We start from the raw sequence: 72089 nt of genomic DNA, 5'->3' as shown, positions 1-72089 counted from the left end.
GTGCAGGATGCTCGCTTTTTTCTAAAGTAAACTTTCAACCAGTACATGATTGATCATGCTTGTTTTCTTTTGAGAACTATTGATCATGCTTGCTTACTGTAGCTCCGGTAACAATGAAAATGAGACACGTGAGTGCAAAACCAGATCAACAATGAAATATTTGGATTTATCATTTATTTACTTACTACCGTGAATATGAGTTGCAGCATGACAGTGCAAATGGTTGCATTAACTTACATCAACTTGCTCCTTATTGGGCAAATGAAATTTGTAAAGGTAAAAAGAAGTAACTTTTTATTTTGCAGGGAGTAAAAAAGAAGCAACGTAATTATCCATGTGCATGGATTCTATAACATAAATTGAGATCCAGATGAAGAGCCGGTGGACGCGCTGCCACCGATGGGGAATGTCGGTGAGGCGGTGGGGATCTGGAGGAGACTGCCTAAAGCACAAGAGAGGGTCGCTTGGCGGCTCTGCTGCTCGTGTGGCATCGCTGTTTCTGAAATAGAGAACGTCGAGGAGAACCGATATCGGGAGCAGCTGGGGTCGAGATCAGAAGCGGTCGCTCAACCCGGCTAGCTCTGGTAACGTGTTTCGTTTTCGGTGGGGACTGGCCGGTAACAGTTTTGAGCTGGGACTCAATTACAAGATACATGTTTTCGGAGGAACTGAATCAAACATGATTAACGGTAAGAGGTAACGATGTAATCGATGAAAATACGATTTCAAACGCGAACCAAATACCTCCTTCGAGGAAAGAAAAATGAGGATAGGTTTTTACTAGGTTGTATGCATTGCAAAAAAAAATTTAAATGTATTTTTGAATAAGTTACTATTCTTAAAAAATTTGTTGCCAGGGTATAAAAAAAGAAGTATGCTATATTTATTTCCCGTTGCTTCACATTCAGTGTCATATTGCACTTTTGTACTGATTTAGACAATGAATTAGGATCAACAAAGTTTTTCGTATGCACTTAGGCAATGAAAATACCAATAATTGCAAGATTGTGTGTTATAGAAGAAGACACATAACATATTAAGGGTAAAAAAGTATAGTTGTTGGTCCTCAAAGGGTTAGTAAGAAGATAAAAATATGTTTTGAAAACTATAAGTCACCATATTTGGGTACGCACAACAAAATGAATTCACCTTTCAACATATTTTGTCTTCCCGTAGCAACGCACGGGCATTTGTCCTAGTACTGATAAAAATACGACATAATACCATGATGTAATCCAAACATGTGCCCTCCCACGGCGTGCTTGCGGCCTTCCCCGAATCCATGTTCCCTCTTGGCATTCAAAGATGCGGCAAATTTTTGCTACATGCCGACAAACTGGATAAGGTCCTACTTCTTTGTAGGTTGATTTGTATTGGTGAGGATTGTGAGGTGGTGGCGGTGCTCACACAACAGAATAAGCTCACCTCGCTTTTCCCCGCTCCAATAGTGCTGGTCTGGCTCCGGCAGGAAGCGTGTGGAGGGTCTAGTCTGGCTGTCCTTTAGCAGGTCTAGTGAATAGTTCAGGACTCTGTTGACGCTCCGGCTCTCTGCTATGGTGGTGGGTGGTCTTTCAAATAAGCTTCGGAGGGGTATGTAGTTGCGGTCATGTGGTGTGGATACAATGGCTCACAAAGCCATTGCCTTCTCTCATTCCTAGGTCGATTGTATTATGTATGTTGGTGGAGGCACTTGCATTCTCTCGGTATACGTCTATATTTGTACACATCTTTGTACGTTCACTTACATCTTATTATAGACGTGTTAGCTACCACATATTTTTTCAAGAATTTTTTTAAAATCTAGCTCCGATTGAACTCCAAACCATGCTCCAATTGTTCTTTTTGTGTTTTTCTTGCGAGACTTTTGACCTCTCCTGGTAATAAATTGAAATATTGTGGGTGTTTATTAAAAGGAAAGAAAACACTTTTTACCACAATAGCCTAATGAAAAAAATAACAAAAATGAGCCGCATATGTGGGAGATCACAACGCAAAATCAATGTACTTTGGTACACACTTCAACAGAAATGCAATAGCAAAGTTAACCAGTTGCTCGTTACAAATTTTGCCATCTCAAAGGTTATAAAGGTTCTACAAATTCTTAGAAACTTGCACACTCTCCATAATGAATCCTCTTTCATCAAGGTGGTTAAGAGGAACTCACGAATCAATCTTGCCTGATAACACAATTCTATTCCCATTCAATGTATTGCTCTTTTCTAGACGCATATAGTAGTCTGTAATTCGACGAACTAATCAAGTTAACAATAATAATTATCAATCAAAACCTGATGATCAAACTGGACTCTGATCAATACATTTGCAAGAATAGATCACAACAAAATTAGTCTGAATAATTTTAGTTTTCTTCGGAAGACTCTCAATAGCTGTAATTTCGTTCAAAAGAAAGCTCTGCTTCCATAGAACACCCTCGCCCCGTCCTTCTTCGCCTCTTTCTCCGGCTTCTTCTCCTCGGTCTGCATGACGACCCCGGTGCCGCCGTGGAGCTCCATCGGCAGGTTCATCCTGCCTAGCGACTCGGTGAACTGCTGCATGCTCTTCATGTACATCTCCATGATCTGCCGCTGCATCGCGCTCTGCTCCGCCTCCATGTCGATGTCGCCCATGGGGGACTTGAACACGTCGGCCACCTCCTTGCCCGCCGCGGTCCCTTCGTTGGACGTCGGCGTCTCCGGCGAGGCTGCGTCGGTCCGCGGCTTCTTTGTCGGGTCCGAAGAGGAGATATCGATCGCCATGTCGTCGCTGGCCGTGGTGGTCGTCGAGGCGTTCTTGGCCCCGTCCGAGGACACCGGCTTCGCAGTCTCGCCGCGTGGGCTCGTGCCCACCTCCATGGCTCCCTCCGGTGCCGGCAACGGTGCCTCACCGAGGTGCAAGAACGGCAGACACTGCACGGCCATGTCCTCGTTCTCTCTCGCCACGTTGAGGTCCGGGAACTCCACCCTCGAGTAGCACTCCACCGGGGTCGGCTCGAGGATGACCACCTCCGACGCGATCGACGCGCGCTCCGGCGGCGCCGGCGCGCTGCACGAGGGGTCACCGCCGCCGGAACGGAGGGCGAGGGAGAGCCGCACGGTGCCGGCGGGCGAGTGGATGAGGTCGGTGGACGAGAGGGAGAAGTCCCGCTGCGTCAGCCGCGCGCCGTCGGCCGCCGCGACGGCGGCGAGCGGCACGAGCGCGAACCCGAGGAGCTGGTCGTCGAGGACGGTCCTGGCGACGCTGCGCATCCACACCTCGCACTTGAGCGCGTCGGTGCCGATCCGTCCGCGCCGGACGGGAAGAGGCGGGAGGCGCTCGTCGAAGCGCGGGCTGGCGCCGCCGCCGGCGGCCACGCGCGTGGAGAGCGCCGGCGCGTGGCCCGGGCTGGACGTGAGCGAGAACCGGGCGTACACGTCCTGGTCCGCGTAGATGCAGATGTTGTGGATGCCGCGCGCGCCGTGCACGTACACGTCCAAGAAACAGCCGGCGTCGCTCCCTTCGTCGTCCTCCTCCTCCTCCAACCCTCTGCCGCCGCCATGGCCCGGCAAGTACCGGAACCTCGCCGGCTCCATCGGTCGAATTACCGGAAGGGAGCCGGGGAGGCGGGGACTAGACGACCATGGAGCTCGGAATTTTCGGTATGTCTGAATGATTGTTGCTTCGGCGTCGTGTTTGAAGTCTTGGTGTTGGAATTGTTTGTTAAGACTTTGGGAGGAGCAGAGTAGGTGTGGTGGTGAGGAAGGAAAAATTGAGGTGAGTGCGAACTGCACAGCGTGCATCATGAATCTGTCTCCACTTTGTGTTCTTTTCCCGCGTTGCTTCTTGTCCACACCTTGCACCGCAATTCCTTCGCCGGGTCAGCTACGCATCGGCCTCACACCGTACGTGACACCACCGTGTAGTAGTTGTTGCACTTGTTTATCAGTCTCCATGAGAATACGACATGATTAGCTCAAGAAAGAAGAAAAGTAGCTTGCTCTGTCTACATTGATGAGGATGATTCGACGCAAGCATTTCTCAAGAATTTCAGCACCCGGCACAGTGTTTGGGTTGTGTTAACTGTTAAAGTAGCATAGACAATCATGGTAGACTGATGATTTGCCAAGAATAACTCTGATTTTAAGTGAATGCAATTCTTGAAGAATAACTCCGTTTTATCGACCTCGGGGAGACTACGACAGCATTAGCTGAAGAAACTAAGAAAAGTATCTGGGTCTGTCTACATTCACGAAGATGAGTTGACTGCAGTATTTTCTGAAGAATTTTAGCACCCAGCTAGCACAGTGTCTGGGTCGTGTTAACTATTGAATTTGAGCAAGACAATCATGGTAGACTGATGATGTTGCTGAGAATATACTCTGTTATTCAGTGAATGCAGTTCACATTGTAAACCATGACTACAAGGCTTGTTTCCATGGAAAAGATTGCCGGCGCTGGAAGCAATATGTATGGACGAACGCCAGCCAGAAAAATAGAAAGCATTGACACGAAAGTTAACTTTCTGGAAAAGGGTTGAGATCGGTTGAGAATCATGACACATCGGCGGTAGTTAATTTGGCATATGAGAGGCGCATGTAGGTACAAACATTACATTACATTCTCGAAGCTCCATCGCCCTGTCCTGTCAATTTCAGAATCTTTGTTCGTCTCATGTCGGATTGAATCCATGGGCTAGAAGAACAATATACGCTTCTATATCTTGCCGTGCCATACATGAGTCGTTCAGATTTGTGTAGAAGAAAAAAGTTTTTTTTTTTTTGGAAATGTAGAAATGCCCCGGCCTCTACGCCTGAAGAAGAAAAAAGAATGAATGTGCAGGAGAGTGGCTCTATTTGTTTGAGACAAGTGAAACAAGCGTCGTAGAAACGCGCTCCCTTTTGCGAGTCGGCTGAATTTGGTTCGCATACACTGTTGGTCTGTTAGCTCGATGGTGAAGGGGGACAGTTGACCGGGCTCAGTAGTTGAGGAGTGACCAGCGCGGAATGAGGCGACACGGGAATTAGCTGAATACAGTACGGGCGCGTTTGCTGGCTTGCATGTTTTTGGCTCGCATCGGATCAGCAATTTTTGGCTTGTTTAGATGCCTGGACCGACTCACGTTGTTGCATCGCAGGGTTTTCAAAGCACCTCTGGGATAGCTGGAGGATCGCCCGGAATGACAGTTTCTCCGGGACGCGTCCCTTCGGGAACACGCGGCATAATTAGCCTCACCGCTCCTCTCTCCTTTCTCTCACTCGCGACCGCACTCTCACCTCCCCAAACCGTCACATCACCCGGCGGTTCCCCTCCCGCCGACCAATCGGCCGGACCGCCGCACGGAGGAGCACCGGTACCGGAGGAGGAGACGTCGGCGAGCAGCGAGCGTGACATCGGACGGAACCTCGCTCCGCAGTCTTCATTGGCATCTCGAGTTCGCCCGCGACGTAGAGCTCGTCCTTGACCGGAATAATGGCGGTAATGACCTCTCCTTCTCAAATTCGTATTCGTTCTGTCAGAACATGTCATTCTCGGGCATTTGCGACGACATGCACATTAGATCTGTTAGGGTTTTCATTAGGATAGGGTTCGGATTGATATTTGCAAGGTGTTCGTCCCCATTGGTTGTTGTTGTTGTTGTTGTCCAGTTCTTGCTGTTCAAGGTCTCGATTTGCTTAGACCTGTTACTCTAATATCGGATCGCGGTAGATCCTTCATAGACCAGGCTTTGGATTGCTGCAACTGCCAGATTTTACTGTGTAAGCATAGAGGGGGAGGGTTTTTTTGTGTTCGGGTTTAGCATGTTGTGATCGTTGTGCGAAAGATTAAGCTGGGTCGCGCTAGTTTGTTCAGACACAAGAGGAGTGGGAGGACTTGAAGAACGAAGTTGCTATGCTGAAGAATCTATAGAGAACACAAGCACAAGTGATGAGGGCTAAGAAACAGGAATGAGGGGCAGAAAAAAAAGACTTTGTAAGCTAAGAAGAGAAAGCTAGAGTATAACATATACGATCTGCTTCAAGTGAACTTTGCAATCAAGAACAAGCTCAAGGGATCAGGCCTACTTGTGACGAGTGATGAATGTGTTGTAGATGTATTGTAGGAATTTCTATGTGGCCTAAGTAGAATTTCTAATGTACCATAAGTATCACTCGTAATGTACTCAATTTGAATTGCTACTTGTGTTGTTTCTTGATTAAACTAGGCCAATGATTATATCCTGTGATCATAGTATGAGGAGATGATTGATCAGAACCTATGGCATGACTTAACATGGCCATGTCATTGGTTCTGGTCAAACATATCCTCCATATGTCCTCATTGTATGAGGCCTGTTATACCCGGTTTGCATGTTTCTGCTTCTTTAGTTCTGCATTGGCCAACGATTCAACTATGGCACAACGGAAGGTAAGGTGCTGCCCTCAAATTTAGTCATGTGTGTTATATTACTAGCACACTAGACTTAGTTTGCGGACAATCCCTTTGTCTGTCGTGTGATCCTACATATGAGGCCTCGTTTTGGTTTGTATAGTGCATTGGCCAATGATTCAAGAAAGACACAATGGAAGGCAAGATGCTGCCTTCAAACTTAGTCATGTGTGCCATATTTGTTGCACAGTACTTCGTTTGGGGACAGTCACTTTGCCTGCCATGTGACCAAATGTATGCGGCCTCATTTGCGCTGGTCAATGATTAAACAAAGGCACAATGGAAGGCTAGGTGGTGGCCTCAAACTTAGTCATGTGTGCCATAGTCATTGCACACTGCACTTAGTTTGTGGCCACTCCCTATGCATGTCGTGTGAGCAAATATATGAGGCCCTACTAATGTTATCAATGTCCGTTTTCACCTTAACTACTTGTGAGCAGGCACACCTCTAATGGCTTGTGTTCTTCTGGAAGACTGAGAAGATCATGCTTGGGTCACATGCTGAAGTTCCTGGCGAGGGACCGGCGAAGAAGCGTCGTGGAAGGCCGGCTAAGGTCGGCCACTTCCACGAGGAGGCATGGCCAGACCACTTCCTCTGCATCATCTTCAAGCCCACCTTCGGCCGGCTCATGATCCCTAAAGCTTTCGTCAAGTGGTTCGGAGAAATTCCTTCCAACATCATCGTCACCACCAACACCGGATGCAACGGGAGGATGACTACGAGGAGAGAAGGCAATGACACATTCATCGACCGAGGATGGACGGCCTTCGCCGTCGCCCATCAGCTCAAGGTAGGCCAGTTCCTCACCTTTAGAAAGGTGTCCTCCTTGGAGTACAGTGTGGTCATCTTCGACCACACCTGCACTGAGGTGGTGAGCAGGTGCTCGTACCATGGCGATGACACCTGGTGTGTCGTCTCCGAGCATCATGTCTGAAGCTAACCTGGTACCATGTCGTGTCTAGTTCATGTTCGTGTCTAGTGTGTTGAACTATGATTTTGTCTGCCGTGTACAAAACTATGATCGTGTCTGCAAAATATTGTGTCGTGAACTTGTGTCGTCTATGATCACTGCTAAGTTCTCTCGTCGTCTATGATTGTGTTCTTGCTTGTGTTGTTGATCGCTGGTAACCTCACCACCGAAGAGAAGAGGTAAGCGGAACCGGATTATGGGTTGCAACCAAACAATGACTGGCGCCGTCCGGGCTGCTACAAGGTCCGAAAACTGACCTACCAAACCGACATAGCCCAAATCTCCACGGGGCCGAAATTTCTCTGTGCAGGCCACCAAACAAAGTGGATTTTATGGCCCATGGCTCATCTTGGACGCTCAGGGGGCTCCTTCCCCTACGCTAGTAGTGCAGGAATTAGATGTAGCCTACCAAACGTGCCCTACAGGATTAGCTGAAGAAGATACTTTTTCTAAATACGAATGTGATGGATCCACGCAGGGAGTATTAGATGAACGTCGTCTGATAATGGTATGCATACACTTGTTTTTCTCCAACAGAATACATGCTTAGCTGAAGAAAAAAAGAACAACAGTTGTGTCTGTCTACTTTGCTAAGCTGCGCTGAGTGGATGAAATAAGCATTTTCCGATGAATTCTGCAAGAAGCACGGTATCCATGAAGATCGCCGCAGTCCAATATTGGCCTACCTCCTTTAGCCCAACAAGAGATCCATGAAGATCACCGCAGCTCATGATGGATCAATACGTCAGTTGCGATGAAGGAAAGGTAGAAAGAGACAAATTCTTGACGGACAAGGCGAGAAGACATCGAATAAGGAAAGTATAAATTATATCTCATTGTGTGAGCAGGACTCTCGCGACCTCACCTCCTATATAAAGGCTACGAGAGGGCCTGCCGGAGGACATCGAAATCATCCAACACAATCCCGCATACAACAAACCCTAGAAACCTTGCCTTCCGGTGAGTTCACCACATCGCAGTCTATCGGCTGCCCCATTATAACCTTTTTTCATCGATAAATCAAGATCAGACAAGCATGAGTAAGGGTTTTACCTCATCAAGGCCCCGAAATTGGGTAAATCTCGCCTTCTGTTCGTTTGGTATCCGATGTCTCGTGCTAACTTGCAGGATTCCGTCAACCCTAAGCCTCTCATGGTGGGCATTGCCGAGGAGCCTCCTCATCAATTGGTGCCGTTTGTGGGAAACCTGCTAGTTCAAGGCACTTCATAGGCTATTCCGATCATGTCGGCTACACCTTCGCCGGCATCGCCATCACCATCGGCATTCCGATGTGGGCATTACACCCTTCGTGTACCCAACATTGGCCTACCTCCTTTGGTCCAACAAGGGATCCATGAAGATCACCGCAGCCCATGATGGACCAATATGTCGGTTGCGATGAAGGAAAGGTAGAAGGAGATAAATTCTTGATGGACAAGGCGAGGAGATGTCGAATAAGGAAAGGATAGATTAGATCTCATTGTAACGTAGTTGAATCCGAGCAGGACTCTCGAGACCTGGCCTCCTATATAAAGGCCGGGAGAGGGCCTGTCGGAGGACATCGAAATCATCCAACACAATCCTGCATACACCAAACCCTAGAAACCTTGCCTTCCGGCGAGTTCACCATAACGCAGTCTATCTGCTGCCCCATTGTAACCTTTTTTTCATCGATAAATCAAGATGATATAAGCAGGAGTAAGGGTTTTACCTTATCGAGGGCCCCGAACCTGGTAAATCTCGCCTTCTGTTCGTTTGGTATCCGATGTCTCGTATTAACTTGCGGGATTCCGTTAACCCTAAGCCCCTCATGGTGGGCATTGCTGAGGAGCCCTCTCGTCACTACCCCTTCGAAAGCAACGCGAGACTTAGTTCGTGCTAGGTAGTGGTAGAGTATTGACAATTGAGAAAAAATACACTAAAATATGGAGAAAAGTGAGAACAAATGGGGATTAAATTGAGAACCAAACATGTTTTTTTTAGGTCAAGTGGGTATTTGGAGTTTGGTGGTGATAATCTCCACAAGTACTCACAAATAATCCAATACCAAACAAGACCTTAGAAAGCGGCTAATTCTTATTCGACTAAAAACCAACTTAATTCTCAATAAGGTGATGTTATTAAATAATAAATATCCGCTGCAATTCATGACTAACATAAACTTAAAACAATTCAGCGGTCTAGATTATTATTTTTAGTTGCCAACCATATTACATGTTAGAACATAGCTAGCACGTAGCAGAATGCAATTTATTGCTGTGAAAGTTGACTGAAGTTAAGTTAATTCACAATCAACTGAGAAATAGTAAAACCGGTGTTCTAATGCATGTGCGCTACTGAATTTCATTGGTTGATTTATGTACACGTTTTCTGTCGTTTTTTTCTCGAGGCTACCAAAGACTAACTTCAAAAGAGCATTGATGCAACTTCCCACGTAGAGAGCCCGATCCATATAAGTGCCGACTGCTCCCTAGGTGTGCCGGACTCATAGCTTCGGCCCGTTTGCTTCGAGAAGGGAACCAACCCATTGTCGTCTTCGAATCGAAAAGGAAATAAACCCTAAACACCAACGAGAAAATAGCCATCATCATCAACAGCAAAAGAAAAGAGAGAGAGAGAGAGAGAGAACACGATCTATCCGATATGCAGACGCCGCCGCCGACGCTCCAGCCCTACGACCCCACGAGGGGCATGATATCGTGCTTCACCGAGCACGGCCACCCCGCTGACCCTATCTCTGCGGCCACGGCCGAGACCCTCTGCGACATCCTCCTCGACCACTACGAGGAAGCTTTCCGGCGGCTGCCCGTCGAAGGCGTGCCGGATGGCGTCGACATGGCCTATCTCGTCGACAGCGGAGGCCTCTGCCTCGGCCTCCTCGACCCCGTCACCAACATCGTCCTCAACTCCCTCTCCTTCCTTCCAGACGGCTTCGACACAAACCCTAGCGCCCCGGCTCCATCCGGTCCCGGGCGGCGCCAAGCGAGGGGCAGGGATTCATGGCGCTCCCTCGCGTGGGCGTCGAGCACGAGCCTTCTGGAGTTCATGCGCGCCTACTTCGGGCTGCTCACCCAGGAGCAGGCCGGGAGGTACCTCGTCTGGGCGCGCGCCGACCTCGCCATGGCCGTCCTGCTCGTCGAGCACGAGCTCTACGCCGCCCGGCCCACGCCCCCGGACCCTCGCTCCGGCAGGACGCGCAACTCCCTCCGGCAGGCTTGCACGCACGCTAGCTACCCTTCGGGGGACCACCTCGTTTCCGTCGCGACCGCGTGGCTACCACGGGAGCGCCTCGAGATGCTCGCCCCCGTTCTGCGACGCGAAGGCAGCATGAATAGGCTCAGCGTCCAGGATGTGAAGACCATCCTCCACGTGCTCCGCTACCAAAACGACATCTCGACCATGCCACCATCGACGGCGCTTGAACAAGGCGTAGCACCTGTAGTCGAGCACAGTACGAGCTACGCCGACCTTGGAGACGGCCGGATCGCCTACACCACCACCAGTGTCACCACCGTCCAACGAGCCGGTGACAACATCACGTCCCTGCGGCGTCCTCAAGACATGGAGTCCACACTATCCTCTTACTCCACGCAAGCCGTACCGCCGGAGCCGGGCACTACGACGAGGCCGCACCCGCACGACTCCCCTTGCTTGTCTGTCCGGTCTCCCGACGCGGACGTCGAAGCCGACGAGTGCCCGTACGTACGGTCCCTGGAGATGTCCCTCTACGGCACCATCCACGGGTTCTACCTCAAGGCGCTTGCCATGCTGCCCAGCCACGCCGCGCGACACCACGTCCGCGGCGTACTGCTCGCCGGCCACTGCTACGGGCCCATGGACCCCGTCTCCAACATCATTCTCGGCGCCGTTTGGTACGATGCCAACTTCCCGCTCCAGGACGATGACCGCCCCGCCCAGGCGCACGACATCCTCGACACACTCCCCATGCTCCGAGCGGTGTCCCGCTCCCTGCACGGCCTTGTCGCTCTCCTTGATGCCACCTCCCGCAAGAAGCTGCCGCTGCACGAGATCCTCAAGTACCTCTGCTACGCGCAGTGCGACCTCTCAGTCATGGTGCAGCCACATTTACACCAAGATGGGAGGACGCTCAACCCCTTCGCTGCTGCGGCCACTGCGGCTCAGCACCCGCAAGCGTCTGCCATGGCAGGGTTTCTCGCGTCGTTACCACCGACGAAGCTGGACCAGATCCGATCTTTGATGATGAATGCCACCGCCAAAAACGTTCCACTGTCTCACAAGTCCTTGACCCAGATACATAGCATTCTCAGAGAAGAAACCTCGGCCACGATGACCCCATGGCGGCCACGGCCTCCCAAACTCTGCAACACGGCATTAAGCATTCTTACAAGGAAGAGGGAAGCATATGCTCAGCAACAGAGCTTCATCCGCGGCAGGATCGAGCAGTTATTGCAGGATTACGCTGTTGCCAATCCTTCCGAGCCCAGCTACTATCTGGATTTTGTATGTGGTGCAGAAATGGCTGATCACACTCACCAGCGTTACCATGTCAATTTCATGGCAGCAGCTACTGAACCGGGGTTCAAGAACACACTCTTCTTTGCCGATTTCAAATGGGCGTATCAACATCATCAGTCAGAAACAGCCGTTTGTTGCCCTCTCTCCCAACCGTATGATATGAGTAAGCTACTCTTGCTACCTAACTTTTGTTATCATGAGCTTTTGCGTTTGCTCATAATATATAAATAATTTTGGGGTGCAAATATCTTTAAACATTCGTTTTATGTTAATTTTTGGTCAGGTCGTTGCTACTATGGCCATGAGTCTGCACGTAACATCGTGTATCCAGATCATTCCATCGACTACTTCTCGAGCAACATCACTGGTGGTGGACTCGATGACACAGAAGGCGAACTAGAAATTGACTTCATCTACTTTGACTCTAAGAGGGATGTGGAGCTTGCCAAGGTCCTGCAGAGGATGGCCAAGAAGGAACAGTCATTGAATGGAAGGCGTGCTGCATGGGATTGGAATGTACAACCTCAACCGGCGTGCTGAATGAACCACTTGTTTGTGCTAATTTCAACCGCGCGCTTCAGTGAGTGGCTTTCGGTCAACTATCTAGGTTTACGTGGTCAATTTGTCTACCACTTAAGCATGAATTCAAACGTACTCCCTCCGTTCTTTTTTAATTGACTCGAATTTAGTACAAGTTTATACTAAATCTGAGTCAATTAAAAAGGAACGGAGGGAGTAGCAGTTAAAACATGTAAGTCTAGTCTTTATACGTACTCCCTCCTGTCCGATATAATCGACGCGGAGTTAAGCCTAACTAACTAAGGATGCATGCACATCCCCGCGGCAATTAAACAAGACCCGAGCTAGTAGGTCTAGAGGGAGTTTCAGTGCTCTCGTTATTTTAAAAGAATTCGAAGGTACTATATTATAAGTTATCAAAAATTCCGAAAATAATTCTGGAGATTGCTAGTGATACATCTCAAAATTGTGCAAAATATTAAACCAAAATTCTTTCTATTTTTTGCTAGAAAAAATGACACAATCTGATATGTTTGAAGATTTAGAAATGTACTACTCATATCTTCACTTCTGTCATTTTTATGTAGCTTGAAATATAAACTATTTAAAATTAATATTTTGCACGTTTGTGGGATACATCATTGACTATATGCTGACTTTTTAATATTTTTTTGTAAAAATCAAAAATATGGCATTTGATTTATACAAAAAGAGGTCAATAATGCCCATGTGCACCAAATCTCCATTTTGGAGGGTACGCATATGCTATTAATTATATAAAACCATATAGGATATGGATCACATTATGACTACACTGTTGGTTCCTAAATTAATAAGTTGTAAAGAAATGTTAATAAGATGAGTAATAGGTTTTTCTACTTATATAGCTTTTTTGATGTTGAATTAACAAAAACGGTTAGTAATTTAGTTTTTTTTTACCGAGGACGAAACTCTCGCTCCTCTCAATACACTAGAACCAAACATGGTCAAGTGAGGATTTAGAGTTTGGTGGGGATAATCCTCACAAGTCCTCACACATACTCCCAGTACCAAACAAGACCTTAGGAAGGTGCTAACTCGATCTTATTCGACTGAAAATCAATTAATTCTCATTTAGGTAATGTTATCGAGTTTCAGTTGCAATTCATGACTACCATAAAGTGTCAACACCCGGATTTTTAACTCCAGATGCCTATTATGCCATTCATCGCAATCCCAGGAATATTGTTTTTGCGAGACATAATAGATTGATATCACAACACATCATTCATTATAACATCATAACAGTCTTACAACAAAAGGATCACATGATCCAGTCTCATGACAACCCTTGATCTATCGATCAATTACATAACACATAGCGGAAATACGTAGTAGAGGTCCATCTATTCCATAGGCAACTGTTGACGTCAGGAGTGGTCCTAGTTGTCGTAGACGTCCTGCTGTCCATCTTCCTCGTACTGCTGTTCTCCTTCGTAGTCTGGCCATTTGAATAGCCAGGGACAAAGCCATGAGTACTTTAAAGTACTCGCAAACTAATACTAGTGTAAGCACTATCAACTAAAGTAAAGGGATGCTAAGCTCCAAGTTTATTTGCATAAAGCCAATTTTAGTTCACAAACATTTAGTAAAAGTCTCTTCATTTGCTAACTAACTCAAGTGGGAACATTAGTGCCATTTCCACAACTCTGTTGTGATTCAAGTCAAATTCACCATTCACCCTTCAAGTTCAAGTCACCAGTCATATGTCACATTTTTGAAATTGGTCTGATGACGGAACAGTATGGCCTTTCCAACCGTCCATAACCGTGGACGCGGCTATTCGAATAGTTCTACACTCTGAAGAGGTCATACACTTGTGCCACAACATTTGCAATAATCCGTCGGGGTTCGCCCTGATATATCACACTCCATGTGTGGACTACCAACCATAACCTTTCACTTACATACCCTAGTATAGGCACCTCTCCCCATGAGCTTGGCCTCCCAGTGAAGACAAACCGTCAGCCTGGGAACTACACAGGGCTTGGGCCGGACATTCACCTCATTTCACGTCATTTCACATTATTTCACATGTAACGGAGGCAGCCTCGGCATAACCCCTATGACGCTTGTTTAGAGGGATCCCATACTAAGACACATAAACTTCCAGTTAAGCCCTTACCCATAATCAGGTATTGTGGGGGTACTTGTGAAATTGGAATGGTATCGCATCCGAACCCAACCATCAGTTTTTGTAAAGTTTCCCATGTCATTCACCAGTCATATTCACCTTCAAAATCTTTCAATAGAATGACTCATCATTCCAAGGTTTTCAAAGTCATTTCATTTCACCAGTTCCCATCTAGAGTAGTCAATTTTATTTGTTAGCACTAGCAACTAGTCATGAGGGGTGCTAACTAGCTTATAGCTTTCTAGGCTAAGTTTGATGCTCTTGTTCTACTCTATATCTAGACCAAGTGAATCATGAATCAAAAAGTAAACTTTGATAATCAAAAACTTGTAAGGTAAAAACTTGGGATAGGATCATTAAGCATAAAGTAATATGTAATGGTGCCTTGCTTTTGTAGAGCTTTGCACTTTTGGTATCTTGCAAGAATATTAGCTTTCCTTGTTTGGGGTAGTGATCAAAGTTCTCTTCGTCTTCTTGGTAGAATACCTCCTCCTCTTGATAGTTTTCGGTACTAGCGTCTATAAACGAATACGAGGATACAAACATCAATCAATACTCAATGAGCCTAATTAGCCTTAATGGCTCACTCAAGATGATCTAGTATCATCACCTAACATTACCCTATATTAAGATAGGGTTTTCTTACTTAGTGTGAGGAAAAATAATTTCCTCTCATTGAAATGTGGATTAGGGTTTCTCTTTAGTTTGGAGAAATTATTACCTCTCATTGAATCTTGTTAAGATTTAATCTCCTCAAATAACAAGGTATGGTCACATGTTAACCAAGGTCAACATTTCACACTCATTATTTGAGAAACATGATTTAAATGAGGTTCTATACCTCATGCAATTTAAATCCTATTTGATTTAATATCCTCAAGTGAGGAAATATGAGACCATGCAACAATGGTCATCACATTACTTCATACCACTTGGGAAGATGATTTAAATGAGGTGCTACACCTCATAGATTTGAAATCTTAAATTTGAAATGATTTAAATGGACTAGTATTGACTACATAGCCAATTTTTTATTCTAGCCCATGATCATACACAGCACCCCTATCATATTTTTTCATACACAATTAGAGTTTCTGAAATGTGAATTATGAGAATTTGAATCACCTCAAAATAGTTTATGGTTGATTTTAAATAATTAATTGAAGTTTGAAAAGTTACTGATTTGTCATTTTTATTGCAGAGTATCTAGAATGAATTTTTAATTGAAACCAGTGGGATTAGTTAGATCATTTCATAATCTTACTAGAACATTTTGAATCACTAAATTTGGATTTGTATATTTGAAAATATTTAAATTCTAGCAATGTACCAGTAAGCAATTTAAAGGAAATACATTAAAACAGAATTCAAATTCAAACGGGGGCGGGAAAGAAGTTGGGTCGGCCCAGCTGCGGCCTGGGCCACGCATGCATGGCGCATGCACGTCGGGCACGCGCGGGACGCACAGATCGTCGGATGATGATCCGACGGCGCTGGGCCATCGTCTTCCTCCCGTCGCTGCGAGCTTGCGACGGCGAGCAGGCTCACCTCCGGGCACGGTTTCCGGCGAGCTTGGGCTTGATCGACGGGGTTTTTCAAGGGCTTCAAAGTGGTGTAGGGCTCGGTGGCTATGGTGGCGAGAAAAAGTGCGGCTATGAGGGTGGCCGCCGGCGAGCTTTTGGCTCCGGTGAGCTGCGAGGAAGGGAAGAGGGTGGTGCTAGGAGGAAGAGAGGGAGGCTGCAAGGTTGGGTGGTGATGTCCAGGTCGTGGAGGGGGGTTTATATAGCGGCCAGAGACGGGAAGGCGACGTGGCCGGCGTGGCAGCGACGTCACAGGAGCGTCGAGTGATGACCCACAAGTATAGGGGGTGTATCGTAGTATCTTCGATAAGTAAGAATGTCGATCCCAACGAGGAGCAGAAGGTGTTGACAGGCAGTTTTGATGAAGGATTCACTGTAAATGCTCACAAACAAGTATTCGGGGGTTTTGATGTAACGAGATGAATAAAGTACGAGTAAGTAAAATGCGAGAGAAATAATTGCAGCGAGTGACCCAATCCTTTTTAGCACAAAGGACAAGCCGGTTTGTTTACTTATAATGACCAAACGTTCTCGAGGACACACGGGGTTTTAGTCTAGTGCTTTCGCTACATACGGTTGATTAATCTTCATTGTTTTGATAAGTGTTGTGTGGGTGAACCTATGCTAATGTACCGCCCTTCCTAGGACTAATACATACTTGTGATTATACCCCTTGCAAGCATCCGCAACTACAAGAAAGTAATTAAGATAAATCTAACCACAGCCTTAAACTCTGAGATCCTGCGATCCCTCCTGCATCGATATACCAATGGGGGTTTAGGTTTCTGTCACTCCGGCAACCCCGCAATTGGCAAACGAGTACAAGATGCACTCCCCTAGGCCCATAAATGGTGAAGTGTCGTGTAGTCGACGTTCACACGACACCACTAGAAGAATAACACCACAACTTAAATATCATAACATTGAATATTACTCAACCATAATTCACTACTAGCATTTAGACTTCACCCATGTCCTCAAGAACTAAACGAACTACTAACGAGACACCATATGGAACATGATCAGAGGTGATATGATGATGAATAACAATCTGAACATAGACCTTGGTTCAATGGTTTCACTCAATAGCATCAACAACAAGTAGAAATCAGTATCGGGAGAGTTTCCCCTATCAAACAATCAAGATCAAACCAAAATTGCTACAGCGGTGACGATGTCCAGCGGTGGAGATGGCGGTGATGATGGTGGAGATGATGATGATGGTGATGGAGATGATGTCCAGCTCGATGGCGGTGACGATGGCGTCGATTTCCCCCTCCGGGAGGAATTTCCCCGGCGGATTCCTGCCCGCCGGAGAGCTCTTTTCTCTCTGGTGTTCTCCGCCCCGCGAGGCGGGCTGTAACCCTTCGTGAGGATTCCTCTGTGGCTTAGGTCTTCGGGACGAAGGGTTTCGCGAAGAAAAGGAGGCGAAAGAGGCCGAGGGGGCTCCACACCACATGGTGGCGCGGCCGGGCCATGGGCCGCGCCACCCTATGGTGTGGGCCCACCTCGGGTCCAGCTGGCTCCCCCTTCGGCTTCCTCCGTCATCCGGAAAAATAGGATTTTTGGTAAAACTTCCTTCCACGGTTGATCTTCCGAAATATTGCATCTGACGGTGCTTTTTCCAGCGAGAATCCTGGCTCCGGTTGCTCGATCTCCAAATAATCATGAAATATGCAAAATAGATGAAATAACATAAGTATTGTGTCCCAATATGAAATATATCAATGAATAACGAGCAAATTATGATATAAAATAGTGATGCAAATTGGACGTATCAACTCCCCCAAGCTTAGACTTCGCTTGTCCCCAAGCAAAGCGAACTCGGTAAACAGGACCGCATGTTTATGGAGTGAAGAGTCGATAAACAAAATACGGACAAGAAGCATCATATTCATTCACACAAGACATTATAGTAAACAACTTCCTCATATAACTCAACTTGAAACAAGTATAAGGTAATCACAAATAAAGGTGCATAAGAAATCATAATTGGTGATGGCAAACTTTGTTCTTGGTCAGAGAACATTTAACAGATTATACTTATCTATTGAGCAGCGCTCTCATATTAAAGCTTATGGTAAACTTGCATACTCAATCATATTAATCATTGATGACTTTCAACGCTATATTCATTCAGGTAAAACTTGTACTAAACAAGAAAGAGTAAAAACATGATGAAGCAAATCACAATATAATAGTTTGGTCACAACAACTCAAATGATTGCTTGAGATGGAGGGAAATAGGTTTACTGACTCAACATAAAGTAAAAGACAGGCCCTTCGCGAGAGGAAGCGAGAGATTAAATCATGTGCTAGAGCTTTTTCAGTTTTGAAATTATATGAAGAGAATAAAAGTAAAGTTTTGAGAGGTGTTTGTTGTTGTCAACGGCTGGTAGCGGGTACTCTAACCCCCTTGCCAAACGAGACCTCCAAAGAGCGGCTCCCATGAAGGACGTTATCTCCACCGGCAAGGTAGATCATCCCTCTTCTCTTTTGTTTACACATGTACTTTAGTTTATTTAAGGATGACACTCCCCCCAACCTTTGCTTACACAAGCCATGGCTAACCGAATCCTCGGGTGCCTTCCAACAATCTCATACCATGGAGGAGTGTCTATTGCAAAATTAAGTTGCTTAACGATGAATCGGGGCAAAACATGTGAAGAGAATTATTAATGAAAGTTAATTAATTGGGGCTGGGAACCCCGTTGCCAGCTCTTATTGCAAAATTATAGGATAAGTGGATAAAGCCACTAGTCCATTAATGGAGGCTGCCTAACAAGATTGAAAGATAAAACACCACATACTTCCTCATGAGCTATAAAACATTGACACAAATAAGAAGTAATAAGTTTTGAATTGTTTAAAGGTAGCACATGAAGTATTTACTTGGAATGGCAGAAAATTCCATGCAGTAGGTAGATATGGTGGACACAATTGGCATAGGTTTGGGTTCGAGGTTTGGATGCACGAGAAGTATTCCCTCTCAGTACAGGTCTTTGGCTAGCAAGGTTAAATAGCAAGCATAGGAGTTGAGGGAAACAAACAAATATACATGTGATAGAAACAATCATGCATCTTACTTGTAAGCACAAACAGTTTTAACTTTCGAATACTAAGCTAAGAACTGATAAGAAAGATAATAATATCTTCTACATGTACTTCCTCTATTCTTCTTGAACTCAAAGTGTTGTTGCTATTGACCATTGCTAAGTTTGCCAAAACCAAATAGATTTACTTAATGCTCCCAAAGTGGTACCAATACTAAAATCAAGATCAATCATATAGTAAAAATTGCAAACTAGAATAAGGTGTGCAATATGTAAATGATAAGACTTCTCATTAATATTCCATAACGATAACTCACACCAAGGGATACATAGACAAACTAAAGGAGAGATACTTCCACACTGCAACCCATCTCATACGATAACTTCCCTACTCATGATATGACACTACTTGATAGTAAAAAGTAAAAGGTAATGATAATGTGATACCGCGGCACTCCCCCAAGCTTGGAACAAACCAAGGGGATGCCAATACCGAAGATGGATTACTCCTTTGGCGATGGTGGTGATGAATCCCTCATGCGCTTCTTACGGATCTCCTTCGGCTTCGGCTTCTCGGCTTGGCAAATCTGCACTAAGTATCGAAGAGATTCATTGTTATCCGAAGTCGGTGATGGCGAACACTGTGACGGGCATCAAGTAATATCCCAGCATTCTACGGAGTCGGTAATTCTCCTCCACGAGTATCTCCACTTCTCTTCTTAGAGCCCGGTATTGACCGCAAAACTCATCGGTAGTCCGCGAGCTTCTTCCGGCACGGGGAAAGAGTCGAGGCCGAGAGCGGGGGGTAAGGGTCCACTGCAAGTTATGAGAGAAAGAACGACGAGTATCAACGGATCCCACCAAGACTTGCTTACTCCCCACAGCTTGTTGCTCTTGCTTTGACGACACCCTTTTCACTTCTTCCTTCGAAGGCCCTTTGCCCTTGTTGTCGGAGGCCATGGTGCTCCTAGATTGAAAACAGATCCTGGCAGAAACAGCTCGAAACAAAACACGTCGAGAGAACGATATACGGACCTCCAGGGGTTCGGGGGATTTTATAATAAAAAATTTCAGAACAAACGGAAAGTACCAGGTCGAACCAGAGTCGGAAAGGGGCAACGAGGCGGTGCCACCATAGGTCGGCGCGGGCCCAGGCCAGGCCGCGCCGGCCTGTGGTGTCACGCCCTCGTGCGTCCTTTCCACTCCGTTTCGATCTCGTAATTTTTCTTATTTTCCAAAAACAGCAAAAATAATGTTCGGAAAGTAAATCGCGAACTTTTCATTACCGATCTTGTTACCTATTCAAAGTCGAGTTACGGCGGATTGTCAATTTGTCATTTGATGAAAGCTTCGGTGTTTCCACTCGAATAATATCAACATCAACATTATAAGAATCACACGAGATATAATGCTTGAGTCTTTGTCCATTCACCACTTGCGTAGCATTGCCTTGGAGAGAGCTAATCTTAATTGCTCTGAACGATACACCTCCTCAACAACATATGGTCCTTCCCATTTCGAGAGTAATTTCCACTGCAAAGAATGCGAGACGAGACCGATACAATAGGACTTTATCCCCAATATTAAACTCTCTTTTGATGATCCTTCTATCATGCCATTTTTTAACTTTTTCTTTAAAGAGTTTAGCATTTTCATAAGCTTCACTTCTCCATTCATCTAGAGAACTTAATTGTAGCAACCTCTTATCACCGGCAAGTTTAGGATCTTTATTTAATTCTCTAACAGCCCGATAAGCTTTGTGTTCTAGTTCCAAAGGTAAATGACAAGCCTTTCTGTAAACCATTTTATAAGGTGACATTCCCATGGGGTTTTTATAAGCAGTTCTATAAGCCCATAGTGCGTCTTTCAATTTACTAGCCCAATTCTTTCTAGATTTATTAACGGTCTTCTGCAAGATAGATTTAATTTCTCTATTTGATAGTTCTACTTGACCACTACTTTGAGGGTGATAAGCGGAAGCAATTCTATGATTAATACCATACTTAGCAAGAGTTTTTCTAAAACCTCCATGAATAAAATGAGAACCTCCATCAGTCATAATATATCTAGGTACTCCAAATCTAGGAAAAATAACATCTAAAAGCATTTTTAAAGAGGTCTCACCATCGGCACTTTTTGTAGGTATGGCTTCCACCCATTTAGTAACATAATCAACGGCAACAAGTATATGAGTGTTACCTTTTGAAGAGGGAAAAGGTCCCATGAAGTCAAATCCCCAACAATCAAACGGTTCAATAACAAGAGTATAATTCATAGGCATTTCATTGCGTACTGGAGATATTACCAACCCTTTGACATTCATCACAAGATAAAATAAACTTCCTTGCATCTTTGAAGAGAGTTGGCCAATAAAAACCTGATTGTAGAACCTTTTGCGCGGTTCTATCTCCGGCGTGATGTCCTCCATAAGCACTTCCATGACATTTACTCAATATCTCTTGTTGTTCATATTCGGGAACACACCTTCGCATAATACCATCCACTCCTTCTTTATATAAGTGTGGGTCATCCCAGAAATAATGCCTCAAGTCATAAAAGAATTTCCTCCTTTGCTGAAGTTGAAAAGGTTGGAGGCAAGTACTTGGAAACAATAAAGTTAGCATAATCGGCATACCAAGGATCTGTCTCGCGAGCTCACCTTTATTACAGCCAATTGTTCATTTGGAAAACTATCATTAACGGGAACGAGGATCATAAGAAATATTTTCCAATCTAGACAAATTATCGGCAACAGGATTATCAGCACCTTTCCTATCTACAATATGTAAATCAAATTCTTGCAAAAGAAGTACCCATCTAATAAGCCTCGGCTTAGCATCTTTCTTTTTCATAAGGTATCTAATTGCGGCATGATCAGTATGAATTGTAACTTTTGAATCAACAATATAAGATCTAAATTTATCACAAGCAAAGACTACGACTAACAATTCTTTTTCGGTAGTAGCATAATTTCTTTGAGCAGCATCAAGAGTTTTACTAGCATAATGAATAACATTTAATTTTTTATCTACTCGTTGTCCAAGAACAGCGCCTACAGCAAAATCACTAGCATCACACATAATTTCAAATGGTAAATTCCAATCAGGAGGTTCAACTATAGGAGCATTTGTTAAGGCTTTCTTTAGAGTTTCAAAAGCTTCCTTACAATCATCATCAAAAACAAAAGGTACATCTTTTTGAAGAAGATTAGTAAGAGGCTTTGAAATCTTGGAGAAATCTTTAATAAATCTCCTATAAAACCCAGCATGTCCAAGAACACTACGAATACCTTTAACATCCCTCGGATAGGGCATCTTTTCAATAGCTTCAACTTTAGCTCTATCAACTTCAATACCTCTCTCGGAAATTTTATGTCCCAATACAATTCCTTCATTAACCATAAAGTGGCATTTCTCCCAATTAAGAACAAGGTTAGTTTCTTCACATCTCTGCAGAACTTTATCAAGGTTTCGCAAGCAACTATCAAAAGAATTCCCGTAGACGGAAAAATCATCCATGAATACTTCCACAATACTCTCACAAAAGCCATGAAAAATAGCAGACATGCATCTTTGAAAAGTAGCGGGAGCATTACATAAACCAAAAGGCATACGCCTATAAGCATAAGTTCCATAGGGACAAGTAAAGGTGGTTTTCTCTTGATCTTTAGCTTTAACGACAATTTGTGAAAACCCAGAATAACCATCAAGAAAGCAAAAATGAGTATTTTTAGATAACCTTTCTAGCATTTGATCAATAAATGGTAAAGGGTAATGATCTTTCTTAGTAACTTTATTAACTTTTCGATAATCAATGCACATTCTATACCCTACAACTACTCTTTGAGGTATGAGCTCATCATTATCATTAGGCACAACAGTAATTCCTCCTTTCTTAGGAACACAATGCACAGGACTAACCCATCTACTATCGGCAATAGGATATATAATACCGGCTTCAAGAAGTCGTAATACCTCATTTCTTACCACATCCTTCATCTTAGGAATTAGACGACGCTGAGGTTCAACAACGAGGCTTCGCATCATCTTCCATATTAATGGCGTGTTGGCAAATAGAGGGAGAAATCCCCTTCAAGTCATCAAGAGTATAGCCAATAGCACCTCGGTGTTTCTTCAATATTTGCAATAATCTTTCTTATTCAAACTACTGTAAGCTTAGAACTAATAATAACGGGATATATTTTCTTATCATCAATATGAGCATATTTAAGATTATCGGGCAAAGGCTTTAAATCAAAAACGGGATCTTCCTTTGGTGGCGGTGTTGTACCCAAGTCTTCCACCGGTAAATCATGCTTGAGAATAGGTTGGCGAAGAAAAATCTCCTCAAGCTCATCTCTTTCTTTCCTAAAAACTTCACTCTCGCTATCCTCCAAATGTTGCTTCAAAGGATTATTAGGAACAAGAACAATAGATGCACACTGCTCCATTTTAAAATCATTACTAGGCAAATCGGCTTTATAAGGAGTTTTGGTAAATTTAGAGAAGTTAAACTCATAAGATTCACCAGCAAATTTAGTCAAAATTTTCTCTTTCTTGCAATCTATAATAGCTCCACAAGTATTTAGAAAAGGTCTACCAAAAATGATAGGACAATAATCACTAGCAGCGAGAACCAAGGACCAAAAAGTCGAGCGGGATATTTAATCTTACCACATAGAACTTCCACATCTCGAACAATACCAATTGGAGAAATAGTTTCTCTATTAGCCAGCTGAATAACCACATCAATATCTTCAAGTTCACAAGAATCAATTTCGTGCATAATCTCCGTGTAAAGCTCATAAGGTATAGCACTAACACTTGCACCAATATCACATAAAGCATAATAGCAATGATCACCAATTCTAACAGATAGCATAGGAACACTAGCTTGTTTGGGTTTATTAGGATGTGAAACAATATTAGAAGCATCTTCACGAGAAAATAATATGACCATCCTCCACATTTTCGGTCACAAGATATTTAACTATTGCAACGGCGAGTTCAACTTTTATTTGTTCTTCGGGTTCTATAGGTTTCTTTTCACTTTTATGAACCGCACTATTTATAACGAGTACTCTTTCATTTTAGCAGGAAAAGGAGTTTTTTCAATATAAGCTTCGGGAATGACACGATCAGCGGTTTCAACTACAACACACTTATTAATAGATGAATCAATTTTATCTTTATACGGTTCATGATACTTATCAAAATTCTTCTTAGGCAATTCATGATGAGAGGCAAAAGCTTGATAAAGGTTTGCGGGAACTTGAGAATCAAGACCATATGTAGCACTCATATTACGAAATGTATCAGTATACATAAAAGCTTCAATGCATTTATAATCATAAATTATACCGATTCTCTATCCTTGTCGTTCTCCCAACTTTCGGTATTTTCTTGGATCCGATCAAGAAGGTCCCTTTTAAACTCTTCTTTATTGCGTGTAAATGATCCGGAACAAGAAGTATCCGGCAAGGTCTTGTCTTGAAAAGAAAGTCTTGCATAGAAATTATCAATAATAACATTACCGGGAAGCTCATGAATGGGGCATTTGAGCATTAAAGACTTCAATCTCCCCCAAGCTTGGGCAATACTCTCTCCATCATGAGGCCAGAAATTATATATGCGGTTCCGATCTTTGTGAATTTCACTTGGAGGATAATATTTGGAATAAAATAAAGGCACAATGTCCTCCCGATCAAGAGAATCACCATTCTTCGACAATTTATACCAATGCGCCGCTTTACCGGACAGCGATATAGAGAATAGCTTCTTCCTAACTTCATTCATAGCAATACCTGCACATTTGAATAACCCGCATAATTCATGCAAAAACGGTAAATGATCACCGGGATGGACGGTTCCATCCCCTTCATAGCGGTTATCCACAACATGTTCAATAATTTTCGTAGGTATTTTATATGGTATTACTTCCTCACCTGGCGCCTCATCCACTACCGTTGCGGTAGTAGTAGATTTCCCAAATAGAAATTGAAGAGAAGATCTCTCCATAATGACTTATAGCAGCGAGCGAGAAATAAAATCAGCACAAACGAGTAAAGGTTTTCCTTACCAATTCCACTTACCAATAGCGCTTCACTCCCCGGCAACGGCGCCAGAAAATAGTCTTGATGACCCACAAGTATAGGGGGTGTATCGTAGTATCTTCGATAAGTAAGAATGTCGATCCCAACGAGGAGCAGAAGGTGTTGACAGGCAGTTTTGATGAAGGATTCATTGTAAATGCTCACAAACAAGTATTCAGGGGTTTTGATGTAACGAGATGAATAAAGTACGAGTAAGTAAAATGCGAGAGAAATAATTGCAGCGAGTGGCCCAATCCTTTTTAGCACAAAGGACAAGCCGGTTTGTTTACTTATAATGACCAAACGTTCTCGAGGACACACGGGATTTTAGTCTAGTGCTTTCGCTACATACGACTGATTAATCTTCATTGTTTTGATAAGTGTTGTGTGGGTGAACCTATGCTAATGTACCGCCCTTCCTAGGACTAATACATACTTGTGATTATACCCCTTGCAAGCATCCGCAACTACAAGAAAGTAATTAAGATAAATCTAACCACAGACCTTAAACTGCGAGATCCTGCGATCCCTCCTGCATCGATATACCAACGGGGGTTTAGGTTTCTGTCACTCCGGCAACCCTGCAATTGGCAAACGAGTACAAGATGCACTCCCCTAGGTCCATAAATGGTGAAGTGTCGTGTAGTCGACGTTCACACGACACCACTAGAAGAATAACACCACAACTTAAATATCATAACATTGAATATTACTCAACCATAATTCACTACTAGCATTTAGACTTCACCCATGTCCTCAAGAACTAAACGAACTACTCACGAGACATCATATGGAACATGATCAGAGGTGATATGATGATGAATAACAATCTGAACATAGACCTTGGTTCAATGGTTTCACTCAATAGCATCAACAACAAGTAGAAATCGAGTATCGGGAGAGTTTCCCCTATCAAACAATCAAGATCAAACCCAAATTGCTACAGCGGTGACGATGTCCAGCGGTGGAGATGGCGGTGATGATGGTGGAGATGATGATGATGGTGATGGAGATGATGTCCAGCTCGATGGCGGTGACGATGGCGTCGATTTCCCCCTCCGGGAGGGAATTTCCCCGGCGGATTCCTGCCGCCGGAGAGCTCTTTTCTCTCTGGTGTTCTCCGCCCCGCAGAGGCGGCTGTAACCCTTCGTGAGGATTCCTCTGTGGCTTAGGTCTTCGGGACGAAGGGTTTCGCGAAGAAAAGGAGGCGAAAGAGGCCGAGGGGGCTCCACACCACATGGTGGCGCGGCCGGAGCCATGGGCCGCGCCACCCTATGGTGTGGGCCCACCCCGGGTCCGGCTGGCTCCCCCTTCGGCTTCCTCCGTCATCGGAAAAATAGGATTTTTGGTAAAACTTCCTTCCACAGTTGATCTTCCGAAATATTGCATCCTGACGGTGCTTTTTCCAGCAGAATCCTGGCTCCGGTGCTCGATCTCCAAATAATCATGAAATATGCAAAATAGATGAAATAACATAAGTATTGTGTCCCAATATGAAATATATCAATGAATAACAGCAAATTATGATATAAAATAGTGATGCAAATTGGACGTATCATCGAGCACAGGCGGCTTCGGTCAGGGCTACTGCGTAGGAAGTGAGGTAAGGGGTAGGGGTTGACGCGTGCACAGTGGCAGTCTTGCAGGCGTCGTGTGCAGGGCACACGAGGACGAGACCGACGTCGGCGTCCTTGTAGGGCGTCGCGTCGTGTCGTGTCCTGGCGCGCGTGCGAGCCCCTGGGCCATGTCTGGCGTGTGTGTGGGAGTGAGGAGGTGCTGGTTGCGCAATGGGACGCGATGGGATGTAGTGTGCACGCAGAGGGAGGGTGATGTCCTTGGGTTGGTGACTATGGGAAATGGCATGCTTGTTTTGGTCAACTACTTACTCTCCTCCACCAAAGATCATGTCGGGCAGGTATAGAGGGTCATGTCCAAGGTGTTTGACAAGGTGAGAGAAAGGGAAAATGTCCAGGGGTAAGTAGTGACATGGTGGTGAGCAAGGTGATTGGCATGGTGTGTTCTTGATGGTTTGAGTGCCATCCACTTGTCTCTGAGGTCATGGCTGGCTAAGGTAAGGTGAGGCAAGATGGTTTGGCAAGGTGGCCCAGGTTAGAGAGATGTAGAGCTGGTACAATTAATTGTTGTCAAAGTTTATGTGACATAAGCCATGTCATGGTGTGTCCTTGTGCTAGGGTAAGCATGGCTCTACTCGGTGAGGTCAGGGTGAGTGGTTGTGGTACATGTTGCACTATAGATGAGCCAAGTAAAGAGTGGTGGTACATAGTTGGTGAGAGTGGGTGTACCCTAATAGTAACTATTGGATTCTTACGTAAAAACCTCATGTGTGGGTAAATTTTGCTAGGTTTCTTCATGGATGAGTTCTAAAGAAAGTTTGGCAGCAATGGGTGGCATTGGTTTGGGATTTGGAGATGGTTTGTGAAAATTCCAAAGTTTTGGGGGAATCTAGAATCTGTTTCAAGGTTGCAACTTGGCTTGACTAATTTAAGCAATGGTCAACGATCTGGTCAAAGTGGTCAACACGAAAAATGTTCATCTTGATGAGGTCTTGGATGAGGTGCAAAGAGTTGTGAGGGTTTGGTTTAAGAATTTCTTAATACAAGGGCTCAAAATGGGTATGTTGTTAAAAATGGCATAAGTGACCATTATCACATGCCACATGCAATTTTCATTTCTTTGATTTTTGATTTGATTTTTCTTGACCCAAATGATGTTGTTGAGTGTTGAAAAGGTGTAGATGAGTGATCCAACCATTCACAACAAGTCTTAGGGTCAAGATCCTCAAATTCACAAACTTGCTATTTACTCTCATATGCCTCTATGGCATTTTTATTTTCTTTTTAACTTCTTTTTGTTTTACCTTGGATTTGGTTTGTTAAGTACTAGGTAAGATTTAATAAGGTTTTCTAAACCTTTAAACAAGGTAGAAGGGCCTAGGGTCAAGTTTTGCAAAAATAGCCATAACCTCATATGTGAAGCTAGTAGCATTTCTCTTTTTCTTAAAAGTCTTACTTTGATCCAAAGGATCATGGCTAGGGTTTGGTGGGGTTTAACCATGGTTCACAACCATTTGGGAAAGTGGATAGGGCAAGGGTCAAGATTTGTAAATTAGGGTTTTAGGTCATTTTCAAACATAATTAAACAATCATGGCAAAGATCATCACACATATGCATTAGCACTATGCATCTTGAGTTATTAAAGTAAAGTTTTTGTTGGTTCCAAATTTTGGAAAAGTGAAATTCATTTTCTTCTTTGTTTTAAAATTTGGGATGTTACATAAAGTTAAAACAATTCCGCGGTCTAGATTCTTATTTTTCAGTTGCCAACTACATTACAGGTAGTAAAATCTCATTTACAATTTATGTTGCAACTTAGCCAGCACGAATCATAATGTAATTCATTGGTGTGAAAGACGTCTGAAAATTTAGCTATTCATCAGTTGATTTACGTAGTACACGTTTTCTGTCGTTTATTTTCTCGAGAGTACCGAAGACTAACTTTTTTTTTTTTTGCGAAACACAGTACAATCAAAGGCGCTCATACATACGCGCACACACTCACCCCTATGAACGCACGCACGCACACCCTACCCCTATGAGCACCTCCAAGATACTGCATCGAAGAATTGATCCGGCGGGCTTGAGATTGACGAAGTCACCACAGGCGCCTCGCTGTCGACGGAAACGTCGCCTCCTACTGAAGAATATTCCGCCTTAATGAGACACCAAAGTGTCAAAAGAGCATTGAAGCAACTTAATTCCCACGTAGAGAGCCCGGTCCATATAAAAATGCGGACGGTTCCCTAGCTACGTGCCGGACTCATAGCTTTGGGCCCGTTAATTTGCTTCGAGAAGGGGAACCGACCCATTGTCGTCTTCGAATCGAAAAAGAAATAAACCCTCTAAACCCCAACGAGAGAATCGACATCATCGATCATCAACAGCAAAACACGATCTATCCGATGCAGACGCCGCCGCCGACGCTCCAGCCCTACGACCCCACGAGGGGGCAGATCTCGTGCTTCACCGTCCCCGCCGTCCCCGGTCCCGGTGACTCTATCTCTGCCGCCACGGGCGAGACCCTCGTCGACATCCTCCTGGACCACTATGAGGAAGCTTTCCGGCGGCTGCCCGTCGAAGACATGCCGGATGGCGTCGACATGGCTCATGTCGTCGACAACGGAGGTCTCTGCGTCGGCCTCCTCGATCCTGTCACCAACATCGTCCTCAACACCCTCTCCTTCCTTCCAGTCGGCTTTGGTACGAACCTTAGCCCCCCGGCTCCATCCGGTCCCAGGCAGCGCGAAGAGAGGGACAGGGATTCATGGCGCACCCTCGCGTCGATATCTAGCACGTGCCTTCTCGAGTTCATGCGCGTCTACTTCGGGCTGCTCACCCAGGAGCAGGCCGGGCGGTACCTCGTCTGGGCGCGCGCCGACCTCGCCATGGCGGTCATGCTCGTCGAGCACGAGCTCTACGCCGCCCGGCCGACGCCCCCCGACGCTGGATCTGGGAGGACGCGAAACTCCCTCCGGCTGGCTGCCACGCACGTTAACTACCATTCGACGGACTACCTCGTCTGGCTCGCGACGGCATGGCTACCGCGGGACCGCCTCGAGATGCTCGCCCCCGTTCTGCGACGCGAAGGCAGCATGAATAGGCTCAACATCGAGGATGTAAAGACCATCCTCTACGTGCTCCGCCACCAAGACGACATGTCGACCATGCCACCGTCGACGACGCTTGAGGAAGGCGTTGCACCTCTAATCGAGCACACTACAAGCTACGCCGACCTTGGAGATGGCCGGATCGCCTACACTACCGTTAGTGTCACCACCATCCAACGAGCCGGTGACCACATCTCGTCCCTGCGGCGTCCTCAAGACATGGAATCCGCGCTATCCTCCTACTCCACGCAATCCGCATCGCCGGCGCCGGGCACCACGACGACGAGGCCACACCCGCACGACTCGCCCTGCGCGTCCGTCCGGTCTCCCGACGCGGACGCCGACACGTGCCCGTACGTACGGTCGCTGGAGATGTCCCTCTACAGCACCATCCACGGGTTCTACCTTAAGGCGCTCGCCATGCTGCCCAGCCACGCCGCGCGCCACCACCTCCGCGGCGTACTGCTCGCCGGCCACTGCTACGGGCTCATGGACCCCGTCTCCAACATCATTATCGGCACTGTCTGGTACGACGCCAACTTCCCGCTCCAGGACGCCGCCCGCCCCACCCAGGCGCACGACATCGTCGACCCACTCCCCATGCTCAGAACGGTGTCCCGTTCCCTGCACGGACTTGTCGCCCTCCTCCATGCCACCTCCGCCAAGAAGCTGCCGCTGCACGAGATCCTCAAGTACCTCTGCTACGTGCAGTGCGACCTCTCAGTCATGCTCCAGCCACATTTACACCAAGATGGGAGGTCGCCCAGCCCCTTTGCTGCTGCGGCCACCGCGGCTCAGCACCCGCAAGCGTCTGCCTTTGCAGGGTTTCTCACGTCGTTAGCACCGACGAAGCTGGACCAGCTCCGGTCCTTGATGATGAATGTCACCGCCAACGACCGTCCGCTGTCTCACCAGTCTTTGACACTGATATATAGCATCCTCAGAGAAGAAACCTCGGCAACGATGACCCCATGGCGGCCACGCCCTCCCAAACTATGCAACGCGGCATTAAGCATTCTCACAAGGAAGAGGGAAGCATATGCTGAACAACAGAGCTACATCCGCGGCAGGATCGAGCAAATATTGCAGGATTATGCTGTTGCCCATCCTTCCGAGCCCAATTACGATCTGGATTTCGTATGTGGTGCAGCAATGGCTGATAACATGCATCAGCAGCGTTACCATGTTAATTTCATGGCAGCTACGAAATCGACGTTCAAGAACACACTCTTCTTTGCCGATTTTGGATGGGGGTATCTGACAGAGTCAGAACCAGATATTTGTTGCCCTCTCTCCCAACCGTATGATATGGGTAAGCTACTCTTGCACTTGTTATCTTCAGACTTTGCCTCTATATATGTAAGCGTTGCTCATAATATATATTTTGGAGGTTGCAAATATCTTTGAACATTCGTTTTATGCTAATGTGGTCAGGTCGTTGCTACTATGGCCACGAGTCTGCACGTACCATCATATATCCGGATCATTCCTTCGACTACTTCTCGAGCGACATCACTAGTGGTGGACTCGATGACACACAAGGTGAACTAGACATTGACTTCATGTACTTTGACTCCAAGAGGGATGTGGAGCTTGCCAAGGTCCTGCAGATGATGGCTAAGAAGGAACCGTCACTGAACGGAAGGCGTGCTGCATGGGATCTACATGATACGGGATCGGGGTGCTGAATGAACCACTTGTTCATGCTAATTTCAACCGCTTCAGTGAGTGGCTTTCGATCAACTAGGTTTACTTGATCAATCTGTCGACTACTTAATTAAGCATGAATTCAAATAATGTAAAAGTGTTAAGAGAATAGTATGATGTACGTAGCAGTTAAAACATGTAAAGTTTGTTTTTCATACGCAGGTCTAGAGGGTAGGGAACGTACTTTAGCCTCACCACTTATCCACATGGTAACCTTACCTCACCACTTATCCATATGGTAACCTTACCTCTTATCCACATGGTAACCTTACCTCACCACTTATCCATATGGTAACCTTACCTCTTATCCACATGGTAACCTTACCTCTCACTTCCTTACTGATTATAAAGCTTGATGCCGCTGTCACGAAGCCTGGCACCACGCCGATGCGCAGAAAGACCACCATGCCACTCTCGCCGACGATGGCCAAGGCGGCGTGCGCAAGACTGGACTGAATATGATAGGTCGAAGCTTTCGGTGTAGCACAACAAAAAATATCGCCACCATGACACCGCCACTGCCTACACCTACATGGTTACCACCATGGATTACTGCCTATCACATACCATAACCATCACCACCATGATACCGCTGGCCAGGCCCGTCACAGGCATCACCATGTCGATGAACACCATCATATATGTCACCGCAGTTCACGCCGTCGGAAGCATTACAATATCGCCGACGACGTCGCCGAACACCACCATGACACCGCCGGTCACGCTGGTCACGAGGCATCACCACGTCATCGAGCACGAAGACGAACACCGCCATGACACCGCCGTTCATGCCCGTCACAGGCATCACCATGTCGCCAAGCACGAAGCTGAATACCACCATAACACCACCGGTCACGCCGGTCATAAGCATCACCACGTCACCAACCACGAAGACGAACATCACCATGCCGCCACTACCTCGCTTGTCACCTATCATCACCACCAAGGATTTGGCTCCCGACAGGAAAAAAATCCCGGGGGTGCTCGGGATTCCCGGTTACCGCGGTAACCGGGAAATCCCGCCCGATTACCGGACGAATTCAAAATCTAAAATTTAAATTCAAAGAGAATATTCGCTAAAATTATATAGAATATTCGCTAAAATTTAATTTTTTCGCAAAAAAACAAAAAAATCGGGATTTTTTACCCGGTTAGACCAATTCCCGGGGGTGGTCGGGATATCCGGTTCCCGGCCGGGAACCAGATTTCCCAGGCGGTAACCAAATCCCTGATCGCCACATCGCTGTCAATGAAGATAGCAAGCGAGAAGTTGAGCAAGAGTACTCTAAACCTTACTCACACATACATGCACATTACATTATACTTGTGAGACATTTATACATCAGTATACTTGTGAGAAATTTATACATGCACTCTCGAAAGTGGAGACAGGTGCGGTTGCCCTAAGAAGTTGACGAGGCGAAAAGCTTGAGGTATAAGGATCTTGGTCGTTTGTTAAAATTTCTGACGGGCTGTATAATGTTGACAGCGAGGAATCACTTCATGAGAATGAGACAGGAACGGAAAAAATAGGAGTCGCACGGTAAAGGCTTTGCCGTGCATATAGGGCCCTTTGCCGTGCAAATACTTGCACGGCAAAGACATATTTTCCCGTAGTGGAACTTGACAGAAGAGTACAATTTTATAGGCCTATGCCCGACCGTTGAGGGGGCATTCTCTAAGTTACTGGGTGATAGCCTGTCTGTTAGTGGTGCCTTAATGGAAGCTTCTGAGTGTATATAGGCATTTAGGGAAGCCTATCCATTTTGTATTCTTGTAGCAGTTCCTCTGGTCAAGCATGGTCCCTGAGAACTCTGGGAGGAATTGACAGTCAACCTCTTAAAGCCCGTACTATTGCAGTGGGAGCAGACTTCATTTTACTTGGTTTGATCTTGTTTATTCATAGAGGCTGATAACCTTATCAACTACGGTAATCTTGTTGAAAAAGATGAGCAAATAGAAAAATTGGGATATAAGCTACTGCTTGCGTTTACAGGAAAGATGTCAGGTTTGCTTGAAGCTTTGGCACTTATGGAATAAACTAGTGTGCTTCTACATGAAGATGTTAAACCTGTATGCAGCTTGCACACCGTCTCTTTACAAGATTTTTACTCTATGTCACCATCCTCGCTCTTCAGGTTTCTCCTACGCCGTGATTGTTTTGGGAAGCTTAGGATGATCCTCTTTGGATACATTGTGGATGAATGAAGCGGCAATGAAGGCCGTTCAGTTTTGCCGTCATCTGATTCGGCTTGCAGTTTTTACCTGTTATGCTTAGACTGTTCAGTTCAATGCGTAAAGCACAAATTGAGGTCCAGTGCAACTGCTAGTGCAGAACAAGAGTTGCTTGTTATTTGTGAACCCTCATATGTTTATCTGATCAAGGATTCTACTTGAGAAGATAAAGATGGCTACTTCGCTGAAAACAATTTTGAATCCAGGTTTAAGAAGGAAAAGGGAAATCTCCGATTGAAGGCATGTTCTGTTGCTAAGGAACTTCCTGATGGATTTGCAAATTGGGAATGAGGAATAGGGAATCTTCATGTAAAGGCATGTATACACTGGAATTGTGAACTGGGAATTTGAAGATAAATTTCAGACATACCATCCAGCTTATATTGAAATGTTGCAACAAGTAGATTCCATGGAGATGTGATGAGTATGATAATTTGGAAGAAGAAGAAGCCCTCTTTCAGAAATTGGGTCAGAGTTCAGATCTAAGGGCCACTTCTTTTCGGCTTCTCCGTTGGCTTCTGGAAGAAGCTTCTCCCCACCACCTTCTCCTAGAAGCTCGAATCCAAAATTTGTTTTGGCTTATAATCTAGTTTGATCTAAACTCGAGTATAAGCCAGAACAAATTTGGCATCAGAGCTTCTGGGAGAAGTAGGTAGGAAGAAGCTTCCCCCATAAGCCATCGTAGAAGCCGAAAAGAAGTGGCCTTAAGTATGGTATCACAAACTGTGAGCAACCTTATATGTTGACCATCTCATTCTCATCTACGCATAAGCAACAACTTTGTTCAGTGAGTGGTATTTTATACCAACGGAAGATAATAAAGTTTATCAGTGAGCTAATCAGGCTCAAACCTTACATCAAAGTCGAATGTTGTTCTGCTTTTATGTGTCTTCTCCAAGAAAAATCTGATATATCTGCTATTTTTTGTCGTGTCCGAGAAAATTCAGAGATGCTATCTGAACTTCCCAACCGTGCTATGTTACCATCCCATGATCGTCTGCATGGTTTACCATATATCTGTCATTTGGATTTGTTTCATGTTATTCAATCCAATGTAGTTTGTTAAGCTAATCAATTGTTGATAGTGTACGCTTCGTCATGCCACCACTAGCACATGATGTGTCAACAGAAACAATAGATGGATAACGAGACCTAAAAGGGGATAATTTATCTCGATGAGAACTATAGGACAAAATAAGCACATCAAATACATATAACCCAATATCTCAGTCAGACAATTACACAGAATCTAAAATTTATATACTACTGGACTCAATTGGAGAAGGTGTTTGATAAACCCCCAAAATGCTTTACAGAAGGGAACTGTCGATGTATCATTATTGGGGATGGGGCCTTGTTTCCTATAGAGATGTTGTCAAATCACTAAACCTTCTATAGACAAGGAAGCAGGCGATTTATTACAGTTTAAGTCTCCTGACAATACATTATCCGAATGTGAAGCAAAAATGACATGAAACAAGGCATATTATACAATACCCACAGTGCAAAACACCCAAGAAATGCAGATTAATACGGTCCTGTGTTGCATCAATCCTTCTTCTGGAACCTGACTGTGAAGGCCTGGAGGGATAATAGCACTTGCTTGATTCGCTCTCTGATCTCAGCGTCAATAAGGTTCCCATCGCTGTCAAACTTAGGTGGCTGCTGAAATGCTTGGACGAATAGCTCTGGCTTGTTGATAAAATGAAGATCTAAAAACACCCCAATCTGACGGAGATGGTACTGTGATCTGCCTCCTCCAAAGCCACCTCCAGCACTGACAATCGCGGCAGGTTTGTCTGCCCAGCAATTCTTTCCTCTGGAAGCCCAATCTAGTGCATTCTTCAGTGGGGCTACAGTTCAAAAGCATAGCATGTCAGCAAGCACATAAACGAGCATCGGCAAGACAAACTAATACTTAAACAGGCCGTCCAATTCCATTGGAGGGATGGTTATTCTAGTTCTGTTTCAACTGTAGGCCATTTTCTGCAACTACAAGGTAGTGTCCAGCTTGAAAACAACTGGAGTTTTTCAAGATAATCTGTGTTTCTGTTTTCTAGATATCAACATATCCTTTAATTAATATTAGGGTGTTAGGCAAATCAATCATTTTATTCTACCGCGGCTAGTGTATGTACGGACCAGCACATCATACACTTAGACTTAGTGCTTGTCATAATTTTGAATTCCAATTGTATGGACCGGATAAATGTACAAGTGCAGATATTGCTCAATTGGCCTGCCCAAACTGGACATTCAGAAATGCAAATAACAGACCACGCAAAAAATACAGAACAGAGTTAAACTGATGAGAATCATTGCGATGATCAACAGGAAAGAGGGGCAACTACTATCCATTAATATTAAGAAACCAAACAAATATTAACAGTTAATGCAGGTCATTGACAGGAACAAAGACACATATATGTAGCAATGCTGAGATACACTACTAAAGGCTCCAATAAGGGTAGATGGTTATTGATATCTTAGATCCTTTGAACAAATAATATCAGTGAAACAGCGTAGTTTTCGCCATAGCCGGACTACTAGATTAGCTTATGTCAAGCATAATGCTCTAACCAACGCAACCAAAAGTCCAAACCATGGTTTTTAAGGCGACACCTTGGCGCCTTAAGGAGGGAGGGCACTTTGGCGCCTAGGCGGGCGCTTTGGACGCCTAGGTGCCTAAAGCGGCCGTTTTTACAAAGCGGAGGGGGAGCGCCTTGACGCCTAGGCGTCGCCTAAGCGACGCTTTTTTAAACCATGGTCCAAACTGTGTGCACACAGAGTGGGCAAGAAAAATATTCAATGAACTGCGAAAGCTAGGCTTCGAACTCAAGACATTACTCTCTAATTCATGTCAAGGTTCATGCACTAGCCAGTGGCCAATGCATCCAAAAGTCCGAACTAACCATGACAAAAGAGCAAGATCAGGAACTAATATTTACTGGATGGGCAATCATGTGAGCTGAACTCAGCAGAGTAACAACAAGAGAAATGTTGGAGATTTCTCCTGGACAAAGCTGAGAGAAAAGCAGCAGGATATACGGTTCAGTAGAAAGGGCATTTCTTAGCACTACCAGTAGTCCATAAACTATACTATTAAAGTGAGCTGGAAGGAAAGGAATACAGGGTAGAATGTTGGGGTTTTTTTTATCTTCATCAAATTTGCAAGAAAGGAATAAAGGAGGCTCCACTAGTTGATGATGACACGCTTACTGTCCAAACAAAGTACTCCATCATTTTCAACTGTAGCAACGAATCTCATGTTCAGTGGTCACTTGTTTAGCAGTTTAGCTACAATGTGCTATCTGGTCATGTTTCCAATATATGTATATGCTCGACAGTAGTACACTAACGGAGCATCGTGATCGGTAATGGGCTGGGAATCAGTTCCACTAGCTGCCCATCGTGGGAATCGAATGGGAGGCCACCCAATTTCGCAAAATGCAAATCCACCTTGTGAATACTGCACTAGGCCACAGCCACAGTTCCAGGAATGCGTCATTCGTGGAATTGAGACAAAACATATGTGCGACATGTCCGTCAGAGGAAACAAATTTGACATATACGGCTGCAGTTACCAAAGACTTGGCATGGAAATGAGATTAAAATTGAGGAGGGGAACATACTTGCGATGGAGTAGTTGAACTCGGGCGAGCCGAAGAGGAAGCAGTCGGCGGCGCGAACCTGGTCGCGGAAGGCCTCGACGGCGGGCGGGAAGCCCCCGTCGGCGGTCTCGAGGTCGGTGTTGAGCAGCGGCAGGTCGGAGATGTCGACGTGGTCCACGCGCATCCCCGGGATGGACTCCTCGCACACCTCCGCGGCTGCATCAGAGAGGAAACGAGCGAGGTCAGCAAGGAGGAGGAGAAGCTAGGGAGAGAGGCGGGATGGGGTACCGGCGCGGAGGAGGCCGCGGTTGTAGGAGGCCTTGCGGAGGGAGCCGCAGACGGCGACGACGCGGATGGTGGTGGGCTTCACCTCCATGCTGCTCTGGCTTTCGGACGGAGGATGGGTGGATGCCTTGTGCGGGTGTTTTGGTATGCTCTGTTTTTTCCTCACTAGTCTGCCTCTGATTGTGAAAGCCTGGCTGCAACGGTGCGACCCGAACATTTATAGGCAAACTCACAGCGTCAACGCACCTGGTTGGTCGACGGCCTAACTTCTAAGATTGTCAATCTGCTTTATTTACAAAGCAAAAAAAAAAAAAACTCACTAATATTAAGGGCATTTCGTGGGCAATTTACCCGGATCTCCGCCTTCGAGGGTGAGTGACACGTGTTTTGATTTCCCAATCCCGCGAAATATTAAGAAAAAGTTTGGCGAGACCTCACCGGTATTACCGCCAACAGCATCTCGACTCTGACTGGCTGCACCAACGCGGGCAAGTTGCAACATTGTCTATCGCTCCTTGCAGCACGGGTGTGTCAAGCGGGCAGCACCTCGCCCTTCATTGGTACCATCATCGCCCACTTACGTACGGCGCCCTTTCTTGACGGCACCCTGGCAAGCGGTTTGCAGCATCATCACCTGTTGCTCGCCGCACCGCCGCTTCCCGCTAGCAGCACCACCCATGGATGGAAGCCATTCGCAACAACACCATCCACACCTCACAACAGCGCCGCTCGCAATTGCATTGTTGATGGTGTGGACCTTTTGTTGTTGTTGTCGGCTACCTGGTATGGAGCAGCACAGTTGTGCGGCCCTTGTAGGAAATGGCCAAGTGTGTTGGGGTAGGGCGGAGACATCAGGCTTGGGAGGGGGGGATGGGGGGCACTGGGTGACTGTCGGCGTTTGTAGCTGCAGTCGAAGAGAAGATCGTGCTCGAAAGCGGACCATGTAGGCTATGCAACCACTTGGAGGCGTACTTGAGGACGACCTCACGTTTCTGGTGGCGGAGAGGACCTGGGCGACAGAGCTTGGCTCTGTAGAGCATGTGGCCAGCATGGATGGTGACGGTGTTGGAGCAGAGGATTGTAGTTAGATGTTGGAGTAGGTGGCGGCGAGCAAATGGGAGGTAGCTTAGTCGGAAGTGTGGGGTAAGGTCATGAGGCTAGGGCCCAATTGCTTTTGGAAAAAAAGAAGAGAGGATGTAGAAGGAAAAGTGCTAGGGGCATCGAGTATGGTTCTGCATCGTATCTTCCGAGGGAGTTAGATCCCTTTTACTTTAATGATAGTCTATCTTAACATGCAAGTTATCATATTTTTATAGCCATCTAATTATCTAGCTTTAAAAATTTAGGTCGCCCCTCATTAGTTTAGCCCATAAGCCGGCCAGCTTAGTTGGGCTTTCAAAATAGTTACTACCTCTGGACGGAATAAATTGACGCGTTTGTGAACTGACAACACGCATGCAGACACCTTCCTCCGCGTCGATTAAATCCGACCGGAGGAGTATTATATAACTACCCCAGACGATAAAATGGACGATTTATGAGAGGAATTGGGACGAAGAATCTTCATTTCTCAGCCGTCAAAAGAAGTAGGCTGCAAACTATATCTATGGCATTCATTGTTTTATAGGTATCTATTACCCACATCACTAATTTTAGCCATCAAATACGCAAGCATTCCCACGAATTAAGTTTACAATCTCAACTATCGTGACCAACTTAATCTCACGCAAGTTAAAAATTTTGGCCTATACCCCTTTATTTACACAATAGATGTCTTAATTAAAAGGATCTCTGCAGCAACACGCATGTAATTTTTTTTTCAAAAGCAAAACATACAATGTACCTAGAACGCACACCATCTAGTGGAGGCTGAGAATAAATAATTATGAACGGTTGGTTCACCAAAATATATAGGTGCATGTGGTGATGTGGGTCAATATTAGGGAGAGAGGTGGGTCATCCTGGTCGCCAGGGAGCTGTGGTTGGAACGCAATGTCAGGACCTTCGACAAGATTGCTGTGCTACCCATGGAGCTTTGCAGACGGGTCGCTGCGGAATTTGAGCGATGGAAGCGTGCCGGTCTGGGGGGTGGAGTTGCTCACAGTGGGATTTCGCGACATGTAACGTAGGTGTCCGTGTTTCCGGTGGGGTGGAGAGACCGGTCGAGTTGTGATCTGGGCTCGTTCTTGTATATCAAAAAACTCCTTTCTATCTTAATGAATGAAGACACGCGCAGCTTGTGCGTGTTCTTGAAAAAAAAATTAGGGTATGCTCTACCTTTATAATGATATCATCATTTTATAAATGTTTGTTTATTTTTTTACACTTAAGAGGATAGAGGGTACCCTAATATTGCTCCACTTGCATCTCTACCAAAATAATAATGATCGGTTGGTTACCTTTGCACCCATTTTGCACTGTTTTTTCTCTTTTATGCACTGTTAGTATGGAATTTTTGGCTTTATAGCAAAAGATTTTGATAATTTGTGCAAAACCAAAATGGTGGATCAGATAATGGTGGGTAGCCTGGTTAGGTCGAAGCAACCAGCTAGGGAGGGGACCAACTCGATCGACCGGTACATGGCACCGACATGGATTTATGAAGGAACCGTACGTGCCGTCTGAATGCGGTTAGAGGGTGGTGGTCGGTCCTTGTATATCCAGCCTAGCGTCATTCGTTGCTCATAGGTACGACAGCCACTTATCGGCAGCGCACGTAACTGAGAAATGACCGATAGATGATGAAAACTCAGGCGACAACGAGCAAATGTTATCGTGAAGTAGTGTAGCGCCTAGCTGGTCATTTCTAGTGAAGCAATTGTCACAAGTACAAAAAGCATATTAATAGCGTGTCAATTCTGGCTACCAGTTGCCGGCCCCGGCTCATCAAGCTGCTTTGACTGACGTCTACATCTCACAACATTATGAATTTATGATTATACTAGTTTTGTCATAATATTAACATATTAACGTCTTGGGAGGGTCGATGAAGAGTCTGGGATGTCCCTACTATTTCGAAAAACAATTAACGTCTTGGAGGTGGGCGGCTAAAATGGGTTAGAGCTTCTAATACTTCATGACTTCAAAGAATGTTGATGTGACTTTCAGTTTTAGCACGTATCTCTGCTACTGTACTTGTATCGGCTAGCCATTTGTTTCAGGTTGTTCAATCTGATGTAGTTTGTTAAGCTGATCATTTTTTTTTTGCAGGTAAAATATGAACTTTATTAAGCATGAGGGATTACAAGTCGATGATCAAGAGCCTAAAAGACAGCCTCAGGTCCAGTACCTAACCAAGTAGCATTGAGGTTCTCTAGTCTTGCTAAATTTGCAAGATCATGGCTAAACCTCGCCTGCGAACGTTTCACTTTTACAAAACTACACTCACTTCTTTGACTAGCTAGAAATTTAATTTGGGACACAAAATGTAAGAGGGGCGATCTATTCTGACCTGGTGAAGATACAGCCGCAACCAACTGGGAGCTTAGCGTATGCTTGGACATGCGACCACTTGCACATGATCTGTCAACAGGAACAGTAGATGGATAACTAGACCTAAATGGGGATAATTTACCTCGATGAGAACAATCGGAGAATTGGCACATCATATAAACCCAATATTTTAGTCAGACAATCACGCAGAATCTCAAATTTGTGTACCGTGGAACTCAATTGCAGAAAGTGTTTGATATGACCCCCGAAATTCTTTACAGAAGTGAACTGTCAATCTATCATTATAGGGAAAGGGGAACATGACCTTGTTTCTTATAGATGTTGCCAAATCATTAAACCCTATATAAATGAGGAAGCAGGGGATTTATTACAGGGTTCAGTATCCTGACAATACATTATCCGAATTTGAAGCAAAACTGACATCAAACAAGGCATATTATACAATACCCACAGTGAGATTAACGCAATCATGTGTTTTTTCAATCTTACTTCTGGACTCTGAGTGTGAAAGCCTGCAGAGATAACAGCACTTGCTTGATTCGCTCTCTGATATCAGCGTCAATAAGATTTCCATCACTGTCAAACTTCGGTGGCTGCTGAAATGCTTGGACGAATAGCTCTGGCTTGTTGATGAAATGAAGATCTAAGAACACCCCAACCTGACGGAGATGGTACTGCGACCTGCCTCCTCCAAAGCCACCTCCAGCGCTGACAATGGCAGCAGGTTTGTCTGCCCAGCAATTCTTTCCTCTAGAAGCCCAATCAAGTGCATTCTTCAGTGGGGCTACAGTTGAAATGCATAGCTTGTCAGCAAGCACATAAATGAGCAACGGAAAGACAAACTAACACTTAAACATGCCGCCCATTTCCCGTTGGGGGCATGGAATTCGTAGTTTTCTTTCAACTATAGGCCATTTTGTGCAAATATAAGATTGTGCCTGGCTGGACAACAACTGGATTTTCAGGGCAATTTTTCCTTGTTTTCTCTAGATATCAGCATGTCCGTTATTCAATATTAGGGTCTTAGGGTGTTAGCCAACTCAATCATTTTATTCCCCGTCAAAACTGGGCAAGGCATTCTACCATGTCAGTGTATGTAGGAACCAGCACATCATACACTTAGTACTTGCAATAATTTTTGAGTTCCAATTCTATGGACTAGATACAAGTACAAACACACATATTGCCCAATTGGACTGCCCAAAGTGAACATTCAGAAATGTTGCACCTGGTCAAACGGCAAGAAACAGGCCACGCAAAAATAGAGCAAAATCAATGAGAATCATTGCGAGCAATAGGAGTAAAACAGGGGCAACTACTATCCGTTTATGTGGGTAGTTTGCAGCCAACATAGACACATATAACTAGCAGTGCTGAGAGACACTACTAAAGGTGGCCACTATGAGTAGATGATTAGTAATACCTTAGACCCTTCGAACAAATAGTATAACCAAAATACTGTGGTTGCCAACATAGTCAGACTGTCTGATTAGTTTAGATATACACTCACAGAGAATCATCTCGAATTAATATTTTTGGATGAGCAATCATTTAAACTAAACTTGACAGAGTAACAACCGCAAAACGTAGGAGATTTCTTCTGGACAAGGCTTGGGGAACTATCAGATGGATATTTTGTGCAGTAGAAAGGCCAATTGTTAGCACTAGCAGTGGTCAGTGAACTGCATTGAATTGCGCTGAAAGGAAAGGAATACATGATAGAGTGTTGAGATTCTTCCTTAATAAAATCTGCAGGAAAAAGAACAAAGGAGGTTCCACTACTTCATGGTGGCGTGCTTAGTGTGCAGACAAAGTGTTCATTCTTTTTCAGTTGGTGCTAGAAATTTTATAGAATCTGTGATTAGTACTTTAGCAGTTTCGCTACAGTGTACTATGTGGTCATGTTTCCAATATGTGCATGCTCAAAAGGACTACGCTAACTGAGCATGGTGAGTTGGTGACAACTGGATGGGAATCAATTCCACTAACTGTCCATCGTGGGAATTTTTTTTAAAATTTATCCATCGTGGGAATGAAACAGGAGCCCACCAATTTTTGCACTATGACAACCAAATGTGAATCCACGTTGTAAAAAATCGCACCATGCCACAGTTGAGCATCCATTCCGACAGTTCAAGAAAAACATCACTAGTCAAACTGAGACGGAACATCTGTAGGCGACATTCAGAAAGGTTTTCCTCAACTAGACAGAGTCGCTGACCATTATAACTCAAAATGTATCATTGTCAATCCTTGCAGCAGCAGCTGCTGCTGCCAATTGGGGCGACATATACAGCTTCAGCTAATGAAGTCTTGTCATGTAAATGAGGCTAAAATTAAAGAGGGGGCAGGGGAGAAGCAGGAGCAGTAGAGCACGTACTTGCGATGGAGTAGTTGTACTCGGGCGAGCCGAAGAGGAAGCAGTCGGCGCTGCGGATTTGGTCGCGGAAGGCCTCGACGGCTGGCGGGAAGCCTCCGTCGGCGGTCTCGAGGTCGGTGTTGAGGAGCGGCAAGTCGGAGATGCCGACGTGCTCCAGGCGCAGCCCTGGGATGGACTCCTCGCACACCTCCGCCGCTGGTCAACCCCGAAGAGGAAACAGCGAGAAGGTCAGCTGAGTGGTTAGCGAGGAGGAGGAGGGAGAGCGGCGGGATGGGGGAGACCGGCGCGGAGGAGGCCGCGGTTGTAGGAGGCCTTGCGGAGGGAGCCGCAGACGGCGGCGACGCGGAGGATGGGCTTCACCGCGGCGGCCTCCATGCTGCTCTGCTTTGGCTTTCCGACGGAGGGGTGAGCTTTCGGGTGGGTTTGCTATGCTTTGCTCACCACTCTGCCTCCCGAATTTGTAGACGCATAGTAGAGGTCTGTCGCAGTCTCACCGCCAAAACTTGTCAAACTAGTCTAGTTTTCAAAAACGCAAGGTACAATATACTTATGTAGACGCACGACGATAAATCTGAAGTTTCAGGTACGATTTGGGTCACCAAAACTATGATTGGTTTGGTTCACATACCACTTTGCATACGTAGTATTCTGAGCCAAAACTAATTGATGTGTTTGACGCTATGTTTCGGCGCCTAGCCGCCTAGTGGTTTAGCGCTACCATCTTTTGGCTTGTTAATGGTTGATTAGTCTCCTTTGTCCCATGAAGACCATATGGCATCCCCAGCTCCATGACTCTGCCACAAAAATATACTACAAGGGAGGCACCTCACCCAACCACCGCTGGAATGGTCGGATCGAAGCAGCAGCCAGCAGCCGGGGAGGAGGACCTAAAATATTGCTCCGAAATTAGCCGTCCATGAGGGCATCTCCAGCCCGGCGCGAGCGACCATTTGCGTCCGCTTTGATCGAAAATGCGTCTGACACCCTCTCCAGCGGTGCGACGCAAAGTGACCGGGCCGTCCGCGGAGACGCAAGCCTGGCCCAAATACTCTGCGGACGCTGCGCGGACGCGCAAAGTGTCCGCTCGCGTCTCCACCGGGCCCGCCTGGCAGCGAGTCTGCACCGAGGGCACCGCTTCGGCGGTCAGCGCTTCCGCGTCTGCGCCGCAGCCTTCGCCATCAATGGCGCGGTTGCCTGTTCTGCGCGCGCACTAGCGGGCGGCGGCTGGGCTTCTACGCCGCCTTCAATGGCATCGTATCCCGCGCGCGGTCGCCCTTAAAAGTCCACCGGCCGCGTCGCTCCTTCGCCCACACCACACCTCCACTCGCACCACCACTGCTGCAGCGCCATGGGGAAGAAAAATGACTTCGAGGCCTCCGGCAGCGGCACCAAGAAGATCCCGCTCCCCGTCACGGTGGGGAGGCTCATGCACGGCAAATGGATGCCGTGCGACGACGCCTGGTCCGGCGTGCGGCTACTGGCGGCTGGCGGCTCAGCCTGCCGCCGGGTGCCCATCCCTCCGGTACCTACGCGTGAGCCTGATCGGACCGCGGAGATCCGGCGCAGGAGGCGGTATCTGCCGGCGGACCTCCGCGCCGATCCGGCGTACGCCATCGACTCGGAGCTTTGGCGTACGTACACGGAGACGGACATCAGACGAAGGGCAGGCTTCATGGGCGACAGGGATTATCCCTTCGGCCCTGCACCGCCGGCTCGTCATCAGCATGCGCCAACGCGTCGTCAGCAGGCGCCGACGCGACGTCAGCAGATGTAGCACAACGACGCCCACAAACGCGAGGACGACGACGACGACGAAGCCTACGCCGCGTTCTTTCAAGAATCTCCAAACCCCCCCTTTACCTTCTCTTTCTATTCTATAAAAAGGCGAACATCTAATCTAGGCCCGGTCGCCTTTCTATGAAGGCGAGCAGCCCAGCCCCCTTGTTGAAATTTGGATATTAAGGAAGCCGTATTTCGCAATAGCAGCTCCGAGCCCCATAAAATCAAAGCAAGAGTTTGCTAATTGGTTTAGATGGATCCTTCGCGGCTGAGTCCAAAAAGAGAAACAATATTGCCACAAATTGATAAGATACCATTTCCATTTTTTGTTCAAAAAAAGAGTACCTTTTGATGCAAAAAGGGCCTTTCCTTGATATCGAACATCACGACGACGACGACGACTACGTGGAGGCGCTCGCGTACCATAGCGAGGCGGTGAAGGACGACAGCGACGACTACGTCGTTGTCGTCTTCCACGAATGGCAGTAGGCCATGGCGGAGGGCCGGAACTTCGACTTCCCGGAGAACATGACGGACGACGAGATGGCGAAGGTCGCCGTCCTCGCCTCCGAGTATGACGCGCCTGTGCAGCCGCCACTGCCCCGCTACGCCACCGCCGTCATGCCGCCGGGCCTGTCGGCGGATGAAGCACTTCGACAGGCGCTCCTGGAGTCGGCGGCGCCTCCTCCACCGCCGCCACCGCCGCCACAGCCTTATCCCTGGGCGCCTCCTCCACCGCCGCCACAGCCTTATGCCTGGGCGCCTCCACCGCCGCCACAGCCGCAGCCCTGGGCGCCTCCACCGCCGCCACAGCCGCAGCCTCCTCAACCTCGAGCACCGGCGGCTCGCCCGGCGTACGCTCCCCGGATGGCTACTGACCGTGGGTCATACCGGAGCTCATCGTGCTCGACAGCGACGAGGAGCAGCACAGCGACGATGAGCAGCAGTAGGAGTTTAGGTTTTTTTATGTTTTAAAGTATGTAAATTATGTTTCATGTTTTAAAAAAATGATTCGTCCTAAAAAATGCGTCGTGCCGCTGGAGCCACCCCCGACGCAAACGGACGCGCGGTCGATTTCGACCAAAAGGGCCGACGCAAACGGACGCGTCGCGCCGCTGGAGATGCCCTGACTACTCTAAATTTCTCTCTTTTTCTGTGGAGAAAGCACGCCACACTACAATACTACAATATAGGAAAAATAATTCTATGCGACCTGTCTATGGGTAAACTCTTTTCACCTTTTAACAGGTGGCAGTTTAGATCTAATGAGTCCAGTTTCGCTCAAGGGACTTGGTATATGGCCGCTAGCTTTATAAGTCAGTAGGGCCGAGCAAAATAGTTTTTGGTTTATATAGCAGCTTTTAATTGAAGAACAAATGGGGCTAGCCTTGTATTAGTTTTCCATCGAAGTCACCACATAGGGCATGTTTGGTTGACGTTTCAGTTTTGGGTCTGGCTACACCGAGGTTGACCTACATTGAGTTAAACCGAAGTCACCTCCAACCACTTCTCCTTTCCTTTTTTGGTAATTGGTTGATTCCCGAAATATAAAGGATTAGACATCTCGCGCAGGATTTTGCATGGCTGCGTGCGGTGCGGAAAAGCACGGCCCTGATAAAAAGGCGAGGAGCGTCCCGCCGTACATGTTGCACCCTAGCTACTACGCCATTCTTCCTCTTTCTCCCTCCCGCAGGCACCGCCCTCCATTGAACCCTATAGCCGAAGCTTCTACATCTAGATGTGGTACCATTGACAACCACGGAGGATGGTACCTCCCCCTGATTGACTACATCCTCCGCCTGAATCTCGTCTTCAAGCTCGCCATGTGGGTACCATCCTCCTTCGTCATCATCTTCCTCGTTAGATCCTTGATTTTCATCAGATCTTCCTTCTAAACTGCTATAGTTTGCATGTAAAATCTAGGTACTATGTTGCTAGCATACATTCAGGCCAAAAAATAGTGGTAAAGATGCAGAACTGACCCCCCCCCCCCCCGGAACCAGATTTGTTACATGTTCGGCGTCGGAAACAATGGAGACATAGCTTCGGTGCTTACATCCTAATGGCAACTACCATTAAAAGAAGCTCCTTTTGTTACATGGAAACCACATCATAGCTTCCATAACATGCCAATAACACTGTGATCAAACAAGAAAAGTAAACAAAAAAAAGATACCATTTGAACCTGGCAAGTTAGTGGCAACTTAGTAGAACTGCAATCATCATGGTGAACATGTAGGTTCGATACTTGCATGTAAGATATTAAAACAAGATATATAGGACGCATAGATATTCAACGCATGCATAGCCGGCCGGTGGTTGCACGGGATGTAGAGCCGACCAACGGGTGCACATGATGCAGAGTCGGCCCACGTTTGTGCAGGATGGAAAGCCGGCCGATGTTTGATCCCTGCCTCTTCCTTTTTCAGTTGGCTTTGTGTTGGAGGCTCTACACTGCCACTAGCACCAACATGTCTTCAATTGCATCTTCATAGGATTCTGAAAGTACATGGAGGCCCATGTATGGTTTTGGTAATTAATGATAATCCATATGGACAAATGGTTGCACTAAGTTATATTTGTAGGGTTTATCCATAGGCAATACTTGAACCATATGTTGGCTTCAAGGTTGTAAGAATAATCGAATGAAGATCATAAAGTGACAAATATGTCTTGAAGACAAAGATGTAGTGATCCGTCAAATGTATCTTCAAGACGTGAACATAATGAAGAAAGAAGAAATGGTGTGCAAGTTCAAGATGAGCCATCTTGAAGAGATAATGAGCTTGAAACTTTCTATCCATATGGTGATCATGGATATGCGAAGATGCACCGAACAAGAAGCTCTCCCATAGTGGAGTATGGAGAAGAAATCCGCAAGACTTCATATAGCAAGCATAATCAAGAAAGATATTCTATCTTGTTGTGGTCAAGATCATAATCATCTAGCTCAAGTGAAATGCGCAAGTTTAAGATTTTCTATTGATAGGTTTTCTTTCTTACCGGTCTCGTGGTGTAGTTGGGATGCCGGTTTATAGGTTAGTTCTCGTACTATCAAGAGGGCTCTCGAGTGAGTAACTCAATCATACCGTTCAGACACATCCAACTAATCACTATAGTTTTTAGTTCTTTATACCGAACATTTTTAGTTATTTATATGTTATTCCGTCAACATAATTTCGCAACTAAATTGTAGTATACAATTTTTAATCTTAAAGTTCTCACGTGTAATCAAAATACATTGCACTAAGTTGAAAACTCGTTTCGCAGCAAAAGTTTGTTCATTTTATTAAAACCTTTTGTGATACATTTCTTGGAAACCTTTCCGTAATGTAACTCACTTGGATCTAAAAAAATAGCAAAGATATCATTTGATTTCATTAGTGGATATGTACATTTGGATATATTATTATTTTTGTATGCATTTGATCCATTTGAGTATCATTAAATATCTCGGTAGAAATGACTCTAGAGCATATGTGTCTAGTACACTCAACCTCCCGAATAAAATTACCTAGGTTGTTTGTGAAGGAGTTATGCCCTGGTATATGATTTATTGATGTCACACGCTTACATTAGCATTACCGTTTCTTTACATACCACAAACACTGGTGCATGAATACATAGGAGGATAGTAATGTAGAGTAAAATCACAACAATGTTGCACGAACACGGGCAGGGGCGGAGGCAGGGGGGCGAGCAGGGGTCAGACCCCCCCAATGTGTCGCCCCCCTCAAGGAAATGCAGGGGCACCAGTACCAGTTCGTTTATACGTATTGCGCTAATGGCCGTGCTAATTGCCTGATTAGTTTTACTTCAGCCCCATTGCATGTGGATGGTTGTGCACGAACGGAAGCCCAACTAATACAGCCCATCTGGCTACATGCCCACGTAGTGACGTAGATGATGATATCGACCAGGACGCCTCATATTTGTGCTGGATCTCGCCGTCTCGCCTCTCGCCTCTCGCCCCTCAATCAGATCAATCGATCAAGCTCGCCGCCAAGGTATAGGACCCCTGCCGCTGGTCACTCGCAAGGCAACTTACTGGCAGCTCGTCTAGCGGCGACTCTATATGGTGGTTGCCGGCATGCCGCTGCAACCTTGGTTGCTGGCTAGTCGTCGCCCGCACAAGCAGATTATTAGTCAAGGTACATACATGCGGCGATAATGTACATCATAGGTATTTCTAGTCTGATCCAATCCCTCCTTTTAACCTCATTTTAGCTACAGTTTGTTTGTTCAAATTTGAGAAAAATACCCAATTTCTTAGGTCTGTATCATGCTCTAATCAACCCTGCCCTAATGCGATCGAGTTGTTGATGAATGATGATAGAATATAGATATATGCTACGTATATAGTCTGTGAAAAGTTCGACCCGGACGAATGGAACATGGGTGCTCGCGCACCCATTTACGAATTTTTTAAAAAAATGCTATTTAAAAGTTTTAAAAAAATGTGAAGTAAAATTTTGCATGTACATATTATGTTGATACTTACTCGTGTGAGTTTTCACGAAAAAATACCATTGTGTGTGGCCTACATAAAAATGACAAAATGTCTAAATGAGAATAGTGAACAGTAATTTGTACTATTCACAGGAATAGGAATTTGCATTTTGTCATTTTAGTGTAGGTCACACACAATGGTATTTTTCCGTGAAAACACACACGAGTAAGTATCAACATAATATCTACATGCAAAAATTTACTTCACATTTTTTGGAAACTTTTAAATAGCATTTTTTTAACTTTTCGTAAATGGGTGCGCGCGCACCCAGGTTCCATTCACCATTTTCGGTGAAAAGTTAGCCTAACAAATGTCAGCCTGCTTATCAATTTTAATGTTTTAGATCATCTGTATTCGTACAGCATTATTACCTTTTTGGCAAACATATGTTAGTATGCTATTTCGATTTAGACTTTGCCGCTCGCCCCCTCTATACTCAAATCCTGGCTCCGCCCCTGAACACGGGACAAGCCGGGTAGTAATGCCGAGTAATCAGCACGTACGTAGCGTACGCTCCCTTTGAGCGCGAGTTCACTCATGAGTTCTATAAATGTTGGATGACACATTATTTTAGTAAACTCTGGAGATGTCGCTACAACCGCTAGGTTATCTATGTATGAACCAACATACAAAATAAAATTTAGAGGTTGACCATGCTCAATTACTTCTTGCCACTGCTGCCGTTGATCCTTCTTTCCTTCAAGCACCGAATGCAATTCTCTTAGACTAATATATAGAGAACAAATGGGACTACGGTAGGTTTGTACCAACGAACATATAAAAAAAAAGTAATTCAAGAAAATACATCGAGTTGGCAACTGAGATACAATTTTCTTATCTACATTGACAACTCTCTGTTCAATTACAAAACATAACTTACGGTAACTGAAAATCATAATATACCAGGACCTTTCTTTCCACTGCCCTTTCAACTAACTATATAGATAGATAAAGTGAGCCAACGATCAGCGGAATGCAGCCAAAATGTAACATTCACATGCCGCAAGCTTAAGGTTTCAAAAGCAAAACTTATGTAGCCCGTTACACCCCAGATAAAAGTACGTCTTTTAACATAACATAGAATTGTCTATATGTTCTCAAATCATCAATCATGGTCTAGTAATCTTTAAACAACCATCTTAGCCTTGAAGATTAAAACAAAATGGATTCAAGATATGAGGAGTCTACTAGTCCCAGCAACACAAATACGCCAAAAACATGGGAATAAAAAGGAAAAAAAGGATAATGAAAATGATGGAATAATGTGAAGAGCATAAAATGTTGAATAACTATGAAAATGTTGAATAACATCAGTATCTTGATGCCCCCAGGCCTTCACATTGGTCAACTATGAAACGCATCTTGAGTTACATCTGTCTCACTGCATCATATGTTCTGCATCTACAGCCTCCACCATCTTGTCATCTTTCGACGTTCTCAGATGCGGATTGCGTTCCTGATGACAGGCGGTCCACGGGGGGCTATGCTGTCTTCTTTGGTCCTAACTTGGTCGCCTAGAATGCTCGCAATCAAACTACAGTGTCTCGCAGTAGTACTGAAGCTGAGTAAAAGGCAGTTGCTAATGCCACAACTGAGATTATTTGGGTACAGTCATTGTTGAGAGAATTGAGAGTCTATCAACCTCAGCCACCGGTCCTTTGGTGTGACAACATCAGCGCTACATATCTTTCATCGAATCCGGTATTTCACGCCTGAACAAAACATATTGAACTGGACTATCATTTTGTGAGGTCACATCAAATTCATCTCCTCTAAAGATTAACTTGCTGACATCTTTACGAAGCCGCTTCGGCAGCCTCGGTTTATGGGTTGTAGGCGCAATCTTAACTTACTTTGTACATCATGCCACATTTAAGATTGAGGGAGGGTGTTAGAATGTGTATACATAGATTGGATCTCTCTTGTATATGTAGACTTGGTGTACACCCATTTAATTATCAGAATGCCACACCCTATTAGGGTTGCTGAGTTATTCTCCAAATATCTTTTTTACACACCCCTATGCAGGGCACCTCCAAAAAGCTAAGAATGTCCCACCTCCAATAACAAAGGCTAAAACATATGTTGAGGTGAAAAAAAAATAGCCTAGAATATCCTAAGGTGCGTCCTAGCCTTTTGGCCAATTGGATTGGAGAAATTATTAATCAGATATCCAACTAACCACTATACTTTTTATTTCTTTATACCGAACATTTTTAGTTATTTATACATTATTCCATCAACATAATTATGCAACTAAATTATAGGATGCAATGTTTAATGTTAAAGTTCTCACGTGTAATCAAAATACATTGCACTGAATATATTTCACGTGTTAAAGTTCTCATTAGGGAATATGGACATTTGGATATATTATTATTATTGTATGCATTTGAAATATTTGAGTATCCTTAAATATCTGGGTGGAGATGGCTCTAGAGCATATGTGTCTATTACACTCGACCTAGGATGCCACGGTGAAAGACTGGCATCCCGAAATAAGATTACCTAGGTTGTTTGTGATTTGTAAAGGAGTTATGTACTGGAGGTAATTATAAATATTATAGTTTACTCCAAGTATAGTATGATTTATTGCTGTCACACGCTTACATTAGCATTACCGTTTGTTTACAATACCACAAAAACTGGTGCATGAGTACGGAGCAGGGTAGTAATGCAGAGTAAAATCACAACAATGTTGCACGAACTAGGGATAGGCCTGGTAGTAATGCCGAGTAATCAGCACGTACTTAACGTACGCTCCCCTTGAGCGCGAGTTCACTCATGCTTGCTTGGGTTGGAGCCTGAGCGCGAAGGCCTGGAGCGACAGGAGCACCTTCTTGAGCCGCTCCCTGTTCTTTGCGTCAGTGAGGTTGCCGTCGGCGTCGAAACTGGGCGGGTCGTCGTACATCCTCACGTGGAGCTCCGGCTTGTTGATGAAGTGGATGTCGAGGTAGATCCCGATCTGGCGGAGGTGGAGTGAGCCCCTACCGCCATTGAAGTCGTATCCGGCGCAGACGATGGCCGCGGCCTTGTCCGCCCAGCATTTGACACTGCCCCTCGACGCCCAGTCCAGCGCGTTCTTCAGCGAGGCGGTGACGGAGTAGTTGTACTCGGGCGAGGCGAAGAGGAAGCAGTCGGCGGCGAGGACCCTGGCGCGGAACGCCTCGACTTCCGGCGGGAAGCCGTCGCCGCCGTCGGTCTCGAGGTCCGGGTTGGCCATTGGCAGGTTGGAGATGTCGACGTGGTCGATGATCAGGCCCGGGATGAACTCCTCGCACAGCTCCTCGGCTACATTTGGGAGAAAAGACAAACCATCAAGAGACAATAGACAAGGTGGAGGAGGCGACGGACGCTCATGACTTCTCCAGTCGCAAACGTTCGTTTCACTCCCGCTACGACTGAGGGGGAATGTTAGAAGTATAATACGTAGAGATATTGGAGTATTCTAGAGCTAGAGATATAGTCGGTTTAAACTTAGCACAACTTGTCTGGTACTCCAAGAACCTCCCTTTGTACTCCTATATAAACCCCTCACCAGGTCCAGATCAATACAATGAAGAATTAGGGTTCTATATTTTCTACAGGGGAAACTGGAAATAGAGGCAGAAGCTAATCGGGTCGCCGGAAAACCGTTAAGTGCGACACGGGCCCGTTACGAGACGAGGACGGTTCGCAAACGCGTCAGAGCGTGTCGCACGGGGAGGCAGTCCACCGGGAATTTCCGCGCCCCACGTTTATCCACATGTCATGCACAGAGCAAGGAGCTTCCCTTCGAAGAGGTCGATCTTTTTCTAGAGTTTTTGGGCTCGTGTTCACGATCTTGTGCAGCCCCTATCTGGGGTTGCACCCCAGACGTGTTTTGGGCTAGGCCCGTTATTTCGTTCGCCTCTGATATTAGTGGTCATTCTCTGTTCCCATCGTAGCTATGGTTCCCTGGCGGTTTTTGATGAACTAGTGCGAGCGAAATTTAACTAATGGAAGCAAAATTTGCACTTACTACAGATCTAGCATTCGGTGTGAATTGGGTAACATTTTTAGTTATTTATATGTTATTCTGTCAACATAATTATGCAACTAAATTATAGAATACAACTTTTAATGTTAAAGTTCTCACGTGTAATCAAAATACATTTCACTAAGTTGAAAACTCGTTTGGTACCAAAAATTTGTTCGTTTTGTTAAAACCTTGTTTGATACATTGCGTGGAAACCTTTCTCTAATGCATCTCCCTTGGATCTAAAAAAAATAGCAAAGATATCATTCGAGATCCCATTAGTGCACATGTACATTTGGATTTTTTTTTGTATCCATTTGATCTATTCGAGTATCCTTAAATATCTAGGGGGAGATGGATCTAGAACATATGTGTCTAATGCACTCGACCTAGTGCGCCATGGTCAAAGCCCGGCGACCCGAATAAGATTACCTAGGTTGTTTGTGAAGGAGTACGCCGTGGAGATAATAATAAATGTTATAGTTTAACTCCAAGTATATGATTTATTACTGTCACACGCTTACATTAGCATTACAGCTTGTTTATAATACCACAAACACTGCTGCATGAGTACTTGCAGAGTAAAATCGCAACAATGTTACACGAACACGGGACAGGGCCGGGTAGTAATGCTGAGTAATCAGCATGTACTTAACGTACGCTCCCCTTGAGCGCGAGTTCACTCATTTGATTTCATTAGTGGATATGTACATTTGGATATATTATTATTTTTGTATGCATTTGATCCATTTGAGTATCATTAAATATCTCGGTAGAAATGGCTCTAGAGCATATGTGTCTAGTACACTGGTGGAAAAAAGGGCTTTGGTCGCGGTTGGCAACTGCCATTAGTCGCGGTGGCGCAACCGCGACCAAACCAGCGCGACTAAAGGCCCCCCCCCCTTTAGTCGCGGTTCCTTACGAACCGCGACTAAAGGCCCGTCCACGTGGGCCGCAGGCGAGCGCCAGGGCGGAGGACCTTTAGTCGCGGTTCTTCTGGCCAACCGCGACTAAAGGCCTCCGCCGGGTTTAGGGTTTTAGCCCCCTCCCCCTAAATCTGGTTTCTTTTTAATTTGTATTGTTTTATTTCTTTTGGGTTTTAATTTTGAAGGAGTTTCACATATTCTACGGTACTGTATACATACATGCATATGAATGTACAATTTCAAACAAATTTGAAATTAGAACCAAAAAGAATTCAAGAGGAATATACAATATATATTCAATATCGGATGACCATATACAATATATATTCAATATCGGATGACCATATACAATTTTGAACAAGTTAGTTACAAATTCTGGTGCATATAAAGTTCTACGTCATCGTAATAGTGTTCTCCTCTAGGATCGATGACTTCCCTCGCCAACCATCCAGCTAGTTCCTCTTGAAGTGGTCGGAAGCGAGCTTCGGACTAAGCGTCTTCCGGAGGTTATTCCTCGAGATGTTGTTCTCACACGTCCGGTCCCGCTCATTGCAGTATCTCCGGATCCTCTCACAAACATAGTATCCACATAGATTGGTCCCCGGTGGCTGAATATCCCCGGTCGTCCGCACTGCCATTTTAAAATGTAGCTCTTTTTTGAATTCACCGACCTTGGTATCTACGAACCGTCTCCAAACCCTACGAGGCAAAGAAAATTAAATAAACAAGAGAGTTATTAATTAGTTACTTGATATTAGGAAATGATGAACGAAATAGGCCGATCGATATAGAGCGCAAATGAATGAAAATAATTACTTTTGCATCATTTTTCTCATGTCGCCCCAAAGCGCCGGATCCATATTCAGAGAGTCGTGGACGAGAACCGAGGAGGTCCGAACTTTAATTACCATAAGAATCCAAGTGGAACCTGCGGACACGATACATGCACGACCATGCATAACTCATCGATTAGCCACATACCATGCATGGAGTAAACAAAAGAGAATGTGCTCAAGACAAAACACTCACCCAAAATGGTAAGGAAATAGAATATCACTTTTCTGTTGCTCGTTTTCTAATAAACCGCCACAGTCATCCTCCACGTCGGCGGGGTGGTGTTCTAACACATGTGAATTAACGATGTGTGGGTCAATGAACCCAACATCATGGATGTTCCTTATTCGCATTTCCCGCTTCTTCATTCTCGCATAATAGCGTACACAACAAGATAGTTAGGACAGATGCGTGCAATGAACGAGATGGGGTAGAAATTAATAAATCACTTACGAACGTAGCAACCGATGATAGATTTGTCGAGGTCGCGCAGATTGAACAGCTGGAACAATTCACTCGGATGAATTTGTACCCAGTAATGTTTGAAGTGATGCTCATATCTAACTTCCGCATAGATATACTCTTTGGCGTTTTTATGTTTTATGTAACCCTTGTACCAATTTAGCGTACCTTTCATTTGTCGAGGTAGATCCTCTTCCTGCGCTGTGCTCGACGAGAGGGCCATTCTTCACATATGTAAATACTACGTCCTTCATTGGCGCCTCATCAAGGCCTAGCAGGTGCACGAAGAGTGATACCTAACTCGGCCGCTTGTTCTCTGGCACTCGTTACAGTCAATCCATGTGCTGCCGCAGCTGCTATGATATCGGGGGCATCCGGATCGGCGGCTTGCACTATGAGCGGGGCGATCAATTGTTTACTTTGTTCCCCGAGCTGGGCAACTTCTTTCCCCTTTTCTAATTTTGACTCGGCCTCGTCCTCCAAGGCTTTCTTCTCCGCCAACTCTTGGTTCCTCTTGAACGCGAGTGCTTGCCTACGAAGTTCACGTAAATAGTCGTCGTGCAGATTCTTCGCGGCTTGGGACGGTGTGTTCAAAAATGACTTAGCCCATCTGCTTTTGCTTGTCGAATATACCGGCTTGGGCTCGCCCTCTCTTTTCTTCTTGCACTCCTCCTTCCATTTCTCATGCCGAGCAGCCACGGCCGCCGCATTTTCCTCGACACTAAGTTCCCAAGGCCTCGGGATGAGAGGCTTCAGTGATGGCTCTGGTATCTTTGTTTTCTTAGGTACATAAGGGTCCGGGTTAATAACCCGAGACCGCTTCGCTTCTTCGCCGGAGGTGGATTGGGGGCGGTGTCCGCCGATCACCCGCCGGACGAGGACTAGGGGCGGCGTCTGCTACCCGCCGGACGAGGACCGGGGGCGGCGTCGGCTGACGTGAAGGAGGTGTATTAGGTGAAGCACCACCACCACCGCCGCCACCGCCACCGTCACCGCCACCGCCACCGCCACCACCACCACCGTAAGGGGGTGGACTTGTTGGCGCCTCGCCTGGAAACTTGATAAACTTCTTCTGCCATAGAATGAACTGGCGCTTGACATCTCCAAGTCTTTTCACCCCTTCAGAGTGTAGCAATGTCAATGTCCGTGTCCTCAAACCCTTGGACTATCTCCTCCACCGTCACACGAGCATAGCCATCTTGAATGGGGTTGTTGTGGTGGAGTGCTCCAGGTGGCAAAGCACCGCCGATGGCTACCTTCATGGACATGTTCCCGATAGGATAATACGAGATGACATGCTTTCATCTCCTTTATATCGTCCACGGGGTAGCGAGGAGGCTCCGGTGCAGTAATTTCGACCACCGCAGGCTCCGGTGCAGTAATTTCGATCGTCGGTGCACCAGCCGGTGAGGCCTCCGTGGAAGCCACGCTGCTTCTTCTCCGCCGCTGGCTTCCGAGATCCATTGGATGATCTTCAGCATGTCTGCGCCCGAGCTGCATCTCTTTCGGCGACTAGTACACTCACGGTTTTCTTCATCACATCCATTTCCGTTACCAACTTCGCCACAACATCCGCATCCCGATCCATCTTTCTCTTACGGCTTCGTAACCGTACGGGTCATCGTTCGGGGGAACCCTATTTTCCACGGAATGGGCCCCATGCCTCGTATACGTCCTCCGTGTTCAGGATTCCCGAGGGCTTTTGTCGTGGCGTCGTTCTCTCCGTTGAACCTGATCCTCCCCTCTTGAGCCTCCCTCATTGCCTCAATAAGCTTTTGGGTGGGTGTAATTATTTTGCCCCGATAAACACACTCCCCTCGTCTCCGGGTTCAGCGATCCCCCATGCCCGTACCACCAGCTTTTTGGCCCTTGGGTCCCATCCCTCCGTACTCGGACGGATTCCTCGCGCCCTCAGCTCGTTCTCCATCTTCTCCCACTTAGGCTGCCAAAAGCGATACCCTCCTGGCCCCATTTTATGATTGTACTCCTTCTTGGCCGAATTTTCCTTATTTTTTTTCGATAGTTCAAGGAACTGCTCCGATTTCTTTTGCTTCACAAATTCTGGCCAATCATGTTGCAGTTTCTCATATTGTCCTTTGAAATCCGGAGTCTTGCCCTGGTTGACAAAGTCATGGGCTAGATTTTGCTTGTATTTCCGAATGCGTTGGCCATCCTAGAAAGAGCGAACTGTTTGACTAGCTTGCGCCTCTCCTTGTTTTCCGCAATCTTGTTACCCTCCTCATCGTATTTGCGGTATTCCGGAGGTAGAACGAAATGTTCCATAAGCTTGTTGAAGCAATCTTTTTTTCTCTCTTATCGACAAAAGTGAAACCAACACGTGCCTTCTTTGGCTCATTCCACTCCTGGCGGGTGATCGAGACGTTGTCTCTAACAACGGCTCCGCATTGGCCGACAAACTTGGTGGCGTTCTTGCTGGGCTCCAGCGGCTCGCCGGTTGCTTCGTCGACAACATCGATGGTGCATGTTTCTCCCGCTTTCATCGTCTTGGTTGCGCCACGCTTTGACGACGTACTCGATTTTTTCGACGATCCGGCCGAGGGCTAAAATAAGAAAGAGAGTCGCGCGCGTTAGTACACACACATTTATTCAAATCAGTTAGTTTGTATCACCAGACGCTCAATATGTATATATATATACCTCGGCGCACGGAGGTGGTTGCTACTTCCAATTGAAGATCGTCGTTTATCGACGTTTCTTCGGCATCATCTGCTTGCTGACGGCGCCCTTCATCTTCACACTCAAGGTTCAGATAAGAAGAGATATCATCTTCTTCTTCTCCGGTCGGCACATATGGAATATCGCTTTTTATGATGCCGAACATATGGTCTTCAGCCGTCCGGATCATAGTTGTCCGTAATCGGGTCAGCTCTATCGTCCGCCATATGTCGGTCCCGAAAACATGTAGTCAAAACAAATTAATTGTGTATATGCATTATATATCACATCTCTTCTACATATAAAGAGAGAGGGCGACGAGGGAGGCGAGAGGGGGCGTAGTGACCGCGTGACCGAGAGACCGGTGGCGGTGGCGAAAGGGCGGTGGCGAAAGGGCGGTGGCGGTGCCGAGGACACATAACCCTCGCCGCCCCCTCTCGATCCCAAAATAAAATAATTCTTGTTAATTAATTTAATTTTTTTGTTAAGTTAAAATTTTGTTAAGTCTAAATTTTGTTAAGTAAAATTTTTCTTAAGTCAAAATTTTGTTAAGTAAATTTTTTGTTAAGTTAAAATTTTGTTATGTCAAAATTTTGTTAAGTCAAGATTTTGTTAAGTCAAAAATTTGTTAAGTAAATTTTTTGTTAAGTTAATTTTTGTTATGTCAAAATTTTGTTTTTAGATAATATAAGCTAGCTCAAAGAGCCCGATTTTAAGTTAATAAAGTTATCGACCGGCTAAGGTCTTAACGGTGTTTGTTTACACAAACTTCAACACATTTAAAAGAAAAGTTAATTAATTACTTAGCACTATTGTAATTAACAAATTTTAAGTTTACAAAAATTTAAGTTAACAAAATTTTAGATTTACAATTTTGATTAACAAATTGTGAGTTAATTAAAAAAAAAAAGGGTCGGCCTCTCCTTCCGGCCTCTCTCTCTCTCTCAACGCGCGCGCGGCCGGCCGGCGGCACCTGCAACGCGACGGCCGGCGGGGGGTCACCTGCGCGCGGCGCGCGTACGTCCTCTCTCTCTCTCAACGGCGAGCGGCGGCGGCGACGACGTACGGTGCGTGCGACACGGTGGCGCGGCCCGGCCGGTGCCGCGCGGTCACGGCGCGGCGGGCGGTCAACGCGCGCACGGCGGCGCGCGGGGTCGTTTTGGGACACGGGCGCGGCGCCGGCGGTCACGGCGGACGACGGAAAGATACACGGCGGCGGCGCGGCGGGACGTACGGCGAGAGAGGCGGCCGGCGCGGGACGACGACGGAGGCGGCATCGCTGGCGAGGCGGCGGCCGTCGAGGGCGCAGCCGGCGGCAGCTCGGCGGTTTCGAGGAGGAAGAAGGAACCGACTCGCGCTCGCGCGCCGCGCGATATTTATAGGGAGGCACCTTAGTCGCGGCTGGTGTGGCCAACCGCGACTAAGGGTACCTTAGTCGCGGTTGGCACACCAACCGCGACTAAAGGGTCTTTTCGCGGATTTGAGCGGTTCCCGCGGAAAGACCTTTAGTCGCGGTTGGTGTGGCCAACCGCGACTAAAGGTCTTTTTCAAATTTCTTTTCAAATTTCTTTTCAATTCAAAATGTTAAAAATACAAATAATATATCAAAAAATCAGAAAAACAAAACTAATTCAATTCAAAATCTTAAAAATACAAATAATATATCAAAAAATTTAGAAAAAATAAAACTAATTCATTTCAAAATGTTAAAAATACAAATAATATATCAAAAAATTCAGAAAAATAGAACTAATTCAATTCAAAATGTTGAAAATACAAATAATATACCAAAAAAATCAGAAAAATAAAACTAATTCAATTCAAAATGTTAATAATACAAATAATATATCAAAAAATTCAGAAAAATAAAACTAATTCAATTCAAAATCTTAAAAATACAAATAATATACCAAAAAATTCATAAAAATAAAACTAATTCAATTCAAAATTTTAAAAATACAAATTATCAAAAATTCATAAAAATAAAACTAATTCAATTCAAAAGTTCGTTGGCCCCCTCTTTCCCGCCTCTTTCCGCCGACCCCCTCTTCCCTCCTCGTCTTCCCGCCATTTCTTCCCCGTCTTCCCGCCTCTTTCTTCCCGCCAATTGTTTCCCGCCAATTTCTTCCGCCTCTTTCTTCCCGCCAATTTTTTCCCGCCAATTTCTTCCCGCCACTTTCTCCCCGCCTCTTTCTTCCCGCCTCCCGTCTTCCCGCTCCCATTTTTCCCGCCATTTGTCACTACATATAGGTAGCCCGGCTTGGCCAGCATTATCATCTCTACAATCTCTCATCACTCTCTCATGGCTTCCACCGCACCCACTCTAACCTACCAGCAGGTGGAGGAGCTTTGCGCCTCGAACTACCCTTGCCCTCCGGGCTACCGCGTCCCTGCCGGCTGGAGCCTAAGCGCCGGCGGCGTGCCGGTCCCTCCCGTCCCTCGTGGTACCGCGCGCCGGGCGGCCATCGCGAACCACTACTACCTCGACCTCACGCCGGAGCAGCGGATGAATCCCCGCCGGCATCCCGATAACCGAGCATACTTGGGACGCCTTCTTCATCAATCGGGCGTGAGAGGGCGCTCGCCGGGTATGAGGAGGACGGTCTCGCCTCCCGGAAACTTCCACGAGGCCGGCCGTCGGCTATGGTGGTACGGCCGGACTCGCGCAGAGCGTCATGGACTACATCACGGCCGGCGATATCCCCCGCCCGCGCTACCCTCGCTCGAGCCACGAGCGCCGCCCGACGACAAGCAGCGACGACGACGCCGGCAACTTAGAAGGCGACGACTACCGGCACAACGGCGGCGGCTATGAAGACTACGAGTATGCATATTATACGCCTAGGCAGGAGTATGACTAAATCACTCCAAATTTCATGTATGCGGGAGTATGACTTAGTCACTCCAAATTTCCTATATGCAGGAGTATGACTTAGTCACTCCAAATTTCATGTATGCGGGAGTATGACTTAGTCACTCCAAATTTCCTATATGCAGGAGTATGACTTAGTCACTCCAAATTTCATGTATGCAGGAGTATGACTTAGTCACTCCAAATTTCATGTATCATCGGTGCTATCTCGAGTCAATTGAATCATTCGAAAATGGACACCAAACACATCACGGGTAATATAATTCACATGATTCATTCAACAAAGTTTGGTACAATAAATTATTACACATCATTTCTTTCCTTGTGTCCCCGCTTGCTTACGATTGTGCCGTATCCATGGAGCATCCTCATCATTTAACTTAATGCTTGGGTCGGTGTTCACTTTGAAGGGCGGAATTTCAGCAAACATATTATAATCTTCTCGACATGTCTGTCTTGTCCTCCACTCCCACGATGTTTCTTTTCCCCGAAAGAACAATGTGGCGCTTTGGATCATCGCATGATGTACCGATCGTTTTCTTATCTTTCCGTTTCCTCGGTTTGCTACTCATGTCCTTCACATAGAAAACCTGAGCGACATCTTTCGCTAGGACGAATGGTTCGTCAAGGTAACCAAGATTGTTGAAATCCACCATTGTCATTCCGTATTGCTGGTCCACCTTTACCCCACCTCCTGTTAGGTTGAACCATTTGCACCGGAACAAAGGGACCCTAAAGGAGGGTCCATAGTCAAGTTCCCATATCTCCTCTATGTAACCATAATATGTGACCTTTTGCCCATTCTCGGTTGCTGCATCAAAGCGGACACCACCGTTTTGGTTGGTGCTCTTTTTATCTTGGGCGATCGTGTAAAATGTATTCCCATTTATCTCGTACCCTTGGAAAGTCGTTATAGTCGAAGATGGTGTCTTGGCCAACATGTACAAATCTGATCTACAACCTTATTGTCACTCATTAAATGTTTTCTCAACCAACCGCCGAAAGTCTCCATGTGGGCCTTCCTAATCCAGGATTCAGAGCTTCCTGTGGTTGTCCGAGCGTAAAATATTCTTGTGTTTCTCAAAGTACGGAGCCACCAAGCTGGAATTGGTCGTAACCGTGTGGTGTGCTTCGGCCGTAGAATGGCCGTCCATACATATCATTGATTTCCTTCCGATCGTGCCTTTTCCACTTAGTCTCCCCTCGTGCCGCGATTGAGGAAGACCAATCGGCTTAAGGTCGTGAACAAAGTCAACACAAAACTCAATTACCTCCTCATTTCCATAGCCCTTGGCGATGCTTCCTTCCGGCCTAGCACTGTTACTGAACATATTTCTTTAATACTCCCATGAACCTCTCGAAGGGGAACATATTGTGTAGAAATACAGACCGAGAATGGAAATCTCATCGACTAGGTGAACCAGGAGGTGCGTCATAATATTGAAGAAGGATGGCGGGAACACCAACTCGAAACCGACAAGACATTGGATCACATCGTTCCGTAACCGTGGTAGAACTTCTCGGATTGATTACCTTCTGAGAGATTGCATTGAGGAATGCACATAGCTTCACAATGGCTACTCGAACATTTTTCCGGCAGAGCTCCCTCAAAGCAATCGGAAGCAATTGCGTCATAATCACGTGGCAGTCGTGAGACTTCGGGTTTTGGAACTTTTTCTCCGCCATGTTTATTATTCCCTTTATATTGGACGAGAATCCTCGACGGGACCTTCATACCGCTCAGGCATTCAAAAAGATGACCTTCTCTTCTTTGGTCGAGCGTAGCCGGCACGACCTTGAAACCGTTCCGATGCCGGTCATCGTGGTCTTTCAAACTTTGCTGGTCCCCGCCGTGCTTCCTTTGTATCATTTGACTTCCCATACACGCCCAAGAAGCTTAGGATGTTCACGCAAATATTCTTCGTAACGTGCATCACGTCGATTGCGTAGCGGACTTCTAGGACTTTCCAATATTCTAGCTCCCGAATATAGATTTCTTCTTCCACATGGCTACGTGCCCGCCAGCTCCCTTCGGAACTCGATTGTCCGCCAGGACCCTTTCCAAAGATGACTTTCAAACCCTTGACCATATCAAATACCTCAGCACTCGCTGTGTTCCGCAGTGCTTCGGCCGGTGATCTGCCTTGCCGTTGTAATGCTTGCCTTTCTTTCTTACTCGGATGACCTTTCTGAAGAAATCGACGATGCCCAAGGTACACGTTCTTCTACAATTTGGCAAATGTACACTTTCAGCCTCATGTAAGCAGTGCGTGCATGCATTGTATCCCTTATTTGACAAGTCCCGAAGGTTACTAAGAGCAGAGCCAATCGCTGATGGTTACGAAAAGCAACGCTCGTAGGTCAAATTCCTCTTCTTTGTGCTCATCCCACACACGGATACCGAGTCTGCCCCACATGCTGTAAAAGTTCATCAACTAATGGCCTTAGGTACACATCGATATCGTTGCCGGGTTGCTTCGGACCTTGGATGAGCACTCGGCATCATAATGAACTTCCGCTTCATGCACAACCAAGGAGGAAGGTTGTAGATGCATAGAGTCACGGGCCGTGTACTATGGCTGGAGCTCGCTCGCCAAAAGGATTCATGCCATCCGTACTTAGACCAAATCTTATGTTCCTTGCGTCAGCTCGCAAAATCTTTGAACTCTCTGTCGATCTTTCTCCATTGCGTTCCATCTCGCGGGGTGTCTCAACTCCCCGTCCGACTTACGGTCCTCTTTGTGCCATCGCAACAACTTGGCATGCTCTTTGTTCCCGAACAGACGTTTCAACCGTGGTATTATAGGAGCATACCACATCACCTTGGCGGGAACCCTCTTCCCGGGTTTCTGGCCCTCAACATCGTCACCGGGGTCATCGCCTCCGATCTTATAACGCAATGCAAGGCATACCGGGCATTCATTCAAATTCTCGTATTCACCGCGGTAGAGGATGCAGTCGTTGATGCATGCATGTATCTTCCGAACCTCTAAACCTAGAGGGCAGACAACCTTCTTTGCTTCGTACGTAGTGGCGGGCAACTCGTTATTCTTTGGAAACATATTCTTCAACATTTTCAGCAAGTTTTCAAATGCCGAGTCAGCTACACCTGCCTCGTGCCTTCCATCTCAAGCAAATCCAGTGTGCAGCCCAGCTTTTTCAGACCATCATCGCATCCGGGGTACAGCGCCTTCCCGTGATCCTCTAACATGCGATCCAAATTCTCCCTCTCTTTTTCAGTCTCGCAAGCGCTCTCCGTGCATCAGCAATGGTCCGACCAAGATCATCAACGGGATCATCACGTGCCTCTTCTTCACCTTCCCCTTCACCTTCCCCTTCACCTTCAGCATCCTCCATGAAAGTATCACCGAAATGAGCAAGATAGCTTTCATCATTGAAATCATCCCCTTCTTCATCTTCTTCCATTATAACCCCTCTTTCTCCATGCTTGGTCCAACAATTATAGCTTGGCATGAAACCGTGCCGAAGCAGTGTGCATGTGAACATCTCTTGAGGAAGAGTAACCATTCCGATTCTTACATTTAACACATGGACGAGATAACAAAACCCCCCGCTTGTTCGCATTGGCCACTACGAGGAAATCTTTCAAACCCGCACTGAACTCGCCGGAGAGTCGGTTACCGTACATCCATTGTCGATTCATCCGCATTATTATAATATAAAATATATAATTAACCATCATGCATTTGTTAAACTAACTAGCTACAAACAATATAAATTAAACAATGAACTACACACACATGCACATTTTATCGACGACACATCAAAGGTTCAAGTTGCTAACCGCGATCGAGGAGGAAAAAATAAATGAGAAAGCTCAAGTGTGGCTCCAACACTTCATATCATGTTTGTTTCATGCTCTTGGGGCATTTCATCAAACACCTTATGTGCATAAGAGGAACCAAAAGCAAACCTAACACCCACTTGTGAAGCTTGTGAAGAGAATGGCACCAAATGGCTAAGTGTTGGCTGCTTGGATGGGTATATATAGGGAGGGCTTTAGTCCCGGTTGGCTCTGGCCAACCGCGACTAAAGCGCCTTCGGGCACCTTTAGTCGCGGTTGGCCCGGCCAACCGCGACTAAAGACCCCCACGTGCACCGGCTGGCCACCGAGCGCCCTGGGCCCAGGCCTTTGGTCGCGGTTCTCCTCCCGAACCGCGACTAAAGGTACCATTAGTCGCGGTTCCTGCAGCATCGCGACTTATGGGGCTCACCCGAAGCCTGTTTTTCCACCAGCACTCAACCTTAGGCGCCACGGTGAAATCCCGGCATCCCGAAATAAAATTACCTAGGTTGTTTGTGAAGGAGTTATGCACTGGTATATGATTTATTGATGTCACACGCTTACATTAGCATTACCGTTTGTTTACATACCACAAACACTGGTGCATGAATACATAGGAGGATAGTAATGTAGAGTAAAATCACAACAATGTTGCACGTACACGGGACAAGCCAGGTAGTAATGCCGAGTAATCAGCACGTACGTAGCGTACGCTCCCCATGAGCGCGAGTTCACTCATGCTTGCTTGGGTTGGAGCCTGAGCGCGAAGGCCTGGAGCGACAGGAGCACCTTCTTGAGGCGCTCCCTGTTCTTTGCGTCGGTGAGGTTGCCGTCGGCGTCGAAACTGGGCGGGTCATCGTACATCCTCACGTGAAGCTCCGGCTTGTTGATGAAGTGGATGTCGAGGTAGATCCCGATCTGGCGGAGGTGGAGCGACCCCTCCCGCCGTTGAAGTCGTATCCCGCGCAGACGATCGCCGCGGCCTTGTCAGCCCAGCATTTGACACTGCCCCTCGACGCCCAGTCCAGCGCGTTCTTCAGCGAGGCGGTGACGGAGTAGTTGTACTCGGGCGAGGCGAAGAGGAAGCAGTCGGCGGCGAGGACCCTGGCGCGGAACGCCTCGACTTCCGGCGGGAAGCCGTCGCCGCCGTCGGTCTCGAGGTCCGGGTTGGCCATTGGCAGGTTGGAGATGTCGACGTGGTCGATGCTCAGCCCCGGGATGAACTCCTCGCACAGCTCCTCGGCTACATTTGGGAGAAGAGACAAACGATCAGGAGACAAGAGACGGTTTCACGATGAATGGTGTGTGCGTCTGCTGCACCGGTGAAACCTTGATTTGGATGAATGAGTTTACCGGCGCGGATGAGGTCGTTTAGATTCGTTAAATCAATTAAGCGCGCTGGAACGTTGCTAGGTGCTGCTGCGTTCGGAAGAAGCGGGGCTTTTGTTCGTCTGCGTGCATTAATTGCCCACGTTTCACGTCGCACGCGTTGACTTTAGCGACTACTCCTCTTTTGTTCCTTTTTTCCACTGGTCCTCCCTTTTCTTCCTTTCAACGCGAGCCAGCGTCCCTCCATTTTCAGGCTGGTGGGCCTTGATTCCATTTATTCCGATGCTCCCTAATTGGAGATTTGGAGTCCATCGAGCGATCCATCCAAGTGGCCTTTAATTAATTAATTAATTAATTAATTGACACGCACCTAGTTTGGATACCAGCCACTACTTAAACTTATTTCAGGAGACAACACGCGCCTAGACAAATACGAGTCACTTACTTCCCAACCAAGGGAGAATCTAAAAAATGGTAGTATATGGACTTTCCTATTTTTTCGGCATTTACAACACACAACAAATCATAAAAAAATAACGGCTCTACAAGCTGGAGACAAATACGATTCGACAGCATCACTGCTTACTCAAAACAAAAAAAGCCAACTCTGACGCAATTTCACAATACTCCTCCAAACAGCACAACATTAGAGCATCTCCAGCCGCGGCGGCCGGATCCAAGCCGCACCAACACACACCACATGTCCCGTGCCAAGCCCGGACCGGAACAACCTGCAGATAATATATAAAATTTAGACACTATCCCTTCAACTTGACCTGTGTGTATCGCAACTGAAACAAGATACACAAAAATTTAGATACATCCAAGTCTGCAACATCTAGTATATGGAACAGAGGGGGATCTAATTTGCACGACGATAACATCAAGTTGGCAAACATCAATTTTCATTCCACACTTTATATTGGAATTTTAGTTTCCGCTCACAATATGCCATATGAAGCAGTACTCTACACAGTCGGGTATTATGTTGTTGTCAAATAGTTGTTCACAATTCCATTCACATGGCACTAGCTCTTGCAACATCTACACATACTACCATGTACAGCAAAGAAAGAGCTCCATCCAGAAACAAGAGCAACAAAGGAGACAAGACGCAGCCTCACATTCAGGGCGTCAGACAAGACCACTCACCTGTATACAACTATACACCACCGAGAGGTAGAGAAAGGCCACCGCTGGCTCCAGGCAACCTCCACTTCTCCGTCCTGAAGTTACAATGTGCACACTTAGTGCCACCAATCACACATGTTCAGACAGAAAACCAAGAAATATTTAGCATCCAACCCTCAAGCTACACAATCAAACCTGATACTATTGGTTTGCCCTCAAACCATCAACATAACAAGTGCGCATCAATTGCTCAATAATTGATCAAACAATCAGCTATACTAGCAAGAAACAAAATTCCAGATCAAACTGTTTCAGGATCCAGCTAAAATGCTACAGGAAAATTAGCTCGTCACGTGGCAACATCAGCTCCACATGCACATCGCCTCGATTCTGACACTACCGATCAGGTCCTCAGCAATTCGAAAAATAAGAAATTGAATGCATAAGCTACACATCGATCAGGTCCAAGAATTTTTCCAACACATGGAGCTACCTTAAGACCACTTCCAGGACACATATCTATCAACCAAACTAGCATCAAACTGAAGAAAATAAAGAGCATGATGCGTCACATACGTAGCGACAACGCACCACATAGCCAGTCGCAGGTGGACCAGGTGGAGACGTGTCACCCTCCACTGCACCAGACAGAGCGGAACTTGCAGGCACAGGTGTTAAAGGCAGCTTAGTATCAATCTTGAATTTGCAATGAGTTGTGCTTTGTTAAACATTAAGATAGAGAAGTAGCACTGTGTTTTGCTGCTGCATATGTTGTCCAACTGTACGTTAAAAAACTGTAGACATAACTTGTCAAGAAAGAAAATTGTATATGCTATCTGAACCAATGATTAGTTAGGCAGAATTCGCAACCAAAACCATGCAGAAGTGCTACTCAGCCTAAGCAAGATAAACTTTTTTTGCACTCTGGACAGAGCCCTGCAAATTTGGGAGAGAGATGTCTCACCGGCTGCTTCACAGCGCCGAGCAAGGAGAGTGCCCCTAGCCGGCATCCAACAGCCAGGAGGATGCAGTCTGGTCTGCAGCATCGTCCACAGGTGGTGCAGGGGAACAGTTGTGCAATGCCCAGATGGCGCGGAGTCGGGCAGGGTGCTGGCGGACAGATCCGGTGAAGGAGATGGAGCAGAGGAAAGTCGCGTGCTGCCTCGCCTCGCCGTCAGCATGTACTGGCTGCTGGCATGCGGCAGCCGCACCCAACACCCTCGTCTTCAACAAAAGATAATGTGTCTATTAACATACTGATCTGAAGCACACAATGGCAACGTAATCTCATTTGTAAACCAGATCATGCATGGAATTAAAAGAATGGTAACAAACCAGAAAATTGTATATGCTATCTGAACCGAGGATTAGTTAGACAGAATTCACAACCAAAACCATGCAGAACTACTATTCAAAGCAAGATCAACTTTTTTACACTCTGGGCAGCGCCCTGCAAATTCGGGAGAGAGATGTCTCACCGGCTACTTCACAGCGCCGGGCAAGGAGAGTGCCACCTTGCCGGCATCCAACTCTCAAACAAAGGGAGCACGCGGTCTGGTCTCCAGCCTCGTCCACAGGTGGTGCAAGGGAACGTTTGTGCGATGCACAGATGCGGCGGAGGCAGGTAGGGTGCTGGCGGACAGATCCGGTGAAGGAGATGAAGCGGAGGAAAGTCGTGTGTTGTCTCGCCTCGCCGTAAGCAACGTACTGGTTGCTGGCGTGCAGCAGCCGCACCCAACACGCTCACCTTCAACAAAAACTTCTGTGTCTATTAACATACTGATCTGAACCACACAATGGCAACTTAATCTTATTTGTAAACCAGATCATGCATGCAGTTAAAAGAACCATAACAAATCAGATTTCTTGCATCGACTATATAATTATATATCCTTAGACTGAATCGGTTGCCTCATGTTAAATCCCTAGTTGCTCTACAATGTTATCACAAAAATGCATTGACATCTTACAGCGTTCAACTTTCTGTGGAGCTTAAGCATCGGTTAACTTTCAGTGCTAATTTTCTCAAAGTACGTGCAATCTATAGATATATGTACAGAAGGTTCATATGAAACTGATCTGCAACCAACGTGATTGACATAGATTTTTTAACAGATTAGCAATTCTACTGCAAGAGGAGAAAAAAAACACGATTTGAGTGCACAACAGAGCAGCAGTTTGAGAAATTTGTCTCTGCGGTGGGGAAAAAGTTCGACCTTTCCGTGGCCGCGGTGGACCTTGGGGCGAGCAAGGGTGTCCACTAGTGAAAGTGTAATCCCTAGGCCTTGTTCCTAAATACTGCTATCGCTGCTTGTTTACTGTTTTACTGCGTTACTACTGCTGCAATACTACCACCATCAACTACACGCCAGCAAGCTATTTTACTGGCACCGTTGCTATCTGCTCATACTTATTTATACCACCTGTGTTTCACTATCTCTTCGCCGAACTAGTGCACCTATTAGGTGTGTTGGGGACACAAGAGACTTCTTGCTTTGTGGTTGCAGGGGTTGCATGAGAGGGATATCTTTGACCTCTTCCTCCCTGAGTTCGATAAACCTTGGGTGATCCACTTAAGGGAAAACTTGCTGCTGTTCTACAAACCTCCGCTCTTGGAGGCCCAACACTGTCTACAGGAAAAGGAGGGGGAAGTAGACATCAAGCTATTTTCACGGCGCCGTTGCCGGGAGGAAAGGTAAAGGTACTCACACTCCGTATCTCGGCTACTAAGCTATTTTCCGGTGTTGTAAGTACTCGAAGCTATTTCCTTTAGATCCTGCAATTGCAACTTTTTGTTTCTTGTTTACACTAGTAAGGCATAATGGACAACATCTGTGAGCTTTTTATTCTATTTCCTGAGTCAAGACATGAATGGTTTAATGCGAAAATTAAAAAACCCATGGAATCTTATTTGCATGCTAGTAGCAATGATATTAGTATGAACGCTTTGAACACCATTGTTGCTAATGATATGGAAAATTCTAAGCTTGGGGAAGCTGGCTTTGATGAGCATGATATTTTTAGTCCCCCAAGCATTGAGGAGAAAATTTTCTTTGATGATACTTTGCCTCCTATTTATGATGATTATAATGATATTGGTCTTTTAGTGCCGCCTACTATGGAGAGTAATTTTTATGATGATAATACTATGCCTCCTACACTTGATGAGAATAATAATGATAGCTACTTTGTTGAATTTGCTCCTACTACAATTAATAAGAATAACTATGCTTATGTTGGGAGTAGTGATAATTTTATGCATGAGACTCATGATAAGAATGCTTTATGTGATAGTTATATTGTTGAGTTTGCTCATGATGCTACTGAAAGTTATTATGAGAGAGGAAAATATGGTTGTAGAAATTTTCATGTTACTAAAACACCTCTCTATGTGCTGAAATTTTTGAAGCTACACTTGTTTTATCTTCCTGATCTTGTTACTTTGCTCTTCATGAACTTGTTTATTTACAAGATTCCTATGCATAGGAAGCATGTTAGACTTAAATGTGTTTTGAATTTGCCTCTTGATGCTCTCTTTTGCTTCAAATATTATTTCTTGCGAGTGCATCATTAAAACTGCTGAGCCCATCTTAATGGCTATAAAGAAAGAACTTCTTGGGAGATAACCCATGTGTTATTTTGCTACAGTACTTTGTTTTATATTTGTGTCTTGGAAGTTGTTTACTACTGTAGCAACCTCTCCTTATCTTAGTTTAGTGTTTTATTGTGCCAAGTTAAGCCGTTGATAGAAAAGTAAGTACTAGATTTGGATTACTGCGCAGTTCCAGATTTCTTTGCTGTCACGAATCTGGGTCTACCTCCCTGTAGGTAGCTCAGAAAATTAAGCCAATTTACGTGCATGATCCCCAGATATGTACGCAACTTTCATTCAATTTGGGCATTTTCATTTGAGCAAGTCTGGTGCCATTTTAAAATTCGTCAATACGAACTGTTCTGTTTTGACAGATTCTGCCTTTTATTTCGTATTGCCTCTTTTGCTATGTTGGATGAATTTCTTTGATCCATTAATGTCCAGTAGCATTATGCAATGTCCAGAAATGTTAAGAATGATTGTGTCACCTCTGAACATGTTAATTTTTATTGTGCACTAACCCTCTAATGAGTT

The 72089-nt window shown here is 45.8% G+C and overlaps 4 protein-coding genes and 1 pseudogene across 4 annotated transcripts; all 5 read right to left on the bottom strand.

Moving 5' to 3' along the window:
* Window positions 1–2063: 2063 nt before the first annotated feature.
* LOC124667106 lies at window positions 2064–3782 on the bottom strand. Its single transcript, XM_047204433.1, has one exon. It carries the CDS (start codon window positions 3777–3779, stop codon window positions 2400–2402), a length of 1380 nt encoding a protein of 459 aa, XP_047060389.1. The 5' UTR covers window positions 3780–3782; the 3' UTR covers window positions 2064–2399.
* A 31526-nt stretch (window positions 3783–35308) lies between these two features.
* On the bottom strand, window positions 35309–37950 carry LOC124660427 (probable NADPH:quinone oxidoreductase 1). Its single transcript, XM_047198238.1, has 3 exons — window positions 37813–37950; window positions 37546–37740; window positions 35309–35766 (listed from the first exon to the last, which is right to left on the bottom strand). The coding sequence occupies exons 1-3, from the start codon at window positions 37898–37900 to the stop codon at window positions 35462–35464; spliced, it is 588 nt and encodes a 195-aa protein (XP_047054194.1). The 5' UTR covers window positions 37901–37950; the 3' UTR covers window positions 35309–35461.
* Window positions 37951–41481: 3531 nt separating this feature from the next.
* Window positions 41482–44044, bottom strand: LOC124660425 (probable NADPH:quinone oxidoreductase 1). Its single transcript, XM_047198236.1, has 3 exons — window positions 43924–44044; window positions 43643–43837; window positions 41482–42046 (listed from the first exon to the last, which is right to left on the bottom strand). The coding sequence occupies exons 1-3, from the start codon at window positions 44015–44017 to the stop codon at window positions 41748–41750; spliced, it is 588 nt and encodes a 195-aa protein (XP_047054192.1). The 5' UTR covers window positions 44018–44044; the 3' UTR covers window positions 41482–41747.
* An 8519-nt stretch (window positions 44045–52563) lies between these two features.
* LOC124660426 (probable NADPH:quinone oxidoreductase 1) lies at window positions 52564–53154 on the bottom strand. Its single transcript, XM_047198237.1, has one exon. The coding sequence runs from the start codon at window positions 53152–53154 to the stop codon at window positions 52714–52716; it is 441 nt and encodes a 146-aa protein (XP_047054193.1). The 3' UTR covers window positions 52564–52713.
* A 13084-nt stretch (window positions 53155–66238) lies between these two features.
* Window positions 66239–72089, bottom strand: part of LOC124662307 — a 13903-nt pseudogene continuing 8052 nt past the window's right edge.

Source organism: Lolium rigidum, chromosome 6 (assembly GCF_022539505.1).
Source record: "Lolium rigidum isolate FL_2022 chromosome 6, APGP_CSIRO_Lrig_0.1, whole genome shotgun sequence".
NCBI classification, from domain to species: domain Eukaryota; kingdom Viridiplantae; phylum Streptophyta; class Magnoliopsida; order Poales; family Poaceae; genus Lolium; species Lolium rigidum.
This window is presented reverse-complemented; position numbering and strand designations above follow the sequence as displayed.

Excerpts from the sequence above, each read along its gene's own strand:
- LOC124660425 (XM_047198236.1), bottom strand. The coding sequence starts at position 44,017 with ATGGAGGCCGCCGCGGTGAAGCCCATCCTCCGCGTCGCCGCCGTCTGC. Across the intron at positions 43,838-43,923 it reads CCGCGGCCTCCTCCGCGCCG|CGGCGGAGGTGTGCGAGGAG; the intron begins GTCTCCCCCATC and ends GGGGTTGACCAG. Across the intron at positions 42,047-43,642 it reads GTACAACTACTCCATCGCAA|CCCCACTGAAGAATGCACTT; the intron begins GTACGTGCTCTA and ends TTTCAACTGTAG.
- LOC124660426 (XM_047198237.1), bottom strand. The coding sequence starts at position 53,154 with ATGGCCAACCCGGACCTCGAGACCGACGGCGGCGACGGCTTCCCGCCG.
- LOC124660427 (XM_047198238.1), bottom strand. The coding sequence starts at position 37,900 with ATGGAGGTGAAGCCCACCACCATCCGCGTCGTCGCCGTCTGCGGCTCC. Across the intron at positions 37,741-37,812 it reads CCGCGGCCTCCTCCGCGCCG|CCGCGGAGGTGTGCGAGGAG; the intron begins GTACCCCATCCC and ends TCTCTGATGCAG. Across the intron at positions 35,767-37,545 it reads GTTCAACTACTCCATCGCAA|CCCCACTGAAGAATGCACTA; the intron begins GTATGTTCCCCT and ends TTTGAACTGTAG.
- LOC124667106 (XM_047204433.1), bottom strand. The coding sequence starts at position 3,779 with ATGATGCACGCTGTGCAGTTCGCACTCACCTCAATTTTTCCTTCCTCA.